At 43.1% G+C, this 72,089-nt stretch overlaps 1 protein-coding gene across 5 annotated transcripts; it reads right to left on the reverse strand.

The window, feature by feature from the left end:
* Positions 1 to 4,307: 4,307 nt before the first annotated feature.
* Positions 4,308 to 57,788, reverse strand: PENK (proenkephalin). 5 transcript variants are annotated; one of them, XM_065585591.1, is made up of 4 exons: positions 57,677 to 57,788; positions 10,695 to 10,820; positions 9,805 to 9,945; positions 4,308 to 5,277 (listed from the first exon to the last, which is right to left on the reverse strand). In XM_065585591.1, exons 2-4 carry the CDS (start codon positions 10,698 to 10,700, stop codon positions 4,609 to 4,611), a joined length of 816 nt encoding a protein of 271 aa, XP_065441663.1. In that variant the 5' UTR covers positions 10,701 to 10,820; positions 57,677 to 57,788; the 3' UTR covers positions 4,308 to 4,608. The 5 variants fall into 5 exon arrangements, with proteins under 5 accessions (XP_065441663.1, XP_042712936.1, XP_042712935.1 ...); XM_042857002.2 differs by lacking the exon at positions 57,677 to 57,788 and adding an exon at positions 11,283 to 11,413 and having other exon boundaries at positions 10,699 to 10,820; XM_042857001.2 differs by lacking the exon at positions 57,677 to 57,788 and adding an exon at positions 11,283 to 11,412.
* Positions 57,789 to 72,089: the final 14,301 nt, after the last annotated feature.

Genomic DNA, 72,089 nt, shown 5'->3' on the forward strand with positions numbered 1-72,089 from the left:
GAGGTCCCGCGACTTAGTGGGGCCACGGACAGGGTGCGCATAAATAAACAAGTGCGGGGAAAAGTGTAGCCAGAACCTCAACAAGAGGTTCTGGAGAAGCCGGAAAAGGGGCTGCAGCCTGGCGCACTCAAGGTAAGCGTGCGCCAGGGTCTCCCTAATGCCGCAAAATGGGCAGGCCTCAGGAATAGGGGTGAACCGCGCCAAGTACACGCCCGTGCTCACGGCCCCATGAAGGAGCCGCCAACCAATGTCCCCGGCGGGCCTTGGAACTAAGGTGGAATAAAGGCTGGCCCACCGGGGCTCCTCACCCTCCACAGGTAGCAGATAGTCCCTCCACTTGGTGTCGGGGCGGGACACGAGGGTGAGGTGATGCAACGTGTGGAGCACGAGCGTGTACAGGTGGTCTCTGGACGCGGTCCGAAACCGGACCGGCTGCAAAGTATGCAGCCGGCTCGGATTATGGGAACGGGGGAGCCGGGGGGGCTCACGGAACAAGGGCCCGAGAAAAAGGTCCGGAGGGCCTGGGGTGAGGGGTGGGCGGGGAGCGCCCTCCCGCAGGGCCCGCCACAGGAAGCCGAGAGCAAGAGGTGACAATGCAGCGCCCACCTCCTGGAGTACACGCAGAGGGGTCGCGAGGGTGGAGAGCCCCATGCGCCGACCAAGCGCGCGGGGATCCACCCAGTCCCCTCTGGTGTAGTCCAGGAGGTCTCCGACCCTGGTGGTTTCCGCCAGGACCAACCTCCGGCTCACCGAGGGTGACTCCGCCACCTGCACATGGAGATCGGGATTGTGCAGCAGGGGCTCCGCGAGGAGATCCACACCCTCGGTGGCCACAGTGGACCTGGTCGCCGAAAAAAGCTTCCAGGTCCGGAGAAGGTCCTGGTAGAAGACCGGCAGCTCCGAGAGGTCTCGCGGAAGACCTCTCGGGTGAAGAAAAAAGAGCTGCCGGTCGTATCGGAGCCCTCGGAGGCGGCGGAGGAAGGCGTGCGCTAACGTGCTCCATGCCGGACTACCCGCACCGTAAAGGAGCCTCTGCAGGGCCTGGAGGCGGAAGACATGGACCTGGCTACGAAGGCAGACCAGGCCCTGTCCCCCCTCCTCCAGGGGAAGACTCAGAACCCCTGCAGAGACCCAGTGCAGTCCAGGCCAGAAGAACTCCAGGGCTATCCTCTGGAGCCTAGCCAGGAGTTCCGGGGCCGGGCTCAGGGTGTTGAGCCGGTGCCAGAGCATGGACAGGACGAGCTGGTTCAGCACCAGCGCCCTCCCCTTGTGTAGTGAGGCGGTGTGGCTCCCCACCGCCCTGGAGGGGGAAGAGCCCATCCGGAGGCCAGAGTGGGCAGAGCTAGGGAGCTCTGAGCCCGCCCCTCAGAGGGTCAGGTGGCGACCCGGAAGTATAAAAGCTCGCCCTCACGGCTCAGTCAGGCCCCAGCCGCCAGAGAGACCAGATGTCTCCAGCATAGCTCGTGACTGGGAAGACCCCACGGCCCAAGGCAGCCGCCAGGACTGGCCGGGCCTGCTCTGCGCCTGCTATCTGGAGGAGCTGCCGGGCCTGCCCTGCACCTGCTATCCGGAGGAGCCGCCGGACCGGCCGATCAATCCCTGCCTTGACGAACCCAGGGTCTTGGATCCCTCAGAGGCTGACACCAGGACCCAGGTAGGCCCTGAGGGGGAGTGTGGAAATAGCCCGGGGGCAGCCGACCCCAGTCTGGCTGCAGCACTGCCAGAGCCGATGTCAGTGTGTTGAGGCCAGGATCCCCACTGACTAAGCAGCGGGTCTTCTGCCACTGCTAGGGCCCTGGGCTGGGACGAGTGGAGTGGGAGGGCCTGCGTCCCCCCTGCCACCCAACCCGTGGGTGGCAGTCTCCCCCTCTCCCAGGTCTTTTGAGGCTTGGGCCTACTATTGTTGCTCAGCCCTACCTGAGGGCCTGAGCTTCTGATGCAGCGTTTGTTGCCCCGCCCTGACCTAGGGCCTGGGCTAAACACTCTTGCTTGCTGCTCAGCCCTGACTAAGGGCTTGAGCTCCTGACACAGTCTTATTGCCCGCCCTGAGCAGGGCCAGGCTTACCGTGTTCTTCTAGCTACAGCAAGAGCTGCCGAGGGAGACCCACGGCCGGACAAGTTTCCCCAGCGCACCGGTGTGTAGTCAGCCGGTGTGGCTCCCCGCCGCCCCGGAGAGGGTCGAGCCCCGGCAAACTCTTGTACAGTGGGGAAAAAAATAAGGTGCCACTGATCAAAATAAAGAAGATCCCCATCTTCATCTTCCAACTCAAAAACCCTATCCTCAACCCCTGCTTTGACCCTGGATTAAAATAAATCAACTACAGTAAATCTTGCCTGTTGATTTGCCTGCTGGACTGAAGCACTTGGAACTGATTTCAACTGAACTGTCCATTGCCGAGCATCTTAGACTACTTTTGGATCAGGTAGTGGGCCCTGAAGCTCCACAGAACTGAAAATAATGGGGAAAAGTGCTAAGAAACTGCAGGCACAACAGAAGACATGAAAAAGAAACAATTCTTATGTGGCATCTTTCTAAACTGAGTTATGAAGGAAAGCTGATCCGCAGACACTCCAGAAGGGTTTAAATTGTGGTGGCGTTGGTGAGAGGCGTGACAGCCAAACAGCTCCACTATTCCCCCTGGCCAGCCAATTAGAGGCAGATAAATCCCTCTTCTCTCCCCCAGGTGCATTCCAAGTTGTATCAGAAACCAGGGGAGGGGCTAGTCCCTCTTCCCCTCTTCTGGAAGCTGGCCATCTTTGCTAGTCAGACCAAACTTCCTCCAGCTGAGATGGGCAGGGGCACTCTTTTACGTCTTTCTAAATTGAGCATCACCTGTTGTTTAACAGAAATAGAAAGACAGTTGCCCTGTTTTCCTCTGCAGTAAAATGACTGCCTTGTAGTTTATCAGCCATGCCACTGGATCATCACCTCATTAAGCATTCCCATTTATCCTCTAAGGCCTAAGCCCAGGATCTTCAGAAATTGGGGGGCCTAGAACTAGGCTCTCAAATTCATATTTGGGTGTCTAAATAAGAAGCCTGATTTTCAAAGACGCGTAGTGCTCAGCAGCTCCATAGGCTGCTAATGAGAGGGGACACAGGCCGATAAATTGCCATCTTTGTGCACAAGTATCACTGTTCAAAAGTGAAACTGACTTCACTAGCACTGCTGTGCACTCAGCACCACTGAAACCAATCCCCACCTATTCCGGCACGTAAATGTACATTTAGGAGCCTAACTTTGGTTATCTATTATTGAAAATCTTGGCCCTATGTTTTGTCTTTGAACTATTGTGCACACCTATGGCACTAATTATTAGTAATACAATGTGTAGGTGGAGGTGCTCTGTGGGAGGTACCCAGTGACTAAATGTGTAGGAACAGAGTGTAGAAGCAGGCCCTTTGGGAACCTCCTGGGCAAATTATGTACTGCTGCTCCTTGTGGCAAAGAGACCAAAGTCAATAGAGTTCCTAAGTGAGCTGCGCTGCTTGGGAGCCCTGGAAAACTGGGGGAGGGGCTAACTGAGGTCGGTATGGATGCGAGACAATCTGCAGTGTTGGGATTGAGATTTCCCATACAATCACATCTTCTCTGGGCCACAAACCCAGCCCCAAACACAATGGGCTAAGATCCTTAGCTGCTGTAAACCAATATAGCTTCACTGATCTCAATAGAGGCAAGTCAACATACATTAGCTGAGGATAAGCTCCAAAGCTGCTCCCCAAAGAACCCTCTGTCAGACACTCTGCAAGGTCAAAATTATGGAGTTTTCCTTTCAGTTTTTCCTTCTTCTGTGCACTTTCCTGTGGAAGGAAAACTTTGACCCTTAATGGTTGTAGCTGAAAAGCCAGTTGCACAAACCTTTATTGGATTAATGTAAAAAATATGTCCAAAGAAACATGACATTAGAACTAACTCCCTGCTATGCCAGGGAAGTTGAAGAAATGTTTAGTATTTTAAAACGTGCTCATGTATTTTCTTGCTGCCTACTAGCTAAATGCAGTGGATAGTAATAGTAATTTTAGTCTTTTTAAAAACTTTATTCTACTAAATTGCAAAAGTAAGAGGAGAAATCTGACCCATTTGGAGATATATTCGGTGTTCTAACTTTGTAAGAAACCTAGGAAGCAAAGATACAAATTAATCCAATTCCAATTCCTGCTGTGGTGTGAACAGAAGGAATAGTGTGATTACAAAGAGCTGGTGCTTTAAATTATAAGCTTTGGTTATTCAGCGCTGAATGAATTTGACAAAGTGGTTGATTAAATGCATTACTAGGAAATAACAGACACTTCAAAATCCATTATGCAGTTAGGATGAAGAATTTATTATATATACAATTAAGCAATTCTACTGTAGATGTGCGGTAGTGTTTAAAGAAAAGGGATAAGGTAACCAAAATAGTTTTAGCATGAAAACTACAATATAGACTTAAATCTGACTAAAACAGAAGTTATTGACTTAAAAGAACACAGAACCTGAAACAACAGATTGCATCATTAACTAGGACAGTAAAAAACTGTACAGTACAAGCAACACATTACAATAAATTATGACCAATGAGGCAGTGTCTCTCATTTGGGACAAAAGGGATAAAGGGGAGGGTATTAAAATCTCATAAATCCACCATATCTCTTTTCCATCTCTGGAACCTCTTTGGAATAACTTTCCCCATCTTCATCTGAAGGGAGAAAAGAATCAGTGAAGCGCTTAAGAAATCCACCATAACGTTTCTGGTAGTCCAGCCACCATTCTGGCCTCCCTACTCTTCTCATAAAGCCACCGTATCTCTTTTGCAGCTCTTTGGCTTCATCTTCCAGTTCTGGACTGCGCTTGAAGCTTCTCATGAAGCCTCCATATCTTTTGCTGACCTCCCCATCATTATCATTTATCTGTCGGTAATGTGAGGCTTCAGCATTGGCCCCTGTTCCCAGAAGCTCCTTCAGCAGATCAGAGGAATTAGCCAGGGCGTCATCATTGGAGTCTTTCTTCATAAACCCTCCATACCTCTTAGTAAGGATCTCGCCTCCATTTGTTTCCTCCTCCGGTTCTACATGATAAAGCTCGTCCATTTTCTTCATGAAGCCACCATACCTTTTCATGAAGCCACCGTACTTCTTTGCTAGCAAATGGTTCTCATCCTGTTCTTTCTTGTTGTCCCCCGGAGCACTGTTGCCTTCCTCAGAAAGATCCAGTTTAGTCAATTGCACAAGCTCCTTGCAGGTTTCCCAGGCTTTGGCAGAAGGCAGTTTTCCTTCACATTCTAGTGTGCATGCCTGAAAAATTGATGGGATTTACTAAGAATGATTGAATGTCATCTTGTCTTTTTATTTTTTGTTAAAGGCACAAATCAATCTCTAGATCAGTGATGCTCAGACCTCACTGATTCAGGAGCCAAACTAGCCATCAACATTACCCACAGTAATGTGAATTCATTGTTTCATTTACTATAGTACTAGATATTCATATTTGAACAATATGATGGGAAATATTTAGGTTTTATAAATATTATTCTCACAGCAAAATGGCTGAACAAGTATTATTTTATCAATTACAACTGGTTGTAAACATAGTAAAAGCATCCCAATTAGTTAATAATTAAGTCACAGTGTTTTAATATCATGTGCCACAAAGAGCCACAGGAGACCCATTAAAGAGCCACTTGCAACTCAGGATTCTTAGTCTGAGTATCACTGCTCTAGATACTTATTGGCTGGAAGGAACTTCCCTCATGGACATCTTATTCCATAATTTTTCAGTATGCCATTTCTTGTGCCTTCCCCTCAAGTAGCTGGTTTGGTACTGGTCACTGTCAGAGGATACTGGACTAGATGGACCACTGGTCTGATCTGCTACAGCAATTCCTATGTTTCTAGTTTAAACAAAGACATCCAGGTGTGCACACACACATACCTCTCAAAGAGGTCTGGAACAATTTATGAGCACTTCTAAGTAATATTCTATATTTAAGTGTACAATTTAGGGAGGTCAAAAATGTCTCGTCAAAAGAATTTAGTAAGATTAGGTAAAACTGAATAATCAGCAGTAATACTGAAATTATTTCACTTCAGAAAAGTCATTTCCACTCCACTAGCTTATAATTTGCAATAGGTGGGGCTCTGAGAAATGATTAAATCTTATAAAGGTATGATCTCATATGATCAGATTTTTGCAATTGTGAAATGCATTTATTATATTTGAAATGTTACATTTGTTTACATTATTAACCTTATTGTCCCATCATCTTTAATAATAAATTTATGATACTTAATTACCCTTTTATAGTGCCTTCCATCTAAAGATCTCAGAAAGCTTTACAAATGTGAAAATAAGCCTCAAAACAACTCTGTGTGGTAAGTGACTACCTTGTTACTTCTGTAGTTACCTGTGAGTTAAGTCCTAAGTGTGATAAATATATTAAGAAACAGCATCTATCAACCTACTGTATATGCTGTAGCAAGATAGAAGATTTATGGTACAATTATTTCCATATTGGTGATTACTCTAGAGTTAAAGGTTCATCTCAAATTGAGTTTAAAGGAATTATGTTGTTAGCAACATTCTACTCCTAAACCATCACAATTTTTCTTTTTAACTGGCACTGCATGACTATGTCCATGTTAACATATTTGGGTTATTACAATAATATGGTCTCAGCTGCAATCTGATTTGGAAATCACTGTAATACAAAAAACCCCTCTTTTTTTGGTTAATGGATTAGTTTAAACAATCATTCTCCCCCTGAACAAACATACACCACACACATGGTATATAATAATAGTTTGATTACTTCCTATGGTGCTCATTATGATAAAAGTAACAGTGAACTCACTAGGTGTTAATGTCTTTAGAAACATTAGTATATAATACCAAGAGTATATAAAATATTGTATGACACTGTACTTTTTCTGTTTTGGTATATCAGCTGATAAATGCTATCACTGAACAGGACTTAACACTTCCTTAAATAGCTTTGCTGTACAAGAAAGATTGTTAAAGTTAACTTAGGCTTCCCAATTAACTTTGAGAATTCATTGAAATAGACATTCAGAATTTCATGTGGACATATGTCAACTGCATTCAGAATATTTTCTGTGTGTAACTGCTGTGGTTAAAGAGGTGCTATTGTTTCTGTTATAAACAAAAATGTTCAGTGATTTATAATTCAGGTAGATTAGGGTCCAAAGCTTCATTCCTTGTGCACCAAAACAATCAGAAACTTCCATTAATTTCAATGGGAGTGAGTACACAAACACTACAAAATCAAATCCTTGAGGCCAGAGTCTGCAAGGTGCTGCTGAATGTCTCTTGCCAGTACTCAGCACCCTATTCTCACCAACTACTATGGGAATTGAGGATACCCAGCATTTGTCAGAATCAGACCCTTAAGTTCCATGCAAGGTGCCATTGTGCCTATATTTTAAAGTAATGCTAGTGGTTTTTAACTGCCGAGAACACGCTCAGTTTGGATTGTTTCTCATGCTTTAACAGGCTGTACTTTAAGAACAAACTAAAGGTTGTAGCCCTACATTTGACAGGCAGTGTCCTTTGAGCGGACTAATGCTTCCGGACATCTGGGAGAAAAAAGCTCTTTTGAGGTACTGCTGCTCCTGTAGGGCTTGATCCTCCTCCACTGGGAGCAGGCTCAGACTCTTAGGACTGATCCTGCCAGGGGCTGAACTTTCTGGCGGGGATCTAGCAAAGCACGCAATCTCACTGACTTCAAGAAGCACGTGAAGAGCTCCACTGAATTCAGTGGGACTATTCACTACAGAGGTAAAAGCTGTGCTTGGCCGGACCTCGGCCAGAGAGCTCGGCAGCTCGCACCTCTCCATGGTACCATCTTTCAACCGAGAAGCTCCAATACCTAATAATAAGAGGAGCCAATGAAGGCTAAAATACGGCAGCGCATCATCATGTCATCTTCTGCAGTCCTTCCCGTACGGAACTGCTGCAGCCTTGAGTCTGAATTTTCTTGCTTTTTTGGATTTAAGTAAGAGTCCTGGCCGTTAACATTTTTTTAAACTTAACTTTTTTCGTTTAAACGAATACTGTCAAACAAGAGAAAACTAGTTTCAGCTACTTCTTCTACCCCTGAGTGTGTGTCTCAGCCATTTTTTGTTTACCTCCCTCCCAAGTCACAGAAGAAAAAGAAGAAAATAGACAGGGAGATCTGTATGACTGATTATACAGGAGAACTATACACAGACCCACGCTATAAGTATAGGATCCAGTGCTGTCAAATGCATACATTAAATAAACTGGCAGACCGATAATTGTTCTCTAATCTCTCCCAGCTATAGAATGTTAGGTGTTATAACAATGAGAAGTGAAAGTATTTCAGGCAGAAATGTTTGCTTTTTAAACGGGAAATTGTGAATAAAAAAAGTCTATTGTAAGTTTACATCGCGTTTGCAGACTTTTTAAACGCGTGTATGTCGAGTGGAGATTTACCATTCAAGCTATTACTTGATAATTGAGACATGGAATAACAAATTTAAAGGAAATCTTTGAACTCCCGTGTCTATGGTGACTTGTCCTAGCGGTGTAATAATAATAATAATAATAATAAGACTCCCATTCTGCAAAGCTATCCTCAAAGGACAAACAATTTTCATTCTGATGGAAGGCACTTTATAATGGACGGTTTTCGAATTAGAAGACAAGAACAACGCAGTATCCTATACGGGAGAGTCTTCCTTGCTAAAGGAACAGTACGTTATTAGGGAACGCCTAAGAGCGAAACTACATAGTAGCTCAGGGTGAGACGTTCTCGTCTTGAGAGGATTCGAATAGGGACTCTTTTGCCATTGGTTCATTTCTAGTCTGCCTTTACATCTCAGTATTCGCTGCTTTCTCTCTTTTAAGATGTGATGGATTTGTTCTGAACCAGAGACTTTGACCGGAATTTCTGCAGTGATTCCATTCTTCTCTAGGCTTCAATCTCTCTTAGTCCCACCCGGATCATCAAAAGGCTCCCGGGAACTTTTTTGCTCCCGGGAGCTTATCCTACGAATTCTCAAAATTAAACCTAGTGATCAGGGTAACTTTAGACTCTCAGTTAAAAGGATGATTTCTTTTAAGGGGAGAAGGAGCTTGGTAGTTTTTAGAAGGTCCTGTTCCAATCTCTCCCCGAGCCCCCAAGATAGCTCCGGTGACATTTCTAGGCTATTTCACACTAGCGGTCTGACATTAGACTTCCAATTAAAATGCTGCAATTTATTTTTTTAAGAAGATAATTGGTTACAGCAGCGCTGGTAGACTCGAGTTTAAATATCAGAAACACCCTCCCCCGCTTATCTCCTAGGCACTGTACTTGGGGCTAGGTCCAGTAAAGGGCCCAGCGCCCTAGCTCCCCTAGGCTTCAGTGAAGGTCAAAGGCGCTCGCTACCTGCCACCAGTGCAGGCTGGGTCCCTGGGAGGAGGCATCATTGCCTGCTCTGCTCTAAGGCCCGATCCTCCCCAGGCACCTTGGAGCACCCGCAAATGGACCTCAACAGTCAATTAGCTCAACTCACTCGCTGGGGCCAGGCAGGAGTGTTGGGAAGCTCTCCAGGGTGCCGAACTGTCCGGCGTGGCTCAGGGGAAGGACAGCGCAGAGCCGCAGGAAAGCCAGCCCGGACAGCGCCCGCGGCCGGAGTATCTTCTTCCCCCACCGCCCCCACAGCTAAGCTCCCTTCGCTAACTCTGCGTGAGAGGAGCCGGCTCCCGAGTCCTGTGCGAGCCTCCGGGAGCAGCTGCTGTGCCTCTTAGGCGGCCAGTGGGGTCAGAGAGTTACTTGGGAGCACATGGATCCCGCTTACCAGGGGGTTGATCTCTGCGTGGTGACCCAGCCGGTAGGAGCAGGAGGCGCAGTCCTTGCTGCAGTCCGCCTGCACTGTCCAGACAAGGCAGCTGCTGAGAGCCAAGAGCAAGCCGCAAAGTCTCAGGAGCAACGCCATGGGCTGCGAAAAGAAGAGGTCAGAATTCAGCCTGGCACCAGCTTCCTCCTTGGCCCCAGGAGAAGCGTCCCCAACCCCACAGCCAGTCACACCTGTGCCCCGGCTTCCTCCAAGCCTCAGGCACGGGCGCTGCAAACTATTCACAGGCAGCGGACCCCACCCCCTGGTTAGGTACGGGACGCGGAACGCAGCAAGTTGGAACTCTTTGCGCTCTCTGTTCCGCAGCTGCAGACAGGGACAGCCTCCGGCTTTCTCTTCCCTTCCCAGGGTCGCCAAGACCTCAGCCCCCCTGGCTGTTCTGCTGGTGCTATCAGAGCCGGAGCTGTTCCTTTTTGCAAGCCCAGAGCCTGCACGGGAACAGGACCTAGCGCTGTAAGCGAAGAACGAACTTAACGTGGTTAACAGAAATCAAATCAATTTCCCCCCAAATTAAAGCATTTCTCCTGCCACTCTCTTTCCCTGTCCCCAGTCATTATCCCGGAAAGCCGGACAGAGGCAGTTCCCCGGCACAGCCAGGAGAGAGGTCAGATACCACAACTACAGAGATATTCGAAGGTAAAGCCTCGGAGCGATTGCCTGGCAAGAGTTTGCACGCGCACAACCCCCGAACAACAAAGCAGTAGCCTATGGAAACTAGACAGACAGCAAAGCTGTTACAGAAATAAAACTCAGCCAAGCCACTGCCAGCAACCTTACTAGACGCCTCGCCCCAGCCCCCAGCCTAGTGCCGGTCCTTACAGCAATTCACTCACATACATGCTGCTTCCGTGGGAACTCGCAGAAGCACCTCGGGAGCGAGCAGTAGCTTGCTGGAGCCTCTTGGTTTGAGCCCCTTGTATTTATAGAAGGGCTAAGCAATTTGTGCCTCTGGAGAAGCTCTAGAAGGAAAAAAAATACAGGAGAAAAGTAATAGCCCGCAGTTACTGAGCATCAGCTTCAGTAAATCTTACAGGAGCGAGGAGGCAGGGGGAGAAAGTGCCCAGTTGGAGCTGCGGTCTCCTGGCCCCCAGCACTGGCTGGATGGATGGATCTGTTTGCAGGGCTGCGGAGCTCTTCACCAAAGTCAGGGTTCTGGGAAGCGGATGGAGCCACTTTATAATTAGTCAAAAAGGGAAAAGCGAAGCCTCCCCCAATCGCCTACGGGCTCCATCTGACGCAGGACCTACGAAATCCCACTCAGGCCCCCTTATTAGCGATTCTGCCTGGGAAGGGGATGAGCCATGCAGGGAAGTCAGCGAGGACGTTTTCTGTCCCCCCCGCGGGTAGCTGGGGACAGCTGGGAGTAGAGGACGGGGGAGGCCGTGCTCCAGGAAATGGCCTTGGCCTTTTACAGCACCCACCTGGCTTTCGGGAGCTCTCCCGCCGAGCGTGAGACAAGTGACTTGCGGGAGTTGTGGGCGCCAGGCGTGAGCGACCCCGGCCGCTTGGTCTGAGTGTGTGAGTGACATAGGACAAGAGGAGCCCACCGGCAAGGGCAGGCTGGACCCCCGCCCCTCTTTGGTCTACGTGCTCCAGCCTTGTCCCTGCCCCACTGGCTAACCCACGTTTCTCTAGGTCACAGCACTAGGGGCTCGGGAAACTGCTGCAGTGAACTGCAGCACAGAGCGCAATGGGGGCTGACACCCCCTTCCCTCCACTGGTCCCCCCCTTTGATCTTCCTTAACATCTGGCACGGCTAGACCATTCCACCCCATGGAAGCTGCAAATCTCTCATCCTCCAATGCTGGGGAAGAGAAGCCAGTGTGTAAAACTCTCTATCAAACCCCACTGGAAAGAAGAAAAGGCTCCAGAGGACAAAGCTGCAGGGTCAAGGAGGTCGGAGTCACTAAAGACACGGGGAGGGAGGGAGATTTTATTCCACCAGCGGTTCAGCTGCCTCTTCTTGCTTTTATGTGGCCTGGGGCTTTCCCCTTCTCTCTAACCTGTTTGGTTGTTCTTATGTAGAGTCATACTGGGTCAGATCAAGAGTCCATCTAGCCCAGTATCCTGTCTTCCAACAGTGGTGACTACCAGGTGCCCCAGAGGGAATGAACAGAACAGGTAATCCTCAAGTGATCCATCCCTGCTGTTGCCCACACCTCTAGGTGAGGTTTGCTCGCTAGAGGGCGCCCAGCTCCTGCAAAGGCTGGAGGAGCACCCAGGCTTGTGAGAGGGGTCTGTGCTGTAAGCTTTTGTGCACACTGGCCATGTGAAAATGAGCCCATTTCAATGAATGAAAATGCTCATCCACAACCAATGGGGATCATAAGATTGGCCATACTGGGTCAGGCCAATGGCTTCCGACAGTGGCCAGTGCCAGATGCTTCAGAGAGAATGACCAGAATAGGGCAATTATCAAGCCATCCACCCTGTCCAGCCCCAGAATCTCATAGTCAGAGCTTTAACATATTCCTCTAGTGTTATAAACCTCCTGGCAACATTTGTAAGACCCAGAAACCACTCTCTCCTGGACGTAGCTTGGTCCCTGTGTAAACTGTGATTTTAAGGAAAGCTGCCCAAGCTTTCAAGTTGCATGTCTCCCTACCCTATTTGACTGATTTTTCTTCTCTAACTGATGGATTTTTCGTCTCTAACTGATGGATATTTGGCCCCTGGACCCAAAAACCATGATAACATTTCAGATCTCAGAAGTAAGGCGCAATCTAAAACTGACCATACCTCACAGACTGAGTTGCTTCAGGAAGGTTTTACAGTTTATTTTGGTCCTGTACATTTCAGGACAGCTAATATCCCTCCCCAAGACCTCTCCCAATTGCATGTGAAAACACAAGTGGGTTCTCATAGAAATTAAAAGAACTGAAATGGATATGTTGCTTTAAAGTTTCTATTCACAAAGAATGACTATGATCTATAGCATGTGGGGCATTAAAACTGCCAATTCCTACTGCAGGAGTGAGATTTTCAGTTTATTAAGGCACATCATAAAGTGTGAATGTACAGAGTTCCCTCTATTTCTGCTCTATCTTCTACCAGATTAAACATATTGGACCAGAGCTGTATTCATGCCTAATTTGGCTTCACTGTCTGGGTACACATCACACAGCTTTATGAAACTGCCACTACCAATGAAGTCTGAAGACACTGTCATAGGCAGGAGGCTGCATGAATGGGGATCAGTTGTTGGATGCTTTTTGTTAATATGATGTGGGCTCCAAACACAGGACACTAAACATCAGTGGAAAATGGATCTTGTCCTTATCCCATCTCTTGCTCTGCACCAGCTGTGGAATGTTCTGAGTTTAAGTTTTTGAAGAAAGTTAGAAAAATCTCTCATGTCCATAATTCCCTCTCCTCCCCCATGGAAACTAAAGGTTTTGTATGTTAATAGCAATTATTATTGTAACAAAGCAACAGCAATTACACCTCACATCTCTTTGTATGACGCATTGAAATTATTGCAGCTTTTTAAAAAAGCATGCCACAGCTGCCTTATGTAAGTGCCAATAAGTCCTTTGTTAAAAGTGCTGTATTACTTTTGTTTTGATTGTTTGGTTTTGTTGATATTTTGTCTTTGGGGAAAAAAACATTTTAAGCCAAACATGGCTATAAAATATACAGCAGTCACCTTTTAAAAGTTAGTCATACTAAGATTCGTACGTTCCAAAGTCAGAAGGGGCCATTAGGATCATCTAGTCTACCCTCCTGTATGACACAGGCCATAGAACTTCCCCAAAATAACTCCTAGAGCATATGCTCATCAGACATTCTAACATTAACTTCTAAGGACATAGAAGAAAATGTAGCTAAGAAATCCCAGTGCTATTACTAGAACACTCAGAATGCTGCTGCTTCTTTAAATGCTGCAGCAAATCTGATGTTTTAGAGAAGAGGGTTGAACAGCTGTGGATTGAAGTTTAAGGCAAGTTTTCCCTATTAGTTAATCAAGATGCAGCGTCTTTCACATGGTAAGAAAACGACGATAAAGTCATTGCGGAGAAACTAAATGGATTCTTTGCTTCAGCCTTCACGGCTGAGGATGTTAGGGAGGTTCCCAAACCTGAGCTGGCTTTTGTAGGTGACAAATCTGAGGAACTGTCACAGATTGAAGTGTCACAAGAGGAAGTTTTGGAATTAATTGATAAACTTAACATTAACAAGTCACCAGGACCAGATGGCATTCACCCAAGAGTTCTGAAAGAACTCAAATGTGAAGTTGCGGAACTGTTAACTAAGGTTTATAACCTGTCCTTTAAATCAGCTTCTGTACCCAATGACTGGAAGTTAGCTAATGTAACGCCAATATTTAAAAAGGCTCTAGAGGTGATCCCGGCAATTACACACCAGTAAGTCTAATGTCTGTACCGGGCAAATTAGTCGAAACAATAGTTAAAAATAAAATTGCCCGACACATAGAAAAACATAAACTGTTGAGCAATAGTCAACATGGTTTCTGTAAAGGGAAATCGTGTCTTACTAATCTATTAGAATTCTTTGAAGGGGTCAACAAACATGTGGACATGGGGGATTCAGTGGACATAGTGTACTTAGATTTCCAGAAAGCCTTTGACAAGGTCCCTCACCAAAAGCTCTTATGTAAATTAAGCTGCCATGGGATAAAAGGGAAGGTCCTTTCATGGATTGAGAACTGGTTAAAAGACAGGGAACAAAGGGTAGGAATAAATGGTAAATTCTCAGAATGGAGAGGGGTAACTAATGGTGTTCCCCAAGGGTCAGTCCTCGGACCGATCCTATTCAACTTATTCATAAATGATCTGGAGAAAGGGGTAAACAGTCAGGTGGCAAAGTTTGCAGATGATACTAAACTGCTAAAGCTAGTTAAGTCCAAAGCAGACTGTGAAGAACTTCAAAAAGATCTCACAAAACTAAGTGATTGGGCAACAAAATGGCAAATGAAATTTAATGTGGATAAATGTAAAGTAATGAACATTGGAAAAAATAGCCCCAACTATACATACAATATGATGAGGCCTAATTTAGCTACAACAAGTCAGGAAAAAGATCTTGGAGTCATCGTGGATAGTTCTCTGAAAATGTCCACGCAGTGTGCAGAGGCGGTCAAAAAAGCAAACAGGATGTTAGGAATCATTAAAAAGGGGATAGAGAATAAGACTGAGAATATATTATTGCCCTTATATAAATTGATGGTACGCCCTCATCTGGAATACTGCGTACAGATGTTCTCTCCTCATCTCAAAAAAGATATACTGGCACTAGAAAAGGTTCAGAAAAGGGCAACTAAAATGATTAAGGGTTTGGAATGGGTCCCATATGAGGAGAGATTAAAGAGGCTAGGACTCTTCAGCTTGGAAAAGAGGAGACTAAAGGGGGATATGATAGAGGTATATAAAATCATGAGTGATGTGGAGAAAGTAGATAAGGAAAAGTTATTTACTTATTCCCATAATACAAGAACTAGGGGTCATCAAATAAAATTAATAGGCAGCAGGTTTAAAACAAATAAAAGGAAGTTCTTCATGCAGTGCACAGTCAACTTGTGGAACTCCTTACCTGAGGAGGTTGTGAAGGCTAGGACTATAACAGAGTTTAAAAGAGAACTGGATAAATTCATGGTGGTTAAGTCCATTAATGGCTATTAGCCAGGACGGGTAAGGAATGGTGTCCCTAGCCTCTGTCTGTCAGAGGGTGGAGATGGATGGCAGGAGAGAGAGATCACTTGATCATTGCCTGTTAGGTTCACTCCCTCTGGGACACCTGGCATTGGCCACTGTCAGTAGACAGGATACTGGGCTAGATGGACCTTTGGTCTGACCCGGTACGGCCTTTCTTATGTTCTTATGTTCTTATGTTATGTTCTTATAAAAGCAGGAGGAAGAACAAAAATAACTGTCATTTTTCATTAAAATCCAAGAAATTCTATCCATTTTCATAGATGAATTTGCCCCAAAATTAGAAAAACAGCCCAAGCCAAATCCTGCTCCATCCAGACTAAAGAGAGGAAACAGGGACACTGGTCTGGATCCTCTCTTGATCCATCCTTGCTGGCATAATCCAGAGGGCAGACAGAGGGCTTAGGTAAAGTGTTCTCTGCTTTTCCTTCTCAAAGGAGCAAAGAAAGCTCCAGCTTGTACATACTGCAGCTACTAGCCATTCTGGGGGGATGGCTATATCCCTAGACAGGCCCTTTTGGATAGTGTCTGTATCAGCTGATATAGGAGCAGGTCCACCTTCCTAGCATTCCCTACCTGAAACCTATTGGTTCTGGTGTGCATGAGAGGAGAGTTACTGCCACAACTATTACTCCTGGGATCAGAGATTGGGCTCAGACTAAAGTGAAGTGGCTAGACAAAGAGACCCAAATGGATCTCTATGCTAAATAAAGAGCCATTAAAACCAATGTAGTTGCACTAATGTAAAACCACTAAGTGAGAAGAGAATCAAGGCCCCATATTTATAGAGTAACACCAAACAGCTTTGGGAATTAATCCTCTTGAGAAAAGGAAGATGTTAAAACGCATCACAATAGTCCCTAGTTTTATTTATGTTGACATGTGAGGGATCTGAGTTTGGAGTACTGAGTTAGTTCCCACACTACTGTGTTAGCAGGGCTACTACATGGATGGTATGCAGTCTGCTCAGGAGAATGAAATGTCTATGCCACTCTGACTCCCTCTGATGTGGTAAGGTGCATGGTAAGGCAGTGACTGGCTGCAGGTGCCACATTCAGTCCCTCCTCCACCGCATGGAAAGTCTTACAAGCAGGGCCTTCTGTGGAGGTATAAAAGCAGGAAAGAGGGGGATGTTCAGTTCCCAGGGCTTGAGGGAGTATCAGAACAACTGTGTATCCATAAAGTAACTAGAACATTAGCCTACAGCTCTTAAGCACAATGAAATTTTAATTGCAATTGCAATGCAATGCAATTGTCTCAGCCAGTCAGGGCCCAGAGATGCTGTATAATTATTGACTCAGAATTGTACAGTCATTTATCAGATATGCTAATCCTTGCATGCTAATTGTGTGTCTGTGCATATGTGTGTGTGTGTGGGGGAGACATTGGGCTGCATAATGCCTGTGTGATTATTACTCAGTCATGAAACAGCCAGGGCTTAAATTCAGCTGGAGCTGTCCAGAGCAGAGTGCCAGTAAATATTTTCAAACCCCTTGGGGGGAGTGTGAGCCAGTTCCAGGGGGTCCATAGGGCCCCACAGCTGGAGCCTGGAGCCCTGAGCCCTGGCACACCTCATGGGGCTTTGAAAACCCAAGTTTCAGCATGCCCCATGGGGGCTGAAGACCCGAGCCTCAGCGCCTCCCACAGGGCAGAAGCCCTGAGCCTTGGAGCCTCCCGTGAGGCAGAAGCCCTGAGCCTGGGTGCATCCTGCGAGGCATAAGCCCCAAACCCTGGCACACCCCCTCTGCCCACGGGGTTAAAGCCCTAAGACCTCCCACTGCAGCTGAAGCCCAGCGCCCTGAATGAGCGGGGACATGGGGGCTCTGGGAAGTAATCTATGAGAATTTAAGACCTGGGTACAGTACATAATTCCTGTGCTCTGACAGGCTATTGCCTTCATAACCTCACATTCACATGCCTATAACAGTCACCTCAGATATTCAACCCATCCACACTTTCTTACCCCACATGCTCTCACTTCTCCCCACCTTCTGCTGCTCACTGCTGAAAGAGTCTAATGCTCACAGAGAAGGTGTAATTTCTTCTAAATGAAGAATTTCCTTTCCTTCAGGCTGAATTACAGCAGGGGAGAGCCCCGTGATGTCTAGCTTTAGTTCAGCTTTGGGAGAGATACTCTTTGCAGAGAGGGCTTAACAACAGGGATGGAGGAAAGGGAGCATATAGAATAAATATAATGTAAAAAATTACTCATTGTGGAACTGGGGGCTGATCTGTCCTAAGAAGCACCAGGGATGAGAAGCAGAGACGTGAAGACAGATGTAAGAGGAGGGAGAATGCTTTTCAATATAGTAATAACAATACCTTGTTGCTCATTATTAACTTGGTAATAACAGTGTCCTGGGCTGATAAAAACTGCAGTTGTTTGAGTTTATTTAATCCAGAATAGAGGTTACTATCTAAATATACTAGAGAAAAACAAATATTGTTTGTATTAAGCAATGCTTAGAAGCCCCAATCAAGATCAGGATCCCATTATGCCAGGGCCTGTCCAAACACATAGTAAGACACCATCTCTGCCCCAAAGACCTTCCAATCAAAACAGGACAGACAATGGTGTGGAGGGCCGGGGACAGAGAGAATCCTCATATTACAGATGGGGAACTAAGGGAGACAGTTTGAATGACAGGTCCATAGTCATGCAGAAAGTTACCAGCAAAGATAGGAATTGAACCTACTTCTCCCAAGTTCCAAGTCACTAGATTAGCCAAAAACCCAGCCTTCCTCTCTGAAACCTCTCATCTCCATCATTCTAAATATCTCTACATTCTACAGAATAGCTGAGCCAGAATTAAATGGAGATAGATTTAGGAAAAAATACATTCAACATGGTGATAGAATCCCAGGAGCCCTTGCTAGAGCAGAAAACCTTAACGATGGGATCAAAATGGGAAGTAAGGAACTAGAAACAGCACTTTATGTGATTTATTTCACCCCTTGTGCAAAGGGCCAGCATGAAGCCTAGGCATTTTTTATATCCTCTGAATTGTCTGGTTCTGTTTAATTTGATAAAGAACACAGGGTTCAGTTTTTATGGAACATTTGTATTTATACAAGTGCTGAGGAAGGACGTTCATTTTGATAAGGGACTCTACTGTTTGCTATAAAACACTTAATCTCTCTCCCTCCCCCCAGACACATAGGATATATATTTCTCCACATCTTTTTAATATCTTTAGTAAAATTACATCCAATGTAGGTAAGAAATATAATACAGAGCCATTGTAGTATATACATTCTATATGGCAGTGTCACAAGATCCACTTTTACTGGACTAAAATATGCACCATAATGGGGCAAATATATATATATATATATTCCTCAGGCTATAAAGCAGCGCCTACTAGGAAAGAAATGAAATAAGAGTGGTACAATGATATGAAAATGTCTATCAGTTATTGAAAAGAAATATATACTGAGACAATTGGATTACTGCAATTCTACCCATATCTAGTGAGCGGATTTCCTTAATAAACCAATGAATTACAGCAAAGAGAAGTTTGAAGACAGTTCCCAATATGGAAATATTAAAAAAAAATGACTCTCTTTTCTTTCTCATTGTAGATTATAATGTTTTGTAGATTATGAAGACTAAATAGATGAAACATGCTGCTAAAGGGGAAAGAATGCCTCATTCCATTTTCTGATCTTGTATCCATGTAAAATAGACAGAGTATTGCATGTACTTATTGCCCCTATGTATAACAAACATGCACTTATAATTGCATTGCTTTACCTGTAATTGAGTTACAAAAGAATTTAAAAAATGGGAACTTAAGACAAAGAGAGCTTCAAACTGAACTATGGAGAGCGCCTGCACACACACACACACACACAAACACACACGCGCGCGTGTATGTTTGGAAATAAGGACTGAACTGAATGGAACATGTAGAATACTTTACAGTAAGTACATATTAAATATAACAGCATTATGTAGTTCATTTAATTAGAGGGCATGACAGAGAACATTTGCAGTAGATTAAGATAAGTCCTGCTATCAAAATACATTTTGATTTTGAATCCAGGGACATTAATTAATCAGAGGGAGCTGATGTCTCTTCCAGGGAGTGGATATCTTTGTGGGATCCTAGACTAGTCCCCAAGTGGAGCCATGCCCTGCTGTTGGAGGAGACGGATGAGTATCCCGAGGAGCTGCCAGGACCACCATCAGACAAATGCCCCAAAGAGCTCTGGGGACTGCCAGCAGCTGAATACCCCAAGAGACAGAGAACCATCGGACTATGGGGCCCTATACCCAGACTGTGCTAGTAAGTAGCCCAGCGGAACCAGACTTTAGTCTGGTTCTGCTGCTGGAGAGTAAATCAGCATGTTTTGGTAGCATCCCCATGGACCTATCCGTCACTATTAGGGCCCTGTGCTGGGACCCAGTGGAATAGGGTGGGCCTGGGTCTCCCTGCACCCTGCCACTGACCCCACCCCTGGGGTGGCGGCCAAACCCCTCTTTTTGGCTGGGTTGGGTTGTGGGCTCACTACCAGCCAGGCGGGCATGGGCTAAAGACTGTTTGTGCTCTGCCCACCCCAGAGGGTCCAGAGCTCCCCTATAGACTATTAATTACTGTTAGCCCCAGTCAGGTGGCAAAGACCGCTCAGGGCTCTGCCCCTCCCAGAGGGCCAGAGCTCCTCCTCCCTAGACTGTTTGTTGCTGTCTGCCCCAGCCAGGTGGCTTCAGGCTAAAGACAGTTTGTGGCTTGGCCCCACCCAGAGGCCTGGAGTTTCCCCTATAGACTGTTACCTGCTGTCTGCCTGTAATGAGGCAGAGTGACCTCCCTCCCCACTCAAGAGCAAGGGACCACTACAATTCTCTTTAAAGCTGCTTTTTTATCTTTGAAAGTAATTTCCTTTTCCCTCCTGCATTATTGAACACTCCAGAGTCTAACAAGCAGCCGCAGCCACCTGAGCCCTTATTACCTTCTGTGCAAATAATTGTTGATACTATTTTATGAAAGTAAATGAAATTCGTTAGATTGGACATAGCTATAGTTTGGGTTTGGTTTCAGGTTTATATCATGGGCCGCATTTATGTACATAGGGATGAAGAGACTTTGAGCAAAGAAGGAGTGAGGGTTAGGGGCAGCAGGGTGGTGGTGGCAATATGGGGTAAGGGAAGGATGAATGATGAGGTAAGAGGTTTTCATAGCAGAAGACATCTTATTAGGGAGATTGCCTCATGGACGACTCCTCTCCCATTCACAATAATAAAAAATAATAATGCCTACCTATCTCTTATCTAGCATTTATCATCAGTAGATCTCAAAATACTTCACAAAGGAGGTCAGTACCATAACGTAAGTGACATAACTTAAAGCTTGTGAGGTAAGGAGATAAATTTGAGTCTAGATTGAGGCAGAATCGAGAGAAGCGTAAGCTTGACAATTTTATGAACGAACGCTATTCTGTGTTATAAAACATCCCATCTACAGATTTTCCTCTGCTCTGCTTTCTGTTACCAGATGCACTAGGTAGATTTTTCTCCTTCCTCTAAAGGAAGCAGTATTGGTCATTGCCAGAGGCAGTGTCTCTTGCTCTTTCAGAGAGGGTTCTACTAAGTGACTTTATTATGTCACTCATGTTTTGTGTCTGGTAACTCTTATGAGGAGTGTTGTGATGGGAGTTAAAAATTAACCGTTTACTGTAATGAGGTTTTCATCTTGTCAATAGACTGCTATAAAGTTTCAGTGTTAGGAATAAGACTACATAGTGCCATTGCTCTACCATGCCAATAAATAAAATGACTCATTTGTCTATGTATCTTGTTTATTATTATTATTATTATTAAAGTAGGCTACCTTTCAAGAATATTTGTTATCTGGCTGCTTCACACTTTGTGCTAGAATCAGATACAGTGTGATTTAGTGCTGGTAGAATGACTCCTGAAGTCTTAAAAAGTGTTTGTCTTCTAATTTATTTAACATCGTTTTACTTTTGGAAAAAGGCGAGTTATGTATTAGAAAGATGGCAAAAATAAATATTAATTAATCCATTTATCATGCCAGTAAATCCCTCAACTAAAAGAGGCTGCAAAAAGAATTTGGCATTTGAGTTGCCTGGATACTGATTTAAATATCACTAAAAGTCGATAAAACAGAAAGTTGAGAGGATTTCATGAGGCAGGAGACCCTGCAGGGTAAAGATGGGCCACCATAACATTGCTAATTGTTCATTTCCAGCCTAAACTTCCGTGACGCATTGCTGCATGCTGTCAACCAGGTGCTTCATTACCTACACAACTGGGCCTGATTATCAGTTTGAGCTTTAGGCCACTGACTCTTCCATCTGTTTAAACCCATATTGAGTGGGACGGAGCAGGGCTGGAATGCAAAGTGTGACAGCCAATTCTCAGCTGGTAGAGTGGTCCCTAGGAGATCGTTCCAGCTGGTATAACTGACAATAGTCAGTAGGGTGGCTAACATCTATGGGAATTAGGAGGTATGACTTTGGCCACCAGGGAATCACCCATATATTTCTATTAAGATAACATAATCATATTGAAAGTGTCTACATAAATAAAGGCTATAAAGCTCAAAACTAGAGCTGGTCAGAAAAATTCCGACCAAAGGTTTTTCCATCAAAATTTGTCAATTCAGCTAAATTAAAATGTTTTGCAGAGACTGTTTCATTTTGATGAAGTACCAACAGAACCCTGCCTGCCAGACAGGCTTCCACCAGAAACCTGCCTGGTTTCCTGCCAGCTTGCCTGTCTGGCACCTTGGCAACCTGCCATGTCCAGTGTAAACCGGAAGTTGTAGTGTTATTTACATATATCCAATCAGTGCCCAGAAACTGATGGTCCCCAACCCAAATAATTTATAATCTATTTAACTCCACTGAAGACAATGGAGTTGTATTGGTAGGAAACTACTATATGAAGAGAATCAGGCCCATTATATTTTTCATCTTTAACAATATTTTAGTATTTCTGTTCAATGCAGGGTAAATTTGAGTGATATTTACATGATGAAATCTACCCATCCCTCATAGTGGTTGGTTCTGCTGCTCATCGCTGTATTATTCAAGCGTCTTCCATGTAAAATAAAGTGGCAATAACCACATCCTTAACAGACTCGTGGAACCTCTGATCCTCTTCCTTTCCGGTTTATCGAAAGCTGTAATTGTGGTGGGTCTTTCTCTTCCCCCTTTTAATATATGCAACGTGAGCCATTTGATTCACAGAAAGAGATACGAAGCCTTTTTAATAAAAACACCCTTCACAGGAGATTCCACTCATTGCTTTTGAACTACATGGCTATGGCTTTTGGTCCATTTTGGATATCTTACACTGATGTAACACCAGTGACTTCAACAGAGCTACTCCTGATTCAACCAGTACAAGTTCAGCATCAGAGCTTTATTTCTCCATGCAGTTATTGCTCTGGTTACATGCATGGGAGCATATAATTATTACTTTTGCCTCCAGAGGCTTGCATACAACAGTTATACAGAAAAATGTTAATTCACCCTAATGACTGGGAGAGCCATTGAATATCCAAGTTTGCAAGTTAGTAAATGGACAATAAATGACAGCAAAAAAAGCCAGGATAATGCATGGCGAGATGTTCTTTGTTCATTAATTCTGACGTGTGGTTTAGCTTTAATTATGAGAATACTCCTTAATGTACTAGTAATTGGACTGTTGCATGTTTTGTAAAAGAAAGGAAACTGTAGTATAAGACATCACAAATATTTGCTATTCAATCTTTGCAGAGATATAGGTTGAGAACACGAGGGTGTGTATATTTTTAGCTTTTATGGTAAGATTTATTAGGTTAGTGGACTGACCAAGTAAGAATTAATGAGGTTTTACTTCACTGTATACTGAGAAAGTAACAAAAGTACGAAATTAAATATGAAGACTATAAAGATCAAACAAAACACATCCCTTTGCTCATAATTATGTCTATATATACATTCAACATTTAATGAAATTAAGAATTACGTCCCAATCCCATAAACATTTATACATATGTTTAACTTTATGCATGTGCATAGTTCCATCAACTGCAATGGGCTTATTGTTAGGGGACTGGAGAACCCTCAGACAGGCCACACACTTAGATGCTACTGTGTCCCCAGGGTGAGGCACCTTTGCCCGTCTTGTTTTATGGTTTATTTCATCACTATTTTGGCATGTGTTTTGTTTAATGTTGTAATACATGTTTGGGCTCAGCAGCAGGGAAAGCTGTCCTTGGGCATGTCTGGACATTCTGTGTATGTGACGTGACCATCACAAGTCCATGCATAACTTGATATACAAGGAGGGTGTTCAGAGCTTCTCCATGTGGAGAGGTGACAGACTCTGAACAGAGAGGAAGGTTCATCTGCCCACAACTGGTACGCTTCAGACAGGGCCAGCTCCAGCTTTTTTGCCTCCCCAACCGGCGAAGCCAAAAAAAAAAAAAAAAAAAAAGATAGGCGGCACTTCAGTGGCAGCTCTACCGAGAGGTAGTGAGGGGCCCGCTACCAAAGACCCGGACGTGCCGCCCCTTTCCATTGGCCACCCCAAGCACCTGCTTCCTTTGCTGGTGCCTGGAGCTGTCCCTGGCCTCACGGGACAACCCAGTAGGGAGTGAGATTGCTTACTTCATTTGCTGTATTGTAGCCTGGGATCACACATTTGGATTCTATTGTAGTTTTCAATAAAAGATTAAAATCCACCTGCTCTCCAACGTAACTTGGAATTGCTCCAAGTTTGTAACACTATGCATAAAGTAAGCAGCTGCATGTGTCTGCAGGGTAAGGGCTGTCCTGTGAGCTTTACTTCTTGAACAAAAAAAGAGAGGAATTTGAAATTCTGAGTTAATGCAACACAGTGTGTAACTCCCTTTCCATATTTAACTTTTGCAGAGGTCTCCAAACCATGGTACATTCACAAGTTATATGTAGCTACACAATATTCAGGTCCAGGGGGATGATTTTAAAATGGAATCTCACTTTTAAACATACATTTTCTTGTTTTGGTGAATAGAAACTCCTTACTTTCATTAAAATTGTCATTAGTGTATATTGTCACTTAGTTAAGTTATAAATTGGAACATATAAAAGGTGAGGGTGAAAATTAAATAAAATACAGTAATCTAAGCGTTAAATAATTGTTACCTCCTTGAATCAGTGCTTCTGTAACATCAGTTTAAAATAGAAGCCAATTACATTTGAGAAAAGAAACTAAGGACTTAATATCCTTGATCATGCTTATACTTTGTTACTCTTCCTTTTTATTTCTCCTCCTTCAAAACGGAGGAAATAGAGTCACAAGTCATTCATGGGTAATACAGTTCATTTGAACTATTTGAGCTACAAGTGCCAGCAATTAACTCATCATTTACTGAAGTGAAACATTAAGGTTTAAGGACGTTATAGCAAAAGAAGCGTATTATTTCAGCACCCCACCTTTAACTGCTTTTTCAGAACAACATTTGAGTTGGAAAATCTAAACTCATCTAATCTCTACCTAAAATCTAAATTCATTCTAGAATCTAAAGCCCAACGCTGATTCCCATGATGAAACACAATATTAATTGAAGTACAAGATTTTGAAAAATAAGTGCAAAATGATATGCATTAGAAATGGAGGGCCAGCACATCAGCTGGTGTGACTCCATATAGCTCCAAAGGTGCTACATTGATTTACACTAGGGTCTTACTCTCTTTGTCCATGTACCACATAATAATGTGTTAATCATGTTTTGAAGGATCAAAATTTTTATGCTACTGAATTTTTAGTTAACTGTGTAACATTTAATTTAATTACAGATAGTGATTTATAAATGGTTTATAATAGATAAGGTAAATAGAGACAAGAGAGATACCTTCTACGAGACAAAAGAGAGGGAGATAGTGATACAACTCTGAGCAACAGGATTAAAAAGAAAAAATGGATGTACACCTCAGGAAATGAAAATCCTAAAAAATGTAGTGACTAGTCTCCCAAGATTAAACTGTTTCACAAGGAAGAAGTGGTATCCCCACTGTTTAATCTTAATAGCAGTTCAGAGAAAAGTCTTCCATTGGGATAAGAATAGACAAGATAGGCTTTTTCCATAACTTATTTCCATTATTCTATGTACATGAATATTACATTAAAATGAGAATATACTTATTATAGCATAAATATTTATAATTGAAGGCAGATGTGGCTGACATGTGGGTGCAACCATGCTGCTTCCATTAATACCAGCAACTCAAATCTGGTATGATTACATGAAAGAACTTTGATTTTTTTTGCTAATTAAATACATTTTGTCTCCGGTTTTACTTGGCTCTTCTACAGCTGATTCTGTCCAAGGGTCTCAAAGCGCTATATACAATTTATTCAACCTTCACAACTCCTCTGTGAAGTAGGATGTATTGTTTAAGCATCACTCCACTCACCTGTCATGACTTCCTACTCAGCCCCATCCTCCTGTCTATTTTCCCTCGGAATTGACTTGTTTATATCATTCTCTCCCTCGTCACTGCCCTTTCTGCTATGCTGTTCTTCATTCTTTGAACTTATCCCGTTTTCTTGAACTCACTCTCCATTCTCCTCTAAAGCATAATGGGGGCAGCTGAGGGTCTGCTTCAGGTAGCTAGGCCCTAGTCTACACTTAACATTTAGGTTGAACTAGCAATGTCACTTAGGGGTGTGAAAAATTCACAGCCCTGAGCAGCATAGTGAAGCCACCTAACCCTTTGTGTAGACACAGCTAAATTGATGGAGGAAATCTTCCACTGACCTAGCCAGCGCTGCTTGGGGAAGTGAATTACCTACAGTGAGGGAAAATCCCCTTCCATTGACGTAGGAAGCATTGACCCTATGGCTCTACAGCAGCATAGTTGCCACGCTGCAGCTGTAACCCCCGTCATGCAGACATGCCCTAGGCCTTTCAAGGCTAACCTTTGCAGGACTCCGACTTTTCTTCATTATCTCAAGCGCGTGCCATTATCTGATTTCAGTGGGGCTATTCATGTGCTTAAAGCTAAAGCTGTGAGCAGGAGCTTACTGCGGGAGCAGTGCCTTATTCCCTGTGCTTTGAATTAGAGCTGCCAGTTAACATTTTACTTTGCAAAGTCCAGAGGGGGCACCTTTGAAAACCAAGCCACTTATTTTGGTGCCCAAATATATTTTAGGCCCCTCAATTTGAAAGTGGTGGCAAAACCAGAGTTTTCAAGGGCATCCATGTATTGAATGTACAACCCATGTGGGTTAATTTACAGACTCTAAGCTATGATTACAACGAATCTAATTTAAAGTTGTATAAGCTTTTTCCAAAGAGATAGCCTTCAAAGTTTATGGGAGCACTATACTTCACAGGGTTTAGTAGATGGGCAAATTTGTTTTGTCTAATTTGAAATCCACGCAAATGTTCTGGGTCCATCCAAATCCATACGTAAATAAAATCATAGTACTTAGTACTTGAATAGACATTTACATATTTTCCAAAGTTTTACCTTGTCTCCATTCCATATTTGGTTGGGCAGCTTTGCTAATTCTGTCATTGTTGACTCTTCATGCTTGATTTGAAGAGATAAAAAAGTCTCAAGTTCACTTTCTGCAAGTTTCCAAATCAACTATATAAACATGTTAAAAAAATAGGTCACAGCAGCTATCAATCTGAAAATTTTAATGACCACCTGTCAAGCCAACTGTTTATGCTAACAAAAGAACTACATCTCAGAAAGCCATCAATAGTCTCATGGATATTCAATTTTATTTCCATGGATGTTATTCAGGCACAAAAAATGAAAAACATCAATTTTTTATATCAATAATTTTAATGGAAGAAATGCAGCTGATCAGTCTTAAGCGAGGCAGCAAAGCACTTTGGCTGTAAAACAGAGATGATGTGCAGAATGAAGGTATGTGATTATAGATTTTAGTTAGTCAGAGGTTTACTCAAGACATGTCTCTCTCTGTCAAATCCAAGACAAATTCTGTAAGCTATGGTCATCAGTAATTTGCAGCTAAAATATACTCAGGCTCGCTGTATGCCAGGCAACACATCCAGGTTATTTGTCATCCTCCACCACCACACCCACGTACTGCAAGTAAGCTAGGTGAGATAGGGCTACCTGTACAGAGAATATTTTCAGTCCATTTTAGATTGCACACCATGGGCTCAGTCCTATGCAGTAATTGCCCTGCAGGTAAAATTCACAAATGGGACATAGGCTGAGAGATGCAGCACCTAACTTTTAGGTGTCTTCCTGCCTAGTGGAATTTGTAACTCTGAATTATGCGCCCAGGCTCCTCATACAAAGTCTGGGGAGAGTTAGGCTCAAAATAATAAAAAAAAAAAAAAAAAAAAAAGGGATTCACAGAAGACAGCACACTGAACTGGGAGCTGCCTAAGCTAGGCAGTAGGAAATGCAAAGGGCAGGGATGGGGCCTAAGCCCTGCCCTTCAAAAGGACTTAGGCTGGTGCCTAGCTCTGGGCCAGAGTGAGGTGCCTCCCTCTGCTCAGGATTCAAAACCATGAACCGTCTTCTGGAGTTAGGTGCCTAAGCTAGGTCAGCCCTTTTACAAGAAAAAAAAAAACAAGGAGGAAGAGTTCCCATTTTACCAAGAGCACTCACCCAGACAGTGGGAGCCCTGGGTTCAAATCCCTCAGGTCCTTGCCTAATGCGGAGCAGGGACTGGAATCCAGCTCTCCCACAGCCTGGGTGAGGGCCCTAACCACTGGATGATTGGCAATTCTGGGGTGGGTTGCTCTGCTATTGAAGTGGTTCCACTTTGTATAAAATGCTTCAATATTCTTTACACAAGAGAATGTAAATTTTAAAGTTAGCAGCTTAAGTCTGCCTTGTGAATCCCACCCCATATATCCTTTACACTTAGAAGCAATTGCTTCCATTCTGAAATGGGCAAGGGAAACACTTCCATTAGGTTCTTTATATTTACTTATTGCTCCTTCATACTCACTGTGGCTTTTGTTTTTGGCATACACTTAGTGCTGTTGGCAGTGTACGTTCGCCACAAATGAAAGGGTCGGACAAAAATGTGGTCCATGCTAAACCGTCACTTGAAGAGGTTACCTGGCTAGGTGTTTAGAACTCTGACACTAGGACGAGGCTCAATTTAGAGCAGATTACCTTGGGAGTCCTAGCAGACACCTGGACTGGCATAGGCTACTTAAAAATTGGCTACATTCTGAAGAAAATTAGAGTGTTATCTACTAGTAGCACAAAAATCTCACCTTCAAGAACATCTTGGAGTTCTAGCAACATTAGTTTCACACACTATCAGTTAGTTAACAGGGCCTGATCCTGTGAGATGCTAAATACATTCAACTCTCCTTGGTGTTGTATGGCTTAAATGGCAGATAAGAGCACTTCACAGCTGGCAGAACATGCTCAGCATGGGGCAGTACTGAACCCTAGTTTTCCACTTGACTGTTTTGGCATTCTTGTATATTATGCTTTGGTCATCTCAGCTTCAGAATTAGTTAGCTTCCCAAGAAGTTCTCAGTGATCTTGGAAAATGTTTCTGAACTGATTTAGCATATTTGATTGGCAAATTTCAAGGAAAGACTTTCTATGTCCATTAACTGTGGGTAAGTCTTTAAACAAAAAGTTAAATCCTAAAAATTGCAATACAATCCCAGATTTCCTTTCTAAGTTAACCAATGCAAGCAAGCAATTCTTCACCACTGTAGACGAGCTCTTCGTTGCTTGTGGTACAAATTTGCTGGAGACCACTCTTTCACACACCAGTGCCCCTTTATTTCCCTGTCTTTTCCCACCACCACATATATACAGCTATATACAGTTCAATATCAGTCAGGTAGCCCCTTGGGGAACAGCTTGCTCTCACTTTCCTGTTCCCCACCTCCTACTTCCTTCCTGCTAGCTTTATAGGCCTTCCTCTCAACATGCTCACAGGTGATTGCTCTCAGGCTCCTTTAATGAGCCTCACCCTGCCAGTTCCAGTCAGTTCCCCATTATGGGAGCTATACTAGCAGGTTCTGAGCTAACAGGGGCTGGTTCAGTGCCTCTTAGGCCAGCACCCTGTTACAACCACTAATGGAGTTTAGAAGTGCTAGTGCAAACTGGTAAGTGATAAAATTTTACCTCTAATCAACTGCAGCAGACCATGCATGCACCTGTACAAAAATGGCAATTACCTCATGCTGCTAAATGAAGAGAGTCAGTAATGAGCTGGCACCGATGGCTCTTGCTACTAAATCAAAATGCTGAACCCAGAGTGGAAGTATTCCAAAAACTTTGCATGAGCTCAGAAGAAAATTACTGTGAGATGATGTTTAGAGTGTGCTGGATTGCTGACAACTTGTTTGTCTGTACAAGTGATTAAATTCAGAACATGCTTTCAGTAATGAACATACTGACAGGTAAGAAATAACAAAGAGTAATGGGATTTTCTGATTTTCACTTCTATTTTTCCCCAGCAGGGGATGAGATGGCTTGGGAGGAGTACCAATGGGTTATGCAGCATTTCTCCCATTTGGTTACTGGTTGAAATCCAATTTAGGTTGGTTTCTTACAGCTATTCATTCACCCTTGTTAAATGCGTTAGAATTCCCAATCTCGTTCTGTGCAGCCAGATGTCAAAGGCACCATCACAACTGGCACACTCATTGGCCATTTCACGGAGGTGTGGATAATGGACTTGTCATTGTGGAATGGGTTCTCCCTGTCAGAGTGGAGGTGCATAGGCAGGCTGAGTGGAGAATTTTTCACTGTTACTATCTGTGGTACACCCATTCTGTAGGTAAATAATGGCAGAGGGGTCACCAGAGCATTCATTCAGTGCCCTTAGCCATCACTACCTTTACTTAAAAATATTAAACTAAACAATATATTTATGACAAATGAATAACTGAAACAAAAAAGCAAATATTGCAAACTGATGGATAGAAGATTTGTTTCTCCTCCATGTCAAATCCTCTCAGCTACTCTGAAAAGTAAACTTGATGTATCTTGTTTGTTGTCGATGATGAAGGGTGATATCAAAGAGAATGTACTCCTTTCACGAGGGAAGGAATATAGGTAACTAAAGAGAATACAGCTGAAGAGTAGCTATGTGACTCCTATTTTGTACACAATTACTGCTGACCTCAATGACAATTTAAGTCAGAATGTAAATAAAGTGAAAGTTATGACAACAGTTCAAACCACCACCAACACAACTGAAGAGATTAATCCCAAATAAGCAATCTTTAAGTAATGCTAAGGTTTAGACAAGTCTACTGAAAGTAAATAGTTTAACAAGGAATATCTAATGAAAATAATGTACATACAATGGCATCAAAATGAAGTGTACTTAATAGGGTTAAGTTTTACATAAGGAGAGAAGTCACTCATCAAGATTCATCTATTTGTTTTATCTCAATTGTCAAATCACAATCCTGTTTCTGCCCTGCTCTAATATCATTTTAATAACGCAAAAGAGAATTGTGCTGTTTAACATTTAAAAGCAAACTTTTCTAAACTGTAACACTTAATTTGTGATTATTAAACTAGTATAAAAGCAGGATGAAAACCAATTAGTCTGTTACATTGTTCTGCCAGTCTTTAGGTGCCACAAGAATGCCGTTTAAGGAGTAAAGATCCTCAGAACTGCTAATTTTAATTAAAAGTCTTCATTTCTACTTTTCAGTGCATTAAACAGTGAGACTGAATTGAGAAACCAGAGAGAAAAAGTGAATAGTAACTCTTCCAATTAAACATCGCCTGCTCAACCAACATTTCCAGCATCTTATTGGCTATGTCCACCTTTTCCCCATGAGAAGTAGGAAAAATACAGCATTAGCTCTGAGGATTGTTTTAGAATGACTTACCACAATGCATCTTGTTGTCACTGGAAATTTGAGGTCAAACCAGTCTCTGATTTCCCCCCCAAATTTTTTACAGGTGTTAACTGAAATAGTTTGTTTCTTTTTAATATTCAGTTTCACTCAAACGTCCATAAAAAAAAATCATATCGCGCTTCAATTCATTGATACTAAAGTTCCTGATGTTTTGCCATTTAGTTATATTTGCAGCAAAGTAAATCAGATAACACCTGTCAGAACAACAAATAGACTGTAAGGTACAAATTATTTAGTGTTCTAGTTTGTTGGTCTAATGAAGGGCACCATGTGATCCCTTGGGCCTCATCACATTTTCTTTAAGGGCTAACATGGCTAAAACATTTTTGCACCATTGTTTCAGATGAAGCACTACTAAAATTGTCTCTGTAGGCTATTTCGACCACTCTTAGGTCATTGCTCTGAAACAGCATAGGACTATGATTGCTTGCATTAATTTGGATGGAAGAACACCAAGTCCAGAGACTAATTCTCAGCTACATTATGTGACTTTTATTTTAAATCATCTTATTTTCAATAGATTCATAGCTTTTAAGGCAAGAAGGCACTATTAGATCTAGTCTACTCTCTCATATATCACAGGCCATTATATTTCACCCAGTTATCCCTGTATTGAGCGCAATAATTGTGCTTGGCTAAACCTCATCTTCCAGACAGGCCCATGCTTGATTTGAAGACATTAAGAGATGAAGAATCCACCACTTCCCTTGGTAGCTTGTTCCAGTGGTTAATCACCCTCACTGTTAAAAATTTGTGCCTAATTTCTAATATGAATTTATCTGTCTTCGGCTTCCAACTAGTGGTTCTTGTTATGCCTTTCTCTGCTAGATTAAAGAGCCCTTTAGTACCCTATATTTTCTCTCCATGAAGGTACTTATACAAATATCTAGCCATTTCTCCGTCTTCTGTTTGATAAGCTAAACAAATTGATCTATTAAAGTTTCTCACACCCCACTCTGCAAATTGCTTTTGTGGCTCTTTTCTGCCCCCTTTTCAATTTTTCCAGCATCCTTTCTAAAATGTGGACATCAGAACCGGAGGCAGTATTCTAGTATCCCTGTCACCAATCTCCCTACTCCTACTCAGTTCTTCCCTGTTTATACATCCAAGGCTCAGAGTAGGCCTTTTTGGCACAGCATAGCACTGGGAGCTCATGTGGAGGTGCTTGCCCACCATGATGTCTTAATCCTTTTCAGAGTCACTGTTTTCCAGGATACAGTGCCCCATTCTGTAGGTATGGCCTACATTCTTTGTTTCTAGATGTATAACCTTGCATTTGATTGTTTTAGAATGCATTTTTAATGGGTTTAGTTTACCAAGCAATCCAGATCACTCTGCATGACTAACTTGTTAATATTTACCACTTCACCACTCTCTCTGTCATCCACACACAATTTGATCAGTGGTGATGTTATATTTACTTCCAGATCATTGATAAAATGATTGAATAGCATTGAGCCTAGTATCTATCCCTGTGGAGTTCCCTGTAAACACCTCCATTCAATGATGATTCTCTAACTACTTTTTGAGATCTGTCAGTTAGCCAGTTCTTCATGTATTTAATGTGTGGTTTATTGATGTTGCATAGTGATGATTTTTTTAAAATCAGAATGTTGTGCGGTACTAAGTCAAATGCCTCACCAAAGTCTAAGTATAGGACATCTACTCATTTACCTTTATCGACCAAACTTGTTATCTTATCAAAGAATGAGATCAAGTTTGTTTGCAAAGAGACTTATTTTCTATAAAACCATGTTGACTAGTATTGATTATTTCCCCCATCGTTTAATTCTTTATTATTTGAATCCTTGTATCAGCTTTTCCATTATTTTGCCCAGGATTGATGTCAGGCTAACTTGCCTATAATTACAGTGGCTCATGCTAGGAGAACTAAAACCCTTACAGCTGTTAAAAATAAGAAACTCCAAGACAGCTGTTTTTCCAAACAAAATACTCCTAATTTTTAAACGTGTTTCTCTATAGTGCCTATGAAAGCCAATTATGCTTATGAACCAACAGGCAGCACCATTCCTTTCAAAAAGACAAACAAACAAGCAATGCTATTTTTTTAAATTAACAGCACAGAAAAGTATCACTACAGAAAAAAGCCAAGGTGGAGTAACCCAAGGTCAGATGAAGGAGACAGCCCACAGGTTTAGAAGGTTGGATCAAATAAAGGCAAGAGGGCATGGCTCACCTGAATTTTCAAAAACAAAAGGAGAAAAGGCTTCCCTTCTTTGCGTATCTGCACAACATGCCTTAGGTGCGCACATAACCAGGATTCATCACCAATTGGTCTGCTGGTTAGATCATTAGCTTACCTGGCTTGGGCCCGGTACTGATGGGTAGTGCGACGTGAACGGTGATCCATGCTCCACAAGGCTTTCCCTAGCCTGTTGATTGGTTCAAACGACACTCCAAAATTCTAAAAGCCACATGCTGATACCCTAATTCACAATGAGTAATACTTTACTCTGTACTCTGCAAGCAGTCCCATTGATTTCCAATGGGATTGCTCATGTAGTAAGGTATTACTCAACATGATTCAGAGTATAAAAATCTGGTCCAAAGAAAGTGACTCACACCACTTTCCCTTTGTATAAGTGCAGATACTTTTCTACGCAACTAGAATGAGGTGATCCCAGACATTTCCTTCCTCCACCCTCCCAAATAGCTCAATTTCATGATAAGCCCTGTATTGAGGACAGATAGCTGATAACAATCTGATCAGAAGGGGGATTATAAAGCCCTTTCTTGGCAGCTGTGATCTCATTTAATCTTATTAGACAATTCACAAATTAAAAGTAGTCTAGCGGAGTTTTGTAGGTCAATTATTAAGAATAATTTCCCTTCCTAGTACTGAGTTAGAAAAAAAATGTTTAGGAAAAAATGTAGAAGCCTCTAAAATACCTAATTTCCGTGGGAAAAAAAGATATGCTGTGAACTCTACTGATTCGACGATTATTGCTGACCAGTAACATGTTACATCTAGAGTCCAGTACTCTCTTTAGACGCTCCATTTACAGAGAGGGGCTAATATTATGTAAAGGCTTTGATGAGGGGCCTCAAAAGGACTGCTATATACAGATTATTCAAGTATGGGGCGGCCTGAGAATACAAGGCATTTGTAGAGTTTCAATTCTTGGTTTTTCACTTGTCTGCTGCTTAGTTTGCAAGAGTTTATTCTCTATTCAACTCAAAATTTCAAAAATAACCTCTGATTATGGGTGTTTCAATTGTTGTGTGCCCACCTGTACAAGCCTTTGGCCTGATTTTCATGAGTGCTGAGGACCCACAATTCAGACTGAAGCCAATGGGTCTTCTGGGAGCTCAGTACACCAATGAAAGTAGGAAATTTTGGCCCTCAGGGCCATAAGTGCTTTCAGTCTCAATACAAACCTCCTTTTTTTGTCAAGGATAGCTGTATGCCCGGACTGAGGGCAGTCAATTGCCTTATTTATGCAAGGACGTAGAGTTAATGATTCAAACACTTAACATATGTTTGTGATTAGACTTTTGCTTGTTGGCAAAGGATAGATTCGTTCTCCATATATAAATTGAGGCTGGTGACTAGCATCTGCTTTGAATTAGGCTGCCTTCATTGTATATTGCTTTCTATTGCTAAATAAATGCTGTTTCAAGTTCTGTTTGTAGGAATCTAAAATGACGTTGAGTAAATGGGGATATTATTGGTTTGTGAGCTTTACAAGGCGTATTGTGGAGCAGGGAGGAGATATGCCCAGTGGGCCAGAATCAGTGTAATTTATACCTCCCTGCACCATCCTCGCCTTCTGTGCCTCAGTGGGCTGTCATCGTGATGAAGGAGTTGCTACTGCCACTCTCTCTGGGGATTTTCCTTTGGGGAGGAACTAGGGTTCCTCCTGATTTTATAGTGACAGTCTCGATTTTGCGGGCTTTTTCTTATATAAGCACCTATTACCCCCCACCCCGTCCCGATTTTTTACACTTGTTATCTGGTCACCCTAGGAGGAACAGCTTTAGTTTTCAGCCAGCAGTTACATAGCTACCGTGCTGCTGGCAGAGATGCTGGCTCAGTGCATCCCTTATCTGTGCAAGACATGACCCTTTCCTAGTCAACATGAGTCAATTTTTAGGCTGCACCGGCCCCCCATATAAGTTTCCAACTCCCAGCACAAGGGAAGCATCAGCTACTTTCTATCACCCTAAGCTCCTCACACTGGAACACTCCCTATCTCGGAAGTCCTGAACTTCCAAACTCAGGCTGAATCTGACCCACTGTTTTGTGATTGAAAGTGATGGTATAGAATCTAGTCAGATTGGCACATTTTTTCCCCTCCAGACCACGTGTGGAAATACATCATATCACAATTAACTGTATTCCTGATTTTCACTTCTATGGCAGTAGGACAGGTTGTTGATGAAATACCCCCCGGGAGATTTAAGCATAGGTATTAGTGCACAGTTTTCTTGTCAGGAGCCTCACATGCAAGATGGAAATATGGTAAACCTTTCTAGTTTCTGTTTAGCTTCTGTTTTTATATAGCCCTGAGATATCACAATGATAGGTGCTGAGAGATAGGCACTAATCTGGATTTTTTGATTCCACCAATTGTATTAAGGAGAAAATTCCTTGCCAGTAGATGTTGAGGAACAAAACAAATTACAGAAAATATTTTATGGGTGGAACTTAAAAATGAAAGGAACTTATTATTTAAAATGTATCAGATCTTAAATGAGAGCAGATCTGTGCATACTGGCATGTAGCTATAGAAAATTTATTTTGATGCAGCGTGATCAATTCATATGATCATTTCTCTAAATGTTTCTGTATATTCTCTATTTATCTATATATGTTTCTCTATATCAGGGTAGGCAACCTATGGCATGCGTACCAAAGGTGGCACGCAAACTGATTTTCAGTGGCACTCACACTGCCCAGGTCCTGGCCACCGGTCTGTGGGGCTCTGCATTTTAATTTAATTTTAAATGAAGCTTCTTAAACATTTTAAAAACCTTATTTACTTTACCTACAACAATAGTTTAGTTATATATTATAGACTTGTAGAAAGGGACCGTCGTAAAACATTAAAATGTATTACTGGCACGCGAAATCTTAAATTAGAGTGAATAAATCAGGGGTCGGCAACGTTTGGCACGCGGCTCGCCAGGGTAAGCACCCTGGCGGGCCGGGCCAGTTTTATTTACCTGCTGACGCAGCAGATTCGGCCGATGGCGGCCCCCACTGGCCGCAGTTCACCGTCCCGGGCCAATGGGGGCGGTGAGAAGCAGCGCGGGTGAGCGATGTGCTGGTTGCGGCTTCTCGCCGCCCGCATTGGTCCGGGACGGCGAACTGCGGCCAGTGGGGGCCGCGATCGGCCGAATCTGCTGCATCAGCAGGTAAATAAAACTGGCCCGGCCCGCCAGTGTGCTTACCCTGGCGAGCCCCGTGCTGAACGTTGCTGACCCCTGGAATAAATGAAGACTCGGCACACCACTTCTGAAAGGTTGCTGAACCCTGGCTATGTAAATGTTTCTCTATATTATTGCTGCAACATCTATTTAAAATTCAGGTCTGCTCCTGCTCTCCTTGAAGTCAATGGCAAAACTCCTATGATCACCCAAAGTGCATTAAAAGTCCAAACCTTCTCAGTCAGTCCAGCTTTGCCAACTGATATTTTGTACAATTGATATGAGATTGTTAATACTATAATGTTATAGGAGCTTATTTTTGGTACTAATTTGATCCAATTTTATTAATTCCCAGTTTTGAGAAATTTAAGTAGGAGTTTACAATATTTTAAAATAAATTTCCCCCTTTGAAATCAACCAAAAATTGTTATTTTTTCTGGTTATGAGTTTTATACCAGGTTGGTTTTAAAGCCAAAATGAACATCGAAAGTTGAGCCTCTTTGATATCTGTGAAGCAACAGCTTTTCTAAGAGATAAAAGCCTATTTTTTTCTTTATAAAACTTTTGCATCCTTACTAGAGATGAGCAAATCTTTTTAAGAAAATAGTTTATTTACTCAAAAAATGTAGTTTGGGTTGACCTGTAACTCTTAACGAACTTCTATCGAGTTCATCAAATAATTTAGACCAAACCAAAACATGGAATTGTTTCGGACATGTTGAAATGAAATAGTTTGACATTTTGGTTTTTTTGGGCTAGAGTCACCAAACAGCTAAAAGAGGAGGGTGAAGTACCCTCCTTATAACTTCTAGCCCAGTGATTCTAGCGCTCAGCTAGGATATGAGAGACCCAGGTTAAATCCCACCCCCTCTGACTAATGTGGAGAAGGGATCTGAACTTGGATCTAGCCACAGGGCCATGGGCATAGGTCTTTCTTAATCTCTCCTGTTGAAGTTGTTCAACTTTTTATAAGTAATTAACTAGTCATTGGAGCAGGGATCTGAACTCAGGTCTCCCATACCCCAGATGAGAGCCTTAACTACCAGGTTATCCAGCCATTTTTACTCTCTTGTCCTGGCTCAATGATTATTCATTGTCATTATGAATAATTATGAATTGCCGCTATGAATGACAATGAGTAGTCTTTATGAAAGGGAAAGAAAGCAAGAATTTGAACCTGGGTCTCCCACATTCCAGGAGAGCGCCCTAATCACTGAAATGGGTTACCTAGGGAGGTGGTAGAATCTCCTTCCTTAGAGGATTTCAAGGTCAGGCTTGACAAAGCCCTGGCTGGGATGATTTAGTTGGGAATTGGTCCTGCTTTGAGCAGAAGTTGGACTAGATGACCTCCTGAGGTCCCTACCAACCCTGATATTCTATGATTCTATGACTGGCCTAAAAGTTATAGAGAGGGCTCGTCCTCCCCTCCTACCCATGTTTTGTGAATCTAGTCTTCCTTTGTTTTTATTAAAATGACCCAAACCCAAGTGAAACATTTTGAGCTGGGTGGAATGAAATGTTTCGCTTGACCTGACTCAATGTTCTCTCACTTTTCAACTAGCTGAAAATTTTTAAAAAATGTAGTTTTCAGCGCAATCCAAAACATTTTTTAAAAAGTTTTTTTTTCAGAATTACCACCGAACCAAAACATCCATTATTCACCCAGCTCTAGTCATTAATATAACTGGAATAAGTGACTTGCAGCTGGCCTCCAAGTGCCAAGACAGAATAAGAAATAAAACAATTGATAAGAGACTTTACAATATCTGGGCCCAGTCTTGGAGTCTTTATTCAGGGAAGACACGCACCAGCATCAAAGAGTTTTGCCTTAGATCTGGAGGGCAGTAACTGGGCATTAAAAGTGAAATCCTAATCCCCACTTCAGCCCCTTTACACCAGTGAAGAGGCTCTACAGGTCCCAGTTCTGGCCAAAGGAGAATTCCCCTGGCACAGTGCCTGCAGAAGAAAACCACAAGTCTGCCTTCCCAGGACCCCATCGCAAGCTCAGGATTAGGAGGCAGGGCTGTAGCACTGTGGAGATTCCAGGCAGCACTGCTGACCGCAGAGCAGCCAGGGATGCTGCAGTAATTTATACAGGTGTCTAGGACTGTAAGTTACACAGGGCCAGCCAGAGCAGGACTGAAGCAGGATGGCTCAGAGGTGGGTTAAAGTCACCTTAGTTCCATTCCTTTCCATTGGGGCTGCACTTCCAAAAAGTGAAACACAGGCTATTACCCACAATATTTAATTTCAGGCACCTACATTTGCAAATTTGGATCATGTGAATAGTAGATTACATTCTGGGAATATCAACCTTGATTATGATGACCATTAACAGTAAGTTGCTGTGAATGGTTTTATCCTCAATTGTTTTACCCCTTCAAAGGAGTATCAGAGTAGGCACAGATAGGGTGACCAGATGTCCCTATTTTATAGGGACAATCCTGATATTTGGGGCTTTGTCTTATAGGTGCCTATTACCCCTCACCCCCATCCCGATTTTTCACACTTGCTATCTGGTCGCCCTAGGCACAGAGCATGTTCCAAATTTCCAAAGATGACTGCATGGGTGCCCACAGAATATAACATGTTGCTTGATAGTGTAAGTAGCATGAACGTGTAGAATTTCTGCCTCCTCATTTCATAAAAGACACGGACTAACCTGAGCCAAGTGTTATCGCTACACAGTGATAACAATGAAGAGGTGTATATATAATACTGGCAGGGAAACAGCAAAGTTAAAAAGAGGGGGAAAAGAAAATGGAAGGGATGTAGAAAGACATCAGTAGAAAAAACTAAAGAAAAAAGAAAGAGGATGAGGAAATTGAAGCAACAGAGAAAGAGAGAAATGCAATAGCAGAGAAAATGAAGCAAAAAAAGTCCAGAAGCAGAAAAAGAGAGAGAAAATGGCATAAAAGGAAGGGCAGGATGAAAGAGAAAAAAACAAAGCTACAGATTCCTAGAAGGCAAGGGGTATGGTACTTTTAGAGGGTAAGTCTTCCAGAGCAGGGATTGTCTCTTGTCTATATTTGTACAGAATCTGGAACAAAGGCTAGCTGAGGTCTTTGGGGACTATCATAAATATAAATGTTTACTATTACTATATCACCACCTGCCAGACAGTCTGGGAGTGGTACTTGGAAATCCAAAATAGAAGGAGTAACAGACTTTGCCTTTCGCTGTAGGCTCATCCCTATAGCTGGGAGAGAATTCCCTGGAAGTGGTCTTCTTAGGCAGGAGAGCAAAAGGGGATGATTTGGATTTGAGTGGAGGACAGTGGGATCTGAAATGATCAGGACACTGACCTTATCCTGAGCCCCCAAAATAAGGAATGTTATGAAAGCCATGAAAATGAAGATCAGACGCTTTCTGGGGTTTCTTACCTTGTCTTGGGCGTTTTGATGGCATAAGTGGTTTCTAAATGTTACTGCTAAGTCTACTAGTAACATTTTTATTTTGCCATGAGCCTTGATACATTAAATTCTTGTAGTACACTCAAAACCTCTTTCCTTGAATGTCTCTCCTCCATCAACTGGGCTGATTCCCATTATAGATTCAGAAATTTTAAGGCCTGAAGGGCCCGTTATGATAATCTAGTTTGACCTAGTGTATACCAGAGTCCAAAAAAATCTGACCCAATAATTTCTGCATGACTTCTATTTCAGATACAGCATACCTTTTAGAAAGATAATCAGTTTTGATTTAAAGACTTTAAGTGATGGAGAATATGCCACATCCCTGGATATGTTGTTTCACGGGTAAAATACCCTAATCGTTTGAAATGTACATCTTATTTCTAGTCTGAATTTGTCTAGCTTCAGCTTCTAATCACTGGATCTTGTTATGCCTTTTTCTGCTAGATTAAAGAGATGTGTACTGTCAGAAACCTCTTCACTATGGAGGGTCTTGTTGTAGACTGTAATCGAGTCACTTCTTAACATTCTCTTTGATAAGCTAAATTGAGCATTTTAAGTCTCTTGTTATAAGGCATGTTTTGCAGACCTCAGATCATACTAGTAGCTCTTTTTTGAACGCTTTCCAATATTTCAACATCCTTGTTTAGGTGAGCACACAAGAACAGGACACACTATTCCAGTAGTGGTCTTACTAATGCTGCATGTAGAGGTGATATCACCTCCCTACTCCTAGTTGATATTTCCCTGCTTATACTTCCAGGATTTTTGTTTATCCTCTTAGCTACAGCACAGGACTGTGAGGTCATGTTTAGTTGGTTATCTATTATGACCCCTAAATCCTTTTTAGTCACTGCTTTTCAAAATACAGTCCCTCATCTTCTATGTGTGACCTCCATCCTTTGTTCCTAGATATCTGACCTTGCATTTAGTAGTGTTAAAATGCATGTTGTTCAAATGAACTCATCTTACCAAGTGATCCAGATCAGTCTGTATAACGGATCCTTCCGCATCATTATTTACCACTCCACCAATTTTGTGCCATCTTAAAATTTTACATTTATAAAATTTATGTAAATTTTATGTTTTCTTCCATATTGATAAAGATATTGAATAGTAATGGGCTCAGTACAGACCCCGGTAGGACCCCCCTATAGACACCTACATTGGCAGATGAGTCCCCATTTACAACCAAACTTGCAATAAAAATGCTAAAGTTTGTCTGACAAGACCTATTTTCCATAAAATCACATTGACTGGCATTATTTATGCTACCAGCCTTTAATTCTCTAGTGATTGCATCATGCTTTCTATTATTTTACCTGGGGGGGAGGGATAGCTCAGTGGTTTGAGCATTGGCCTACTTAAACCCAGGATTATGAGTTCAGTCCTTGAGGGGGCCACTTAGGGATCTAGGGCAAAATCAGTACTTGGTCCTGCTAGTGAAGGCAGGGGGCCAGACTCAATAACCTTTCAGGTTCCCTTCCAGCTCTACAAGATAGGCATATCTCCATATATTATCAAGTCAGGCTAGCCAGCTTTTAGTTTTCAGGTCATCCTATTAAATATTGACATAAAATTAGTTCTTTTCTAGTCCTCTGAACTTCTCCAGTGTCCCAAAAATGAATGATTAGGTCAGAGGTTCCTCAGTTAATTCTTTTAGTACTCCTGACTGCAAATTATTGGATTAAAAATATTTAACCTCCTCCTTAATTAATGATGGAAAATAAAATATTTCCTGACCACTGTGAGATAGATACTGTGTACACCATCCTGTTTCTTTCTGAATACAAAATAGAAATATTTATTGCATATTTTTGTCTTTTCTGCATCTTGAGTAATAATTTTGCTATCCTTGTCTTGCATCAGGATTATATCATCACTAGAATTTCATTTGCTCACTATATTTTTAAGGAATTATTTCTTATTGTTCTAAATACTACTGGCCACAGACTTTTTCATTGATATCTTTAAGCTTCCTTTACCACTTGTCTGCATTTCCTAATTGTAAATTTGTACTCACTGCTATCAGCTTTCTCATTTTTTATTTTTTGTATTGCTTCCTTCTCTTCCCCTCTTAACCAATGTGTTGAGGCTGCTGTTGGTCTATCAGCAATGGCACAAGCAAATGTAGGATGGGTACCACATCCCAAGGAAGCATTTATAGCAACGTCACCCTCCAAGTAGGTGACCAGATAGCAAGTGTGAAAAATCAGGACGGGGTGGGGATGGGGATAATAAGTGCCTATATACAAGAAAACCCTGAATATCGAGACTGTCCATTCCTCATCCTTCAGCTTTTGCTCAGGAACAATTAAATTCATATGTTTAAAAATGATTGAGCCATATAGGTTACATGGAAGTCTAAATACACTCCCGGATTTGCTGGAATGGTCCCAATCTCTGAAATATCCTCCCTGTCCTGTTTTGATACACACACACACACACAGCTCACAACAGGGGAATTCAACAGAATGTGATAACTTTTCTCTAGGATTTCTAAAAAAAATTCTATAAGATTTAATAAAAAAAATCCCTAGTGTAGAATTCTACAGGATGGTTTTAAAAAACTCTAACAAGGATATCATTCATAGAATTTAGTAGGTTTTTTGAGTGATTTTAATAGAATCCTATTATACTTCTTTAAAGTCTTACTAGTTAAATCCCTATAGGGGGATAGGTCTATAGGGTTTTTCCATAAGGACAGCTGATATTCATGCTATTTATTTTATAATTTACTAACTTCTAATGACAGTATCCTACTAGCAAATATCTAATATGAAGATATGTAAAATGTCTCTTCTGAGCGGAACTAAGTATAACCAAGAATTATATTCACAAAATGTCTTTGATCACTTTTCTTTTTTAAAAAAATTGCCTAAAACCAACAAAGAAATACTGGGTAGAATTAAGCAACTGTCCTAGAATACTGATGCTGTTCCATTCTGAATTATTCCTTTGATGAAAAACATCAGCATTATAGTTTTGCTTATTATACCACTTTATATGCCCTATGCACATGAAGTCATAGATAACATTGTAGGAGTTTCTGACCTTAATTTAGCAGTAAAAACAGCATTTTTTGACCCTTTCTATCTTGCAGCATGTTGAAAAATGAGTTTGAAAAAAAAAAAACCCCTAAATGAAATTTTCTTGTTATTACTAACCTCATGAATCTGTATTTTGTTTCTGTTGCCAGAACTGAGGGTATTCATGTACAAACTAATAACGTGAAAACTTTGTATGCCATATTTTAAATTTGTTGCTCTGTAAGGCTAAAGGGACATTATTTTCACATATTAAAATAGCCGTAGAAATTGAGAAATAATCAAGTGAGTGAAAATAAAAAAAAGATGCCAGGGTTTTAGCGATGGGAAATATTTGCTACTCAACATTGACCAGCCAAACATCATAAAAGGATATCATGCTATGTATCCACATTGCTAACACTGGAAAAATTGGCATCATGATGAGAAACTATAGCTGGTTTTGGGTGGAAGCTGCTGGGGTTAGGTGCTGCTGAACTGGTGCTGGGAGAGCTGTCTGAGGGTTGTTGGTACTCATTCTGGAAGATGTTATCATTAGCACTATTGGGAACTGTATACTACAGAACCATTCATATGTAGGTCACCAGTTTGAATCTATCCCAGCTCAGTAGAGTTTAATCGGTGGCTATCATATGAGATGAGTTGGAATTGAGCCCTACCAATGTCACAAACGTGGCACTATTTGGCAGACACAGCAAAGACCAAGAATTGCATGGGCCATGGAGACTACAGGAAGCCTCTCATATCAGGATTGAGGCATGCTGGCAGGGCATTTTGGGTGAAAAGCTTGCCCTGCTGCTGCCACCACCCTGTTTATAAAAAAAAAGAGGACTTCATTTACCAGGTCTAATAAGCCAACACCTTTCCCATTGAGGCAAGCAAGTTTCCTGTTTGTTCACAGGGAAATGACAGTCTACAGAGCATGAATCAGTTTCATTTTTCTATTTTGTTAACTCAAAGAATCAATTGACACATATTTTTAAATAAAAGTTTCTAGATTCTAAGATTTTGAAAAAAATCACTGAATTCTGCCATGGAAGATTCTAAATTACACAATTTGAATTTCCCCACTTTTCTGTGGGAGGATTTTATAACCCTGACGTATCAGAAAATGAACAAGAGTGAAAGGGGTAAAGAAGGGTATAAAAGGGTATAAAAGAAATGCTAAATCAGAAATTTAATGAAGTAAGATAATCATCTTTCATTCTGTTTCCCAATATTATCCTTTAATAACCTTATTGTCTCTTTGCCAATTTGCTTCTTATCCATTTAAAAAAGTTGTTTATCACTCATGGCCTAAATGGTTTGATGAGTCTATTCCCAAAAGAAGTGGAAGATAATATCCCAGGGACTGAGATAAATTTTCCTTCTTTTTGTTCCATTAGTTGAGAAGGGAGTGGGAGATTAGCATTAAAAAGCGTTATCATTCGCCCAGAAGAGAGAGAGGCTCTAAGTGCAAAGCGTGGAGACAGAGCCAACTTCCATAAAGTTTAGAGGTATTCAGATCCAGCAGTTTGGGTCGGGCTCAACTCCAATTACAAACTGACAAAGCACAAGGTCCAGACAAATGACATCCTACTGTTCTGAAGTATGGAAATTTAGCGTAGAGGTTGCTTACTAGTGGCCTAATCCTGCAAGGCACTGAGCACCCTAATCCCAATCCAGCAGAGCATGTAAGCGTGTGCTTAACTGGATTGGGGCCAGAGGGCTCAGTGGTACCTCATACAATCGGACCCCAAGCAAACACTTAAATACATGCTTAGCTCTACTCACTTGAGTAGTTCCATTGAAGTTAATAGGACTGGCCATGTTAGCAAGTATGTGCATAGATGTTTGCAGAATCAGGGCCTAAAATTGTAGATAATCCCTCCATTGGTAGTTAAATCAGAGGCAGTATGCCCTAGTGGATTAGGGACTAGGATTTAGGAACTCCCAAGTCCTAGCCTGAGCTATGCCAGTTCATTTGGCCTTGGGCTTCCTTGTTTGTGAAATGGGAATACTAATCAAGCCCCTCAAGAAATTGGAACTAATTTCTGCAGCAAGACCAGCTCTGTGGCCCTCTGGTACAGCAGACAGGAAATTTGACAGTATCAAGTACATTTTAAAAAAGGGAGGTCAATGTTGTGTATGCTACCCGCACATCATTAGGAGTCAGTGTGATGCAGAGTTTTGTGTAGTGTAGTGATTTTATATGATGTACTTTGGAGAGATGAAAGCCTCTTTGTGGTAATGACTAATGTGTAAAAGGAATAGCAGGGAAGATTAATTATTGCACTGATTAACAGCCCACAAAATTATATATTTTATCAGATAGCATATCTATTTTTTTGTCAGCCATGCACAAACATATACATTTTCTGTTATCAAGCACATTTTTTCCTCCCTGAATAATAGGCGGTATTGTTTTAGGAATAAATGGGACAAATGGAATTTACAGTGAGAGCTAAAATAAAGAGGCCTTTCTGTGTTATGTTGTATACTGTTTGTACAGGACCTTGGCTAGAACTGCATTTTATTTTAGTAGTTGTGATCTTACCAACTACCATCACACCTCCAACTATACTTCCTGGGACTGTCAATTGGAATGTGGGAGTGACCAAATGTCACTAATATCAGATCTATGCTCATCCTAGATCCTTCATAGTCAGGCTTCATAGTAAGACATGGCAAATTAGATGGCTCTGGTATCACCAGTAGATGTTTTTCTATGGGTATGAACACAAGACAAACTTCAGTGCTTTTGCAGTGGTGTTTATCAGTAGCCTTCGACACCTTTGATCATACAAAACCAAGCAATAGTGGATGGTGCAGAACTAAAGTTAGTTGCAGTCATTCCTGTCTAACAGGTCCCAGAGAAGAGTGAAGGAACGCTGCAACTCCCCACCACTTTCCCCCCTTCACCCCAGCATATGAAGAATTTGACAGAGTTGTAAGGTTCTGTTTCCTCTTCTTTTCAACTTACACATGACCTCTCAAGAGGCAGTGATGTCAGATGATTCTGTGCCACCTATACACAAATGATGACATTTGCTTGAAAACAACATCTTTCATGGTATGGATAAAACTGCTGCCTCAGTTTGCCTCCTTAGTAGTAGTTTAACCCTCCCTGCTCCACAACTAGATGAAAATTCCACACCTTCTGAGGTAATGAAAGTCCAAATGAATGTCCAAGTCCTCACCCACTCTCTTTCCTCTTTCGAGGTTCACAGGCCTCCCTTGAGTTCTGTTAGTCTTCTTCCTTCTCAGAGGTACAGCTGCAAAGACATTGGCCAGTCCCTCAGGATTTGTCTATACTGCAGCTGGGAGCATGCCGTCCAGCCCAAGCAGAGAGCCACACTAGCTCTGCTCAAGCTAGTGTGCTAAACACAGCAGTGTACACATAGCCCCCCACTACTGAAAAGATGTGGACAAACTGGAGAGACTGAGGGAACTGGGCTTATTTAGGCTGCAGAAGAGAAGTGAGGGGGGATTTGATAGCAGCCTTCAACTACTTGAAGGGGGGGTTCCAAAGAGGATGGAGCTCAGCTGTTCTCAGTTGTGGCAGATGACAGAACAAGGAGCAATGGTCTCAAGTTGCAGTGGGGGAGGTCTAGATTGGATACTAGGAAAATCTATTTCACTAGGAGGGTGGTGAAGCACTGGAATGCGTTACCTAGGGAGGTGGTGGAATCTCCTTCCTTAGAGGTTTTTAAGGGTCAGGCTTGACAAAGCCCTGGCTGGGATGATTTAGTTGGTGTTGGTCTTGCTTTGAGCAGGGGGTTGGACTAGATGACCTCCTGAGGTCTCTTCCAACCCTAATCTTCTATGATTCTATGACTGTTGCATCGGTGGTGGCACAGTATGAGCCTGCCTAATGCCCTGTGTCTGAGCCTGGGCAGCTAGTCTGTGCCACTTGCTCGTGCCGCTATTTTTAATGCACCAACTCAAGCAGAACTAGCGCATGTCTGTCTACCCAGGCTGGAAGGCATGCTACCAGCTGCATATCCTCAGAGATAAAGGAGAACTCACACCTTCCCTCTTCTGCGAGCTGTCCCATAGGGTCTTCAACAATGAGGGGTGTCCAGTCTGACTACCTACTCTTCCCCATATCTATTCCCTGTACTTCCTTTGATCGGCAACAGTCCCTTAATTCCACTCTCAGGACTTGATACTCCCTGCCAAATATCACCCATTCTGAGGGATACCTTACCCAGCAATCTGGCTGCCTTTTTAGGCCTCTTTCCAGGCTCTTTCAGCAACTCCTTTAAAATGTCCCTGCCAGGCTCTGACGGGGGAGACAAAGAGCCCAAGCCCCTGCCACAAGACTTACAACAGGTATTGTTTCCTCTTTTTTCTCTCTTGCAGTGAAGAACAGCAAGATATTCATGTCCCTGTCCCCTTTCCCAGCATGCACTACTGCCAAGCCCTCAATTCCCATCAGCCCTGCCCTATGGCTCCCAGAATTACTTGTTTGGGGCAGAAGCCAGGAAGAGGGTCTTGGTGGAGCTATACCCCCCCTTAAAGAGCCCTGTTATACCCCTGCCATATGGAAATTATATTGTGATTAGACAAACTCTATGTATTTAGATGGCCCCCAACACCATGATATGTGAGCACCTCCCATTTCCAACTGCTGGCTGGCTTTCAGTTTTTCCCTATCCTTGCCTCCAAACTAACATTTCACTTGCATTTAGTAAAGCTTCCCCTCCCCCACATTAGAAACCTTCCAAATTCTACCACTACTGAGTTTTACTAGACTTGGTAGCAGTTGTTAAACTGTTATAAACTGTACAAGCAGAATGAAAACATGCGGGAAAAATGTGCCCAATAACTATTGCTAAGTTATAATGAAACAGAATGTGCATCCTGTTCATATGAATACTAAATAAGTTCATTATGATCAGGGCTAAAGTATAACAATGATTTTCAAATGTAATTCATAATAATGGGTCACAAAGGAAAGTTCTTGTCACATGCAGATTGCTTTAATAGTGTATGACAGATGTGGTTAAAACGAACGCATAATTGTGCAGGCTCTTTCAGCAGAGAAAGTAATAAGAAATAGCAAAACTGAATGCAATATTACAGATACATATAAATAACATATTACTGCATTTGAGTTGCTTAGTAGGAATTAAACTTTAAATGCTCCCATGCAACACCTGATGGCGTGCATCACAGATTGTTACTGACTTGCTGGAAGGGGGAGAAATTGATGTCCAGCAGAGAAAAGCACATTTTCGAAGGCAAGAAAACATTTGATGAACCATTCGAAAAGTGTATGTTTTGTGAAAGGGAAGGCAAGTTAGTTTAGAGCTCTTAAAATAAGAATGGCAGTAGAACTAGATAATACTTGGTGTTATCTGGGAACAGGACTCTTGCAAGTTTCTTTCACACAGCTCTGCCAATCCAATAGCACCCTTACTACTCCAGTCTTGGATATCTCCTAAAGAGAGAAGGCAGCAGCTGGGTTGAACACTGTGATGATCTTGTGAGGTAGATGAAAAGCCATTAGAGAGCAACTTGAGTCCAAACTATATCACTAGTGACACCTCACAGCTTAGCCCCAGTTTCCAGTAAGAGAACATTTAACTCACTATTCCACCTTGTCTATCTGGGCCCTGCTGGTCTAGCCAGTATGACTAACTTCCAGTATCTTCAGACATGTTTATCAACTGTAAATCATTTTGGGACATCTCTCATTTGGCACCATTATCTGTGACAATCCATTTTTATGAGCAGTACTTCTGGCTGTCACGTCCAGGGCCGGCTCCAGGCACCAGCAAAGGAAACAGGTGCCTGGGGCGGCCAATAGAAAGAGGCAGCAGTCTGTTCGTTGTTGGGGCGGGACGTCCGGGTCTGTGGCAGCAATTCGGCGGCAGGTCCTTCGGCGGCACTTCGGTGGCACTTCGGCAGTAGCGCAATCGCTCCTCTTCAGTCTTTGGCGGGCACTTTGGTGGCGGGTCCTTCGATCGTTTTTTTTTCTTTTTTTCTTCACCGCTTGGGGTGGCAAAAAAGCTGGAGCCAGCCCTGGTCATGTCTAAGAAAAAAATCAGCCTCTGGTATGACACAACTGCGTACTCTGATACTTTTGAGTAGACCTGTGCAAATAATTTATTTTCTGATTTGCGAGAATGCTGGGGGGAAAAATCAAAACTTTTTTTGTTTTGGGTCAACCTGAAACCAAGTTTTTTTTTGTTTTTGTTTTTTAAACTTTCAGTGAATTCAAAAAACAAACACACCTCATTTTCTGTCAAATGAAACACTTAATTTGACCTGAAATTTAAAAAAGTTTAATTTCAAGTTTGGGCATTTTCACCTGTTATTTACTAAAAGCAAATGAAATTTCAGGCTAGATTCACAAAACCGAGGAGAAGGTGGCGTGGCAGAGGTGCCCCTGTTTTACTTCCTCTGGGGAGACCCTTGTTCAAATACCCTCTTTGGACCCAGATGACCAAGTTATTGACTATTCTGAGGTGGGTGTCTCTCAATCTCTCCTGTTGAAATAGTTCTACTTAGTACCATCATCCCCTCACCTCCAGGGTTTTGTGAATATAGTCCAATTTTTTTGTTGACTGAAAAAATTTCCCAAAACTGACACGAATTTGTGGAATGTTTTGGTTGACCCAAAATGTGCATTTTTTTTGGAGAAAAAAAATGTGGCTGAAAATTATCTCTCTGCTCTGCTTCTGAGATATTCAAAATTTGTATGGCTGATTGCATGTACTACTTCCCTAATGAACCACAACATAGTCTGTAAGCCTTTAAAGACTTCCTTAGAGAGGTTTTATGTCCCAAGACAGAGAAAGGGGTTTAGCCATTGTACTTTTAAAATCACCAAGTAAAAGCTGATAACCATGCAAGCTACATAACACTTATTGTGAGCTCTCATAGCTTTCATTTGGATGCTCAAATGCTAACATGGGGCTTCATACTAAAAACACTTAAAATGTAACTAACTTTTCTTATGTTCGTTGTCCCACTGGACTTGGAATCAGGGTCAATGTGAGGCCTGTCATGTAAATGCTTAAATGTTCAAACATTTGTAAACATTTAAATAATTTAAGAAAATCCATAAACACTTTATAAATGGAAACATTTAGTAACCAGCGTATCCCTAGTTTTAAAGACAGGAATGAGACTGATATAGAGGGATGTCTGGTATTTACTTTATACTTTATATTAAAGGGCAAAAATAACCATATGCTATACTACTAAAATTCTGAAACGCATGCTAGTTAGTAGACAGTCCAAGTACATGAAATTGCTAGGTATTTCCAAGGAAAGTATTTGATTCTTTCTATGCAGCCTTGTAAGAGTCACTGTTATTCTTTGAACTATTTGTTCACTCACAGTAGGGTAACGAAACAATCTGCTACAGCAGCGTATTCTTCCTTTTCATTTGTCTTGTAACTAGAGCAGTTACTTAGTGATATACCTGACAAGAAATTTTTAAAGTATTTTTTACAGACATGGACTAATTCTAGTTCTTATTCTCAGAAATCAATTGAAGTGCTATCCAGTGAAGCAACTATGCAAAGAGTGACCTAAATCAGGTTTTGGCAGCATGTGACAAATGCTCTAAAAGGCATCTGTTTCTCAGATTAGCACAGAATAGAAGAGCAGTGTGGCTGGGGGAAAGCTACATGAACCATATCCATTCTGCCCATCCCTTTATACATAGCTTGCCATTGGAGCACTGTCCTTGGATACTGACTACATGTCTTATGTCTACATCTAACCCACCCCCAAATAAACCCCCCTGCAGCAGTGAGTCTCAGAGTCCAGACCTGCTGCAGGTTTCTAAATGTCTGCTTAGCCCTTCTCTGAGGTACAAAAGCCTCTCAATAATATACTAAGATTGAGAACGTATTGATATGAAAGGCCCAGAATATACAGGAAAAATAGCACTTTTGAAGGTAAATACCTCTCTACATAGGAGTGCAGAAATGAGGTTGTGCAAGGGCTCTGGCAATGGGTCTTAGAGCTTTGTGGATCCATTGGACCAGAACTCTAGGTAAGAGGAGGGGGCATTGCTGTTCACGGTCATGTGGCTTTAGTAGTGTCTGTGTCCCTTGAAGTCTGGACAGGGTAGGGAAGATTACATTCCTCCACAATCCATATAGATCTTCCATCAAAACCTTTTGGATCAGGCGTGGTACAGGATACCAGGGTTTGGACTCTAGTTATAGGCCATTCTAAAAGCTGGAGAAACTTTGGTAAAAGAGATGTCCATGGGGACCCTTCCCTAAGAGATCTGATAAACAGCAGGGGCCGGGTCTGAACACCCTTCCCTTCCCCATCTGCCAAGGGGAGATGTCTTCCCTGAAACTGTTGTTACTGAGGGTAAAGAGAGTAAATGAGTGAATGTGGAAAGACGGTGTGACTGTGTGCAGAGCATGTGTGTGACTGGACACAGAGTTTGTGTGAATATGTAGATGAGTTGTGTGGATGAATGTGGAGTGAGTGAGAACATGCAATTGGTCACGGGAGAATACATGTGGAAGGGTGTCTGCAGAATATGGATTACAAATACGCCAGCACATGCCGTGAGTGACTCTCAGTGTGAGGGAGAGTGGGGTGGAAATACATGGGGTGAAAGAAAGTAAGAGAAACAAGACCAGCTCACAAACTTTTCCACTTTATCTTTCTGTAGTTTAGGGATTGGCCAACCCTATCTTACCACTGATCACGTTTTAATACAGAGATTTTCTTGTGGACATCTGCCCTCCCATTCATGGTCATCTAACATCTCTGGGCTAGGTTCACAAAGGGGACTTAGACTCAGTGTTGCCGTGCCTAATGTTTAAATGCACTGCCAACCCATAGAACCCACAGCCCTGAGTTATCGGCCAAGACTCCCTACACAGGGCACGGCGAGAATTAGGCTGCCTGAGAATGGAATCCACATAAGCCAGAAAAATGAGCGGGAAGCTGCCTAAACTAGCCAATATGAAATGCTAAGGAGAGGGGTGTGGCCTAAGCCAAAGGGAGTTAGGCACCTAAATTGGGCCAGAGGCAGGCGCTTCCCTCTGCTTGGGACTCATAGCCATAAACACTCTCCTAGAGTTAGGCACCCAAGCCCTGTCTTGCAAAAAAATTATGGTGGTAGTGCCACCACCATCTCCACCTTATAACTTTTAGGCCAGTAGTTCAGGCACTGTGCAAAGTGGGACAGCTTCCACAGAAGAGAGAGAGAAAGGCCACCCCAGTGGTGAGGGCACTCATCTGAGAGTTTAAATTCCTACTCCACATCCGGCATAGGGTGGATTTGAACCTCAGTCTAGAAAAGTGCTCTAAACACTGGGCAAAGGTCATGGGGGTAGATACTACCACCACCACCTCCTCCACTTTTGTTTGAGGCCTGAAGGAGTAGATGGGCTCTGAGTCCATCAGGCCCTACAAGCGAGATAGGCCAGTTAACTCCTAGTTTGAGGATCCCACTAGGGCTCAAGAGTGAGTGAGGTGGCTGCATGCCCAGCAGCAGAAATTTAGGTGCCTAGGGTACTTTACCAGTGGAAACTTAGGTATGGGCAGGGTTTGGCGGCAGATGAGCAAGGGGGATTGAATATATAAGTGCTGGACTTAGGTGCCTAAAGTGGCAGTTAGTTGCCTAGGTCCCTTTGGGGATTAGGCCTCTATGGCAACTACAGCAGTTGCTAACATGGAAAAGCAATATTAGGAATGTATTCTTCACTTTCCTTTAATGCAATTCAGCAACTGAAGAAAAGGGACAAGAACCAGCACCATGTCATCAGTCAGCTCCTCACAGATCACCAGCAAGTGCTCCACAGACAACAGCTGGAGGGCAACTACTTTAGATAGTAACATTAAATGTAAATTTATGTAATTGTAAAGTCTACCACTTTTTGGGTTGTGGACATTGGCAGGTATATATTATAATCAAGGGTTCCCTAATGATTTATGTTTATATAGCATTATTTAGTGTTTGTACACTGTCCTGAGATCTGGTAAGAGTTATACAGGATTCGCCTTGCAAAATTCAACAGACAGGTCCACTGGGGTCCGGCCTTTTCCTGGAATTCAGTGTTACTATTGCTGCTTTAATGTTGGGTCACCAGTTTCTCTTTCGAATAGCTCTCTGGAAAGATCACAAATGGTTTGTATCGTACACTTAAGTTAAAATTGCTCTACTTCTCCATCATGAACTTTTGTTTTGAATTATATTAAATCTAAAATAAAATATATTCTTAATTATTTAATTGGTCTTTCTTCTTAATTGGTCGTGAGATATATTATCTTTTCCCACAATCACTTTAATTATTTTTATACCTGTGCTGTACTAGTGAAGCTTAACATAAATTTTGCTTGTTGATCACCCTTGTATGTTTTAACTTTGATTTCTTTTGCAAGAATCATCTTATTCAGCTTTCCCACTTCTATACTCAAGGAAATACACAAATGTAAGGATATTTTCCAGTATTTTAAAACTTTTCTGAAATCCTCTCTTCTGTGTGTACGATTATTTTTTAATATTCACTCTAAGATGCCCACTCATGCACATAGAAATGCCACACAAACCTAAAAGCTTTTCCATTTCAATAACCATGATATAAAAAAATCAGCAATCACATTCTGGAATACTCTCTTGTATGGAATAATAAGGGATACCTGCTGGGTGTCCATACCATTCTCCACATTCTAGTGCTGGCATGATGGCCCAACCATGACAGAACTGAGTGACCTGACATAGTGCAAGTGAGTGCCACTCTGAAGTTGGCAAGCAACCGAAGTCACTTTCCCGTGTGTTTAATCAGTACTTATTTGCATACAGTTTCTTCAAGAAACATTTTTAAAGCAATGACCTGCTGTAACAACTAAGTTTTCTTTTTTCTTTAATGCCAATTGTGTGCTATTAGTTGTAAATGGTATTTTTATTGATGTCTTACAAAGCTCACATTGTGCTTCCAAGTTACACCTGAGTTTAAATGACTATTTGAAAATAAAATATTATGACAAGAGGGGAAAAAATGGATAGATTTTCTGTTAACTAACAGAAATGGTGAAACTGAATTGCTGTTAACCCTTTTCACATTCTCAACCAAGATGGAATCCAGAGATCAATGTGAACTGTTGCCTACTGTATGAACATACAATCCAGATATGTGAAGGGAGTTAAGGAAATTAAAGAATGATTTATACAAACTGTGTTCTGCATATTTTCTTGAGAACAAGAGATATCTATAAGTAGCAATAACAGAACATGATAACAACACTTTGATTAGGTGTACTTGAAAAGTTATCACATTTGTTAAGGGTGCTTCTGGCCTTTTTTCCCTCTTTATTTAAATTTCCTGCAGCAACAACAAAATATAAATAACCACTCACAAGAGCTGGGAAAGTGCACAGAAATTAATGCTGTTGTAAGACTAAAGCTAAGAATTCCAGTGTACTAACGTCAGGAAATTAAGGTTTCTAAGACAATATTATCTCACATTAATATATGGCACATTTGGTATACAGTCTGACATCTATTCCCCATCAACTTATTATTTATATTGTGGAAAACCCTAAATGCCACAACCAGTTTGGCCCCCTTATCCTGGGTACTGCACAAACCCATCATAAATGACAGTGCCTGCCTAAGAGACCTGAAATCTACAAAAACAGACTTGAAATGTAGTCACTTTCAAAAAATTAGTTAAAAGTGGTTCCAGCTACCACACCTGCTCCTTATTCTTCCTGCCATTTATTGTTTTTCTTCAAGATTGACAGCTCAATCACTTATTATTTATTATTTGTATCACAATAGTACCTTGCCGCTTCAGTCAAGGATCAGGGCCCCGTATAGGTGCTATACAAACAAGAAAAAAGGAAGCTTAAAATAAAAGGCCACTTCATACTCCAGAGAGCTCATGATGTAGGATTATGACAATAGAAAAGCTGCAACTGGAGGAAGAAAAAGGCAAGGAGAAAGTCAGGAGGATGAGGTAATAGTAAAATAAGCTTGCTATAATCACACTTTCCTAGTTTAAAAAAGAATGTTTTTCTCTTTCTTGCTGCTGGGTGAACTGCCAAAACAAATATGAGGGGAAACTGACCGACTAGACAGTGGAAACAATTAAAATGCCTGGACACTGAGCAATGTCCAATTCACAATGTAAACAATGGAAAAAATTGGGAAAATTACTGTACAAGCAAGTGATAAATTTAATCTAAGGTGTGAGCTATAGCGTGGCCAGGTGTCCGGTGTTCAACTGGAATGCCTGGTCGAAAAGGGACCCTGGCGGCTCATGTCAGCACTGCTGACCAGGCCATTAAAAGTCCGGTTGGTAGCACAGCGGAACAAGGCAGGCTACCTGCCTGCCTGCCGTGGCTCCGTGCAGCTCCCGGATGTGGCGGCATGTTCTCCCTCTGGCTCCTATGCAAGGGGGAGCCAGTGGGCTTTGCGTGTTGCCTCCGCTGTAAGCGCCAGCTCTGCAGCTCCCATTGGCCAGGAAATGCAGCCAATGGGAGCTGCGGGGGCATGTCTGCAGACAGAGCAGAGCGTAGAGCCGCCTGGCTGCACCTCTGCATAGGAGTTGGGGGGGGGCATGCTGCTGCATCCAGCAGCTGCTTGAGTTAAGCGCTGCCTGAAGCCTGCACCCCTGACCCCCTCCTGTGCCCCAACCCTCTGCCCCAGCTCTGATCCCCCTCCCACCCTCCGAACCCTTCGATCCCAGCCTGGAGCACTCTCCTGCACCCCAAACCCCTCATCCCCAGCCCCACCCCAGAGCTCTCACCCCCCCCCCCATGCTCCAACCCACTGCCCCAGCCCTCATCCCCCTCCCACCCTCCGAACCACTCGATCCCAGCCCTGAGCACCCCCTGCACCCTAAACACCTCATCCCCAGCCCCTCCCCAGAGCCTACAACCCCAGCTAAAGCCCTCATCCCCCTCTGCCCCAGCCCTGATCCCCCTCCTGCCCTCTGAACCCCTCAGTCCCATCCTGGAGCACACTCCTGCACCCCAAATCCCTCATTCCTGGCCCCACACCAGAGCCCGCACTCCCAGCTGGAACTCTCACCCATCCCCCCCGTCCCCCCACATCGCAACCCCCTACCCCAGCCTGGTGAAAATAAGCGAGTGAGTGAAGATGGAGAGAGCAAGCAACAGAGGGAGGGGGGATGGAGTGACCCAAGTGCAGAGCCTCGAAGGAGGGGTGAGATAGGGGGCAGGGCAAGGGTGTTTGGTTTTGTGCAAGTAGAAAGTTGGCAATCCTAGTGAGCTGTCTCCATGGTGGGTAAAAGAATTCAGACAGAAAGAAGCTTGACTTAAGTTGACAGTAAGATTATTGTCCCAAATCCTGGTTCTATAGCTGGATCACTGCAACTACACGGGTTGCTCCAGGCAGATCCTTTTATAGGACTGGGGCCTGCTCATATATTTGTGAAGGAACCATCTGTCACTGATGATGAGAGAGCCAGGAGGAGAGAGCTTCTTGATGATTACAGTTCTTTAGGTGTCAATATAAAAGATATTCCAATTTTATTAAACAACCTTCATTAAAACTATTATCTAGGGTTACCATACGTCCGGATTTTCCCGGACATGTCCGGCTTTTGGGGGCTCAAATCCCCGTCCGGGGGGAAATCCCCAAAAGCCGGGCATGTCCGGGAAAATCGGGAGGGCTCGGCTGGGGCCTCTTTGGCCGGGGCCGGTGCGGGGCCGGGCTGGGGTCGTGGGGCCGGGAGCCGGGGGGGTCCGCTGGGCCGCGGGGCCCGCTGGGCCGGGGGGTCCGCGGGGCCGGGAGCCGGTCCGGGCCCGCGGGGCCGGGAGGTCCGCTGGGCCGCGGGGCCGGGAGCCGGTCCGGGCCCGCGGGGCCGGGGGGTCCGCTGGGCCGGGGGGCCGGGAGCCGGTCCGGGCCCGCGGGGCCGGGAGCCGGGGGGGTCCGCGGGGCCGGGAGCCGGTCCGGGCCCGCGGGGCCGGGAGGTCCGCTGGGCCGGGGGGTCCGCTGGGCCGCGGGGCCGGGAGCCGGGCCGGGCCCGCGGGGCTGGGAGGTCCGCTGGGCCGCGGGGCCGGGAGCCGGGGGGGTCCGCGGGGCCGGGAGCCGGGGGGTGCGCCGGGCCGCCGGGGGCCGGTAGTGCTGGGCGGGCCGGGGGTGGTCGGCCGGGGGCCGGGGCCAGCACCCCAGGGCCCGAGCCGACCCAGGCTGGAGCCGCCGGGGGGCCAGCCTGGGCCGCGCCTCCTCCCCCCACACTCCCCCTTACCTGCTACAGGCTTCCCGCGAATTAAATATTCGCAGGAAGCAGGGGAGGGGGCGGAGACTTTGGGGAAGGGGCGGAGTTGGGGCGTGGGCATGGGCGGGGCTGGGGGCGGGGCCGGGGCCCGTGGAGTGTCCTCCATTTGGAGGCAGAAAATATGGTAACCCTATATTATCAAGCCCCAAAATAAAGCTAGGAGAAGCCAACAGCGGGGCACATACTACAGAACTACTTGATCTTGTATTAAGAAAAGAGAGCAAGCACTCTTACCGTGAGTATGTTTGCCATTCTCGGCTTCCTCTGGGTCCAGAAGAAACCATCAGTACTTATTGCTTGACTCCATTTTGGGTCACAGGAGAGTGCTGTTATTTATAGCTTCACATAGCACCACCTGGTGCTAGGAAAGTAGCATTGCAAGTCCCCATGGAAAGGAATGAACACTCTTATGTTGGTTTTGTTTGCTCTAATTCCTGTTTGGTTTGGTTTTTTGTTTGTCCCGGGATGACCGGGGCAGCTGTTTGTGGATTACCTGAATTTTGTTAAATGAACTTTTCTAAACCAAATCAATCCATTTTGGAGGGTTTTTATTTCAAAAGATAAATATAAAAATAGACACCTAACTTTTTTCTGATTTTCCTCCTCATTGATATTAAATGAGTCTATAGCCCCACAAATCCACATTTCAATGGACAATACAGTGACATAATTTGATTAAGAGTATACCGTAAAATATACAGAATCTGCACAGTGGCCAATTTAGTATAAGAAACAGACTGAACTAAAAAGTTCCCATCGCACCAGAACCTCCTTAAAGTTCAGTTCTGGTCCTGCAAAGATGTACACACAGACTTCCTTTATGCTGTGAGAGTAGTTTAAGTGTGTAACAGTATGCATGGATGTAGTTCTTTGCCACATCAAAGGTTTTGAGAGTATTCTGACCTGGGGTTTAATTTGAACTCAACTCAACCTGTGAATTTCCTGCCTTTTGCATGCTTAATTAAGCCTCCTTAACCAGTGCTTAGTTTGTAATGAAAGAGGTGCCGGGGCTCAAACAATTTTTTTACATTCATAACTGATGCAGCAAGCCCAGCGGTGCCGGGGCTATGAACTGCCAAGCCCAGCGGTGCCGGGGCTATGAACTGCCAAGCCCAGAGGTGCCGGGGATATGAACTATCAAGCCTAGAGGTGTTGGGGCTCAGCCCTGGCAAGCCCTGGCACAAATTAAGCACCGTCCTTAATGTTGTAAGAGCATTACTTGCTGCATTTATTCAACTTAACATATTGTTACAGAGGAGTATGAGTTAAGCAGAGTAATGATTATTCATTAGAATATTTAGTTTACATCCTCATATCTTTTTTCTAATCTACCACACTCTAGTGGCTTTTATTTTGAAATCATGACATCTTTCCATATAAGAACATAAGAGCTGCCATACTGGCTCCAATCATGGTCCATCTTGCCCTGTATCCTTTCTCTGAAAGTGGCCTGTACCAGAACTTCACGGGGAGTGTACAGACCAAGGCAATTATGGAGTGATCCATCCCTTTCTTCCACTGCCAGTTTCTGGCAGTCAGAGGTTTAGGGCTGCCCCAAGCATTGGGATGTGTCCCTGGCCATCTTGGGTAATAACAGTTGATGAACTTATCCTCTATGACAGGGGCAGGCAAACTTTTTGGCTTGAGGGCCACATTGGGTTTCCAAAATTGTATGGAGGGCTGGTTAGCGGAGGCTGTGCCTCCCCAAACAGCCAGGCGTGGCCCGGCCCCACCCTCTATCCGACCCCTCCCGCTTCTTGACCCCTGACAGCCCCCCCGGGACTCCTGCCCCATCCAACCCCCCTGTCCCCTGTCCCCTGACATAGAAGCGCCGCCAGCTTTTCTGCCGCCCTAGGCGGCGGAAGGTCCCGCCCCGAAATGCCGCCCCCCACAGAGGCAGCAGAAGGTCCCGCCGCCGAAATACCGCTGCGGTCGCCGCCCCCCAAATTGTAGTGCCCTAGGTGACCGCCTAGGTCGCCTAATGGGTTGCGCCGCCCCAGCCCCTGACTGCCCCCCGCCACCCCATTCAACTCCTTCTCTCATTCCTGACTATCCCCCCTGGGACTCCTGCCCCATCCAACCACCCCTTCTCCCTGTCCCCTGACCGCCCCCGGAATCCTTGCCCCTGACTGCCCCCTGCTGCCCCATCCATCCCCCTCTCCTTCCTGACTGCCCCCCAGGAACCCCTGCCCCCATTCAACCCCCCTGTTCCCTGCCCTCTGACCGCCCCAACCCCTGTCCACCCCCCCCCACTCCCCCGAACTCCAACCCGCCCTGCTCCCTGCCCCTTTACTGCGCCGCCTGGCTGGAGCCTGCCATACTACTGCGCAGCACAGAGCACTGGGTCAGGCCGGGCTCTGCAGCTGCGCTGCCCCAGGAGCTCGCAGCCCCACCGCCCAGAGCTCAGGGGCCAGGCAGGAGGGTCCCGCGGGCCGGATGTGGCCTGCGGGCTGTAGTTTGCCCACCTCTGCTCTATGAACTTATCCAGTTCTTTTTTGAACCCAGTTTACTTCTAGCCGTCACAACATCTTATGGCAATGAGTTCCACAGGTGAATTGTGCATTGTGTGAAGAAATACTTTCTCTTGTTTGTATTAAACCTGTTGCCTTTTAGTTTCATCGAGTGGCCGCTAGATTTTGTATTGTGGGAAAGGGCAAATAACACTTTTCTATTCACTTTTTGCACACCGTTCATGCTTTTATAGACCTCTGTCATTTCCCCGCAGTCTGCAGACTTTGCCACTTCATAGTTCACCCTCTTTTCCAGATCATTAATGAATATTTTGAACAGCACAGGTCCTAGTACAGATTCTTGGGGGACCTCACTGTTCACCTCTTTCTGTTGTAAAACTGAACATTTATTCGCACCTTTTGTTTCCTCTTTTAACCAGTTATTGATCCGGCTCTGGGTTGGCTGTGGGAATTTGCAGGCTGAGGCCCTGAGGCAAGGGCGAAGAGGGTGCTGGGGGCCATAGGGAAGTGGCCCAGGGAAAGGTATGGAGAGGTTGGAGGGGATGCAGCACAATTGCCACTGTGGGAAGTAGCTGGACAGCGGATTGCAGTTCCCCTGGAAGGAGGGGGGGGGGGGAGAACAGAGCATGATACAGCCAGGGGGCTATGTTATGAAGAGGACACCATGGTCCTGGGAGTGACGTGGGTCCTGGAGCAGAAGTGACAGCGGTGAGACAAGAAAAGAGCACACTGGCTAGCTGAGTTAATCCCCGTCACAGCCAGCAGGAGGTGCCGCAGTGGTGAGTGAACCTCATCACACTATGCTACTTGCAGGTATTTTACTCTTTTGACTGCTCTTAATTTCCATCCAACTATCTTTCATATTCTTGTGTAGTTCCCCCTTTTAAAGTTAAATGTTACTGTGGTGTTTTTAACATTATTTTTCTCTACAAAGATGCTAAATTTAATTACATTATGGTCATTATGACCAAGCAGTTCAGCTATAGTTACCTCCTGGACCAGATACCGTGCTGTACTTAGGACTAAATCAAGAATTGCTTATCCCCTCGTGGGTTCCAGGAATTACACTCCAAGAAGCAGTCATTTATGGTGTCTAGAAATTTTGTCTCTGCACCATGCCCTGAGGTTACATTTACCCAGCCAATATGAGGATACTTGAAATCCCCTATTATTATTGAATTTTCTGTTATTGTAGCCTCTCTAACCTCCCCTACCATTTCATAATCACTGTCTCATATTTCCAGTGCGGCCAACTCTGTCATTCCTATATATTTTGTACTCTGGTATTATTGTGTCCCATTTATTATCCTCACTCCTCCAGGTTTCAATGATGTCAGTTATATCAATATCCTCATTTAATGCCAGGCATTCTAGTTCACCTCTCTTGATATTTAGATTTCCAGCATGTGTATAGAAGCACTTGTCCATGTGTCAGTATTTACTTGCTTGCCTTCAGGTGTTATGTTTAAATGGTTTTTTTTTATGTTTGACTGTTCCTCACTAGCTCCTACCTGCATTTTATCAACTTTTTTCCTAGGATATAGAGCAGGGGTCCCCAACGCAGTGCCCGCGGGCGCCATGGTGCCCGCCGGGGTGTCTAAGTGCGCCCGTGTACTGGCTGGTGGATGAGGATCTGCTGAAATGCCTCCGAGAAGCAGCATCATCCAGAGGCGTCGCCGGGGACGCCTCTGGATGATGCTGCTTGTCGGTGGCATTTCGGCGGATGCTTGTCCACCGCCACGGTCCGCCGTGGCTCATTGTCTGGCGCCCGCCAGATGAAAAAGGTTGGGGACCACTGATATAGAGTTTCCCCTTTAATACATTAATCCCTAAGGGACATCTCCAGCCCTAACCGTGTGCTCCTTTGCACCTGCTGGCTTTCCCCCAGATCTTAGTTTAAAAAATTTCCTACAACCTTTATTTTTTAAATTTTATGTGCCAGAAGTCTGGTTCCATTTCAGTTAAGGTGAAGCCTATTCTTCCTGTATAGGCTACTTCCCCAAAAGGTTCACCAGTTTATAATAATCCTAAATCCCTCCTCTCTACACCATCATCTCATCCACACATTTCAACCTTGCAGTTCTGCCTGTCTTGCTGGCCCTGAGCATGGAAATGGAACCATTTCAAAGAATGCTACCATGGAGGTCCTGAACTTTAATTTCCTACATAGCAGCCTAAATTTGGCCTCCAGGACCTCTCTCCCACCTTTCCCTATGTCATAGAATCATAGAATATTAGGGTTGGAAGAGACCTCAGGAAGTCATCTAGTCCAATCCCCTGCTCAAAGCAGGACCAACACCAACTAAATCATCCCAGCCAAGGCTTTGTCAAGCCGGGCCTTAAAAACCTCTAAGGATGGAGATTCCACTACCTCCCTAGGTAATCCATTCCAGTGTTTCATCACCCTCCTAGTGAAATAGTGTTTCCGAATATCCAACCTAAACCTCCCCAACTGCAACTTGAGACCATTGCTTCTTGTTCTGTCATCTGCCACCACTGAGAATAGCCGAGCTCCATCTTCTTTGGAACCCCCCCTTCAGGTAGTTGAAGGCTGCTATCAAATCCCCCCTCACTCTTCTCTTCTGCAGACCAAATAACCCCAGTTCCCTCAGTCTCGCCTCATAAGTCATGTGCCCCAGCCCCCTAATCATTTTTGTTGCCCTCCGTTGGACTCTCTCCAATTTGTCCACATCCCTTCTGTAGTGGGGGGACCTAAACAGGACACAATATTCCAGGTGTGGCCTCACCAGTGTCGAATAGAGGGGAATAATCACTTCCCTCAATCTGCTGGCAATGCTCATACTAATACAGCCCAATATGCTGTTGGCCTTCTTGGCAATGAGGGTACACTGCTGACTCATATCCAGCTTCTCGTCCACCATAATCCCCAGGTCCTTTTCTGCAGAACTGCTGCTTACCCAGTCAGTCCCCAGTGCGGTGAGCATGGGATTCTTCCTTCCTAACTGCAGGACTCATCAGATTTCTTTTGGCCCAATCCTCCAATTTGTCTAGGTCATTCTGGACCCTATCCCTACCCTCAAGTGTATTTACCTCTCCTCCCAGCTAAGTGTCATCTGCAAACTTGCTGAGGGTGCAATTAGTCTCATCATCCAGATCATTAATGAAGATGTTGAACAAAACCAGCCCCAGGACCGACCCTTGGGGCACTCTACTTGAAACCGGCTGCCAACTAGACATGGAGCCATTGATCACGACCCGTTGAGCCCGATGATCTAGCCAGCTTTCTATCCACCTTATAGTCCATTCATCCAGCCCATACTTCTTTAACTTGCGGCAAGAATAGTGTGGGAGACCATATCAAAAGCTTTGCTAAAGTCAAGATATATCACATCCACCGCTTTCCCCTCATCCACAGGCCCAGTTATCTCCTCATAGAAGGCAATTAGGTTAGTCAGGCATGACTTGCCCTTGGTGAATCCATGCTGACTGTTCCTGATCACTTTCCTCTCCTCCAAGTGCTTCAAAATGGATCCCTTGAGTACCTGCTCCATGATTTTGCCGAGGACTGAAGTGAGGTTGACTGGTCTGTAGTTCCTCGAGTTCTCTTTTTCCCCTTTTTAAAATATGGGCCCTATATTTGCCTTTTTCCAATCATCCGGGACCTCCTCCAATCCCCACGAATTTTCAAAGATAATGGCCAATGGCTCTGCAATCACATCAGCCAACTCCCTCAGCACCCTTGGATGTATTAGATCTGGACCCATGGACTTGTGCACTTCCAGCTTTTCTAAATAGTCCTTAACCTGTTCTTTCATCACTGAGGGTTGCTCACCTCCTCCCCATACAGTGTTGCCCAGTGCAGCAGTCTGAAGACCGAGGGATAAAAAGCATTGAGTACTTCAGCTTTTTTCCACATCATCCATCACTATGTTGCCTCCCCCATTCAGTAAGGGTCCCACACTTTCCCGACCTTCTTCTTGTTGCTAACATACCTGTAGAAACCCTTCTTGTTACCCTTCACATCCCTTGCTAGCTGCAACTCCAATTGTGCCTTGGCCTTCCTGATTACACCCCTGCATGTTCTAGCAATATTTTTATACTCCTCCTGAGTCATCTGTCCAAATTTCCACTTCTTGTAAGCTTCCTTTTTGAGTTTAAGCTCACCGAAGATTTCACTGTTAAGCCAAGCTGGTCGCCTGCCATATTTGCTATTCTTTCTGCACTTCGGGATGGTTTGTTCCTGCACCCTCAATAAGGCTTCTTTAAAATACAGCCAGCTCTCCTGGACCCCTTGCCCCCTCATATTAGCTTCCCAGGGGATCCTGCCCATCAGTTCCCTGAGGGAGTCAAAGTCTGCTTTTCTGAAGTCCAGGGTCTGTATTTTGCTACCCTCCTTTCTTCCTTTTGTCAGGATCCTGAACTCAACCATCTCGTGGTCACTGCTGCCTAGGTTGCCACCCACTTCTACTTCCCCTACCAGTTCTTCCCTGTTTGTAAGCAGCAGGTCAAGAGAAGCATGGCCCCTAGTCGGTTCCTCCAGCACCTGTACCAGGAAGTTGTCCCCAACACTCTCAAAAAACTTCCTGGATTGTCTGTGCATTGCTATATTGCTCTCCCAGCAGATGTTAGGGTGATTGAACTCCCCCATTAGAACCAGGGCCTGTGATCTGGAAACTTCTGTTAGTTGTCCGAAGAAAGCCTCATCTACCTCATCCTTCTGATCCAGTGGTCTATAGCACCCACCCACCACGACATCACCGTTGTTGCTCTCGCCTCTAAACTTAACCCAAAGACTCTCAACAGGCTTTTCTCCAGTTTCAAACTGGAGCTCCGAGCAATCATACTGCTCTCTACATATACTGTGATCACTGGCTCCTTCCCAGCACTACCTATAAGGCTATCTAGATGTCTCATGAGATCTGCTATCTTTGTATCCCGCAGGCAATTCACAATGCAATTCTCCCAGTCATCACAAACCCAAATATATTCTTGGTATGCCACATGAGTGACCATATAAATAAATCAGAATGTAGAGCTTTTCGATCCTCCCAGCTAATTTTCCCCTCCAGCTGCTTTTGGGTCTTGCCTTGTAAATGAAACAATTGTTCCAGCACATTAACTACACTTTCAGATTGAACAATTAACACTGAAGGTGCCTAATCCTGCATTGTGTAGCACACAAGTGGACTGAAGTCAAGGGGGCTCTGCATGGATGCCGCAGTCCATCCATACATTACACAATGCAGGAACAGGCCCTAAGTCTCATGTCTAACAGAAGTGATTTAAAAATGGAAAAAACAATTTTGTGAAAAAAAATCAAATTTGTTTCATTTTTTCAAAATGTTTTAAAATTTTCATTTTTTTAATTTTGAAAATTTCAGTATTTTGAATGTTCATTTCCTCCCTTTTCGCTTTTTTCGAGTGTAACTCATTTTGTGCCTTAGCCTTTTTGATTTTGTTCCTACATGCTTGTGCTATTCTTTTGTACTTCTCCTGAGCAATTTGTCCATGTTTCCATTTTTTGTAGGATTCCTTTTTGATTTTCAGGTCATTAAAGAGCTCTCGATGATATTCTTCCTATCTTTCCTTTGCATTGGGATAGTTTGCAGTTATACCTTTCATATTGTCTCCTTGAGAAACTGCCAGCTCTCCTGAATTCCTTTTGCCCTTAGATTTTCTGCACATTGTACCTTAGCTACCAGTTCTCTGAGTTGGTTAAAGTCTGCTTTTTGAAGTCCATTGTCTTTATTCTGCTGCTCTCACTCCTTCCTTTAGAATAATGAAATACATCATTTTATGATCACGTTCACCTACTTCAGATTCACAACCAGTTCCTCCCTGTTAGTCAGACTCAAGTCTAAAATGGCTGCCGCCCTGGTTACTTCCTCCATCAAATGAAACAAGAACTTTCCCCAATACATTCCAAGAACTTATTTGACATTTTGTGTTTTGCTGTATTATTTTCCCAATAGATGTGTGTAATTAATGTCCTCCATTATTATTAGGTCTTGTGTTTTGGATATTTGCTATTTGTTCTAGAAATGCCTCACCCCCCACATCTTCTGATTGAAGCCCTACTTTGACCTCTATTTCTCCCCACCCTCTTATTTTCACCCAGAGATTTTCAGCAGATCTGCCTCTCACTCCCTTCTGGAGCTCAGAATGAATGTAGACTTTCTTTATGTACAATGCAGTACCTCCTCCCTTTTTCTCCTTCCTCTCCATTCTGAGCAAGCTACACTTCTATACCAATATTTCAGTCACAAAATTTATCCCACCAAGTCTCTGTGATGCCAGTTATGTCCTCATTTTGCTTGTGTACTAAGAGTTCCAGTTCTTCCTGTGTACTTCCCATACTCCTTGAATTCGTCTATATTGACATCTAAGATATTGAGCGGATTTCCCCACTGTTTTTGTTCCTTTGACCCTATTGCAATTTTCCATTACTCTTCCCCCTTTTCTCCAACTTTCAGCCATCTGTCAGGGTCATCTCTTTTTATACTTACCCATGGGCTTTTGTCACCTGCCCTCTTTGAATGTAGTTTAAACCTTCCCTCACTAGGTTGCTGAGACAGGGTCCCCAAAGAAGCCCTTCCCTTTCTTTGTCAGGTGGACTTCATTTCTTCCCAGCTGTCTTCTTTCCTGGAACAGCATCCCTTGGTCAAGGAAGCCAAAGCCCTTCTGTCTATACCATACTGAGGCATTTAGTATGAAATGTGTCTTTTAGATATATATGTGGAAGAAAGCATACCCTACAGAGCAAGTTCATTGCTATTTACATCTTTTTAAATTACACTGGAAGCAGTAATATACCAGAGGTAGCTAGCATGAAGACAAAAGTTTGGATTATAGGTACTGAAGAATTAAACAGAGGTAAGTCAAACTTTAATAATGAAACATGGTACCAGGGAAAATCTCACCTGTTTTCAAGTTTCTGGTCTGCCAGTAAAAATAGCCAAGGATGATGCAAATCTTTTAATTAATCTCTCTCAGATCTTAAATTGTTCCTGGCATACCTAATGGAAGCTTGTTATATAGCTGCATCAAAGAAGATGAAAAGGATGAAGCCCATTTAAAGGATAAGCTAGCATTGACCTTGAGTAGCTCTAACTTGGTTTCTTTTCTCTAACTTTCCCTTTTTTGTAGCTAACTATGTGCATGGTTGGAGTTGAGAAGATGTGCAACGTGCAACCATTTTGTTGTTGAAAGGAGAGCTGTGAAATGACTGATTTTTCAGTTCAGTAGCTAGCAATAAAGCAAACACCAGGAAAGGATCTGGACTATACACAATGGAGCAAATCCTTGTTTTATTGAAGTCAGTGGCAAATTTCCCATTAACTTAAATGATACCATGATTTGGCCCAGTGCATGTGTTGTCTTCAGAGCAGGGTGGGAGATACATTTGCTCACATAAATCTGTAACTCGGACTTGAGCATGTGTGGTCTCTTGGGGTCTAGAGAATGTACTTTGCAACTTATGGTGCTGACTGTGAAAAGTGATCTACTTAGATGGACCTTTATATTTTTAACATATGTTGATATTTTAAGTTCTAATCTACTTTAACAAGACATTTAAAAAAATATATTTTACATTTATATAAACATGGATTTTTGTGGCCAGAATGAGAGCTATGTGCATGTTAAGATGGAGTTATTTTATTTCCAGAATAGAGATTATACCAGATAGCAACAATGATATACTACTCATAAAAAACATGTGTCACATGCAGGTCACATGCAGGTCCATACAGCCTGAAAAGGCTTTATCCGGGGGGGGGGGGGGGGGGAGAGGGGATTTAAATTAGAGTTGGTCAGAAAATTTTTGATGGAACCATTTTCTGTTGGTTGAATGCAGTTCCATCAAAATCTAAAAGCTTTGTGAAACTGTGTCAATTTGTAGAAATTTCATTTTGGAGAAAAACAGGGGGGAAAAGGTGCCAACAATGTCAAAACTTCTGGTTTAATCTGGTTATAATGAATATTATAGACAATAAAAAAGTCCATACAAAAAATAAACAATTTTATCTGAATGAAATACTTCTATCCCTTTCATCAATCTGAAACAATCCCTGCCCCCCTCCACCTCCAAATTTTCCTTCGTGGAGACTTTTGAAAATTTCAGGTTTTGTTCCAATGCCAGAAAAAAATCTCAAAATCCTTCATGAAACTGAATTTCCATCTTCTGCACGACTCTAGTGTAAATATATTATAAAGCCACAAATATGACTAAAAACTAGTTCAAAGATGCATTATCTCACAAATATGTACAACTTTGTGCATATTCACAATAACAAATAGCTCATCAGAATCATTAAAATATCAGTCACCTATATGTGGAGGAGTATAATGAATTAGAATAATCACCATACTTTACACTTCTTATATGACAAATATAATTCTTCTGCCACCACATTAATTTTTCTGTTCTTCCCTGACAGTTAAATTCCTTGTTTGGCGAATTGCAGCACAGATGCATCAATAGAAATATTTTCTCTAATTCCAGTTTTTGCTTGTACAGAATTCTGAAGCACGAGGATGACAATCTCTCGATAGGATAGGATTTCATTATCTAGCTGCATGAAACAAAAACTGGGAAGATATTCCAGCACTACAAACTACACCATCATTGGTAGATCATAATGGGTAGCAGAAAAACATCTATTCCCACTCAAAACTCATCTCTTTGCCATGTAATTTCTCTCATTTTTTCTTTATCATACATCAATTGATTTTAAATGCCTCCTTATCCAGCTTATACAGTGACAGGTAAACATGTATGCAATTAATGTTATAAAGAATTAATCTTTTCTAGAGAAGAAGTTATTATATCTTTCATTTTTGAGACTTTTAATCTCCTTTTCTTTAAGTGTACCACAAAACAAATAGCTACATCTGGCGAATAACTGATTTGATCAGTACATTTTAATTTTTGTCAAGATAGTTATTTTCTTGAATACATTCGTTTTTCTAAACTGTTTGCCAAATAATTTCTGTAAATAATTCGTGATCTGTACCAGTTTGTGAGCTGTTCATTGTATCTGTCATTTGAAATCAGAATTTTGATTGGAATCATAAGTCAGCCAGTATGTTTCTGTTCCCCACTGGATGAGAATAATTTAGATTAGGTTTCCAGTACGAAGCCTCATAACTGGGAATTTTAAATTCACTTCCAGCAAATATTCAGCAAAAAATCATTCTCAGTGAATAACAAGCCCATGAATATTTTTTGCCAGTACACTTATTTTCTATAATATTCAATATTCTTGCAAGTTATTTATCATAATAATAATATGATTTATTTATTAAGTGCCAACAGTGTGCTTATTGCTGCATGAGATGCAAATACAGACAGCCGGTGCTATAAAGAGATTTTAGAGCATAAACAAGCAAATTTTATTTAAAAATAAAAAGCAAAAACCTCAAAACAGGTACTTAAAATATATTGTAAAAATTAATGTACTTGTCTAAATGTTTTCTTTTGCCATGAGCCTACTTCAATATATCACAGTAACAGGTAGTGCTTCCATTAGGTATTTGCCTAAGATACACTAGAGATCAAAGATATTTGAAAAGAAAACCCTCTTTTACAGAGCTTGTGGTATAAAATCTTTCTTATTGTATACCAGCGAGTAGAGTAGATGAATGTCTGTAATACCCATGTAGTGCTGACATTTAAAAATGTCATAGCCAGACAAATAATTGGACAACAGGATTTGCACTGTTAGCCCCAGCCCCCAAAAGATGGGCCACTGAAAACAAATATACAAATTCATATAGAGGAGACAGAGCCAAATGTCTCATAATGAATCACACAAGGAAAGGAATCCTGAAGCCTTTAGACTATAATATCTTCTTCCCTGCTGAGAAGTTAATAACCTGTTGGCCACGTGTGCTTCCTTTGAACATTGGTTTGAAGAACTTCCATTATTTTTGGTACTAGCTGAGCTGAAAGCAAATTCTTTGCATCTACTGTTATGAAAAGAAGAATAAATTGCTCTGCCATTTCAGTCATGAAACAAGCCTTTCAAAGAACAACCCTCCACCTTCTGCCCGCAGAATACCTGAAAAGATCTTTGACTCTACTCTCACCCCAAAACCTTTTGCTGGGCCCTGCTCCATTCATTTGCCCACTGATTGTTTTTTCTTCAATTTGCCTCTGAGGTTCCCCACAAACAACTTTTTCTTTTCCCAACTACAATGGAACCTTGAGGGATGGATTCCATCTCTCCATCCACACCCTGGAATTAACTGACATAAACCATGATCGCTCTGGCTTTATATGGGGGAAACAAATTTCAATCATAAGGCTTGACTTGCATGCACCCATCCAACCTCCAGAAGTGGAATCTCATTGAACTATAACATTTCTAAATAAGCTTCGCCTTGAATCAGAAAATTCCTGAACAGAAGGCTATGAAAGTTTTTTTTAAAGCCTACTTTGCGTTTCTAACAATGCTAATGGTAATGATAATAAGAAACTCTTAGATGGAGCCTCTCATAGTATAAATCTGGGGTCGGCAACCTTTCAGAAGTGGTGTGCCGAGTCTTCATTTATTCACTCCAATTTAAGGTTTCGCGTGCCAGTAATACACTTTAACATTTTTAAAAGGTCTCTTTCTAGAAGTCTATAATATAGAACTAAACTATTGTTGTATGTAAAGTAAATAAGGTTTTTAAAACATTTAAGAAGCTTCATTTAAAATTAAATTAAAATGCAGAGTACCCCGGACCGGTGGCCAGGACCCGGGCAGTGTGAGTGCCACTGAAAATCAGCTCGCGTGCTGCCTTTGGCACGCATGCCATAAGTTGCCTACCCCTGGTATAAATGTTTGGGGTTTAATATAACATAGGAGGAAATTAAAACTATAACCTGAGTAAACATTCCCCTCTTCTGAGCTCTGACTGACTCAGTTTCACAAGCTTCAATCTGGAGCTACATGGCCATGACAAGCTGTTTGCCCCTAATAGCAGCTCTCTTACTTATTTTGAACCACAACTCAGTGGGATCCACTTTACTTGCACTCCCCTGCTGGATTCCTTAGTCAAGATTACAACAGAATCCCCATTCCCTATCAGAGAGAGAGAGAAACCAGGATTATGGCTTCAATAAACAGCTAGACAAAGTAGAAAATAAAATTGAAATGATAGCTACAATTTTATATTACAAATACCTATTTTAAAAATCCGTTAATGATTAGTATTTATTACTGTTATTGTACCTACAGGCGCAAACCAGATTGGGGCCCCTTTAAATGCTTCCTAAGGGCAGATAAAGTAAATATTATCACTCTGACTGTGGAAATGAGAGACACAGAGATCAAGAGCCAGATTTCCAAAGGAATTAGGTGCCTCAAGATGCAGATAGGTACATAGTGGGATTTTTCTGAAGTACCTAGATATGTAACCCCCGTTGAAATCCATGGGAATTGGGCACCTAAACTGCTGAAGTGCTTTTAAGATTTCAACTAGGCTGCTATCTGCATCTTTTGATGCATAAATAGCCTTGGAAATATAGGCTGAAGTGATTTCCCAAAGTTCATAAAAGAATTCTGCAGTAGAAGCACGAATTGAACCCAGATTTTCTGAACCCCAATCCACCACTTTATTCACAAGACTATATTTTCTGTCAGGATGCATACATGACCCACTCATTGTTTGGGTTATATTTGTGGTAACCCAAGCAATGAGTGGGCTACACAAGCTTAATGTGGACTTCAAATATTCTCCCCTCACTCCATGGTGACATAACACTTTCAGTTTTCTTACACAAAAATACCCCTACGTAGTACTCTGCTCATCAGTGAAATCAATGAAAGACACAGGCCCTTATATTTTCCAAAGCTCAAATACAATTTTTTTTTTGTTAAAAAATTCTTCCTCTTCCCCTTTTCCCAGCTAGCTGGAGTCAAGTCCCCAGTCTGTCTTTTCCAGACTTGTTGGTCCAGCGCTCAGTCCCCATCCACTTCATCCTCCTATACATAGTCCAGTGGTCCCCAAACAGTGGGGCATGTCTGGAAGGGCATGCAGCGGGTCCCCCTACAGGGGGTGGGGAGGGAGTGGCATGCTTCCAGCTCTGCTCCTCCCCCAGACCAACTCTGCCCCCAGCCTTGCTCTTCCCCGAACTCTGTTCAGCCCCCAGTCCTGCTCCGACTCTGGGCCTGAGCCAACCCCCATGCGAGGTGGAGAGGGGAGCACCACGCTTCCAGACCCACTCT

The sequence above is a fragment of the Chrysemys picta genome, chromosome 2 (genome assembly GCF_011386835.1).
Source record: "Chrysemys picta bellii isolate R12L10 chromosome 2, ASM1138683v2, whole genome shotgun sequence".
Classification (NCBI taxonomy): Eukaryota; Metazoa; Chordata; order Testudines; family Emydidae; genus Chrysemys; species Chrysemys picta.

Excerpts from the sequence above, each read along its gene's own strand:
- PENK (XM_065585591.1), bottom strand. Across the intron at positions 5,278-9,804 it reads ACGCAGAGATCAACCCCCTG|GCATGCACACTAGAATGTGA; the intron begins GTAAGCGGGATC and ends TCAATTTTTCAG.